This window comes from Xenopus tropicalis, chromosome 9 (genome assembly GCF_000004195.4).
Source record: "Xenopus tropicalis strain Nigerian chromosome 9, UCB_Xtro_10.0, whole genome shotgun sequence".
NCBI classification, from domain to species: domain Eukaryota; kingdom Metazoa; phylum Chordata; class Amphibia; order Anura; family Pipidae; genus Xenopus; species Xenopus tropicalis.
This window is the reverse complement of record NC_030685.2, coordinates 13,534,707-13,595,654: the sequence shown is the minus strand read 5'-3', so window position 1 is coordinate 13,595,654 and position 60,948 is coordinate 13,534,707. Positions and strand designations below refer to the sequence as shown.

Genomic DNA, 60,948 nt, shown 5'->3' with positions numbered 1-60,948 from the left:
AGTCACCCATAGGGCTCAATGGCACTCTGCAGCTCCAACCCGACCCAAGGAAAGTCTCCCATAGGGCTCAATGGCACTCTGCAGCTCCAACCCGGCCCAAGGAAAGTCTCCCATAGGGCTCAATGGCACTCTGCAGCTCCAACCCGGCCCAAGGAAAGCCTCCCATAGGGCTCAATGGCACTCTGCAGCTCCAACCCGGCCCAAGGAAAGTCTCCCATAGGGCTCAATGGCACTCTGCAGCTCCAACCCGGCCCAAGGAAAGTCTCCCATAGGGCTCAATGGCACTCTGCAGCTCCAACCCGGCCCAAGGAAAGTCTCCCATAGGGCTCAATGGCACTCTGCAGCTCCAACCCCGCCCAAGGAAAGTCTCCCATAGGGCTCAATGGCACTCTGCAGCTCCAACCCGGCCCAAGGAAAGTCTCCCATAGGGCTCAATGGCACTCTGCAGCTCCAACCTGCCCAAGGAAAGTCTCCCATAGGGCTCAATGGCACTCTGCAGCTCCAACCCGGCCCAAGGAAAGTCTCCCATAGGGCTCAATGGCACTCTGCAGCTCCAACCAGGCCCAAGGAAAGCCTCCCATAGGACTCAATGGCACTCTGCAGCTCCAACCCGGCCCAAGGAAAGTCTCCCATAGGGCTCAATGGCACTCTGCAGCTCCAACCCGACCCAAGGAAAGCCTCCCATAGGGCTCAATGGCCCTCTGCAGCTCCAACCCGACCCAAGGAAAGTCTCCCATAGGGCTCAATGGCACTCTGCAGCTCCAACCCGACCCAAGGAAAGTCTCCCATAGGGCTCAATGGCACTCTGCAGCTCCAACCCGGCCCAAGGAAAGTCTCCCATAGGGCTCAATGGCACTCTGCAGCTCCAACCCGGCCCAAGGAAAGTCTCCCATAGGGCTCAATGGCACTCTGCAGCTCCAACCCGGCCCAAGGAAAGTCTCCCATAGGGCTCAATGGCACTCTGCAGCTCCAACCCGGCCCAAGGAAAGTCTCCCATAGGGCTCAATGGCACTCTGCAGCTCCAACCTGGCCCAAGGAAAGCCTCCCATAGGACTCAATGGCACTCTGCAGCTCCAACCCGGCCCAAGGAAAGTCTCCCATAGGGCTCAATGGCACTCTGCAGCTCCAACCCGACCCAAGGAAAGTCTCCCATAGGACTCAATGGCACTCTGCAGCCAGGGTCGGACTGGGGGGTGCAGGGCCCACCGGGGCTGCCACCCCAGGGGCCCCGCACCCCCCAAGGTGCCTCCTCTGGCCACGTCCCCCTCGGGGCCCCCGCCGTGCACCTCTAAACCCCCCACCGCAGGGGCCCCTGTCCGACGTCCTCCTCTGTATGCGTATGTGAATTGCCTCAGGGGAGGACATCGGTGGCCAAAGGAAGTAGCAATAGGGTCAGGTCTGGGCTACTGGGGCCCACCGGGTATTTTCCTGGTGTCCCGGCGGCCCAGTCCGACCCTGTCTACAGCACCAACCTGGGCAAAAGACAGTCACGATACCAAAGCTTGAATGAATTCCGAAATGGTCGTAGTCTTTGCGAAAAATATGACTTTTTCGTGGAATTTAACAAAAACCACGAAAAAGTCGTACTATTATAAAGATATTATCGTTGCTAATAGAAAAGTCCTGACAACTGGAAAAAATACTACTTTTTCTCATTGGTGGTCAATGGTGCTTTGATGAATGGGCCCCCTAGAGTGTAATTTAGCCCAGTGCAATATGTCTGTTGGGGTATGCCTAGCCCATTAATGGCAGCAGAACGCACCAATGATTATTCACCAGAGCTGCCCATGTGATGTAACTGCTAAAGTTTGTAATTAATAGAAACTTAGAAAGAAATCCGCCCCGCCCATTCCAGTGGAATGCAGGAATAAGAGCCAAATGGGTCTTTGCAACCCTAGAAAACTTGGCACCTGTTCCTTCAGCTGTGGAGAAAATGAACAAATAAAGTTATTGAGTAAATAAAAAAAAACACACACAATGACGGTTCTGATTGGTCGGGACTCCACCCTTTGTTATCAGGCCGCTGTTTCCTTTTCCTTGTTCCGGGTCCCGCCCTTCTTCCCACCGCACGTATTTTCCCACTGATTGGTAGGCAGGGGTCCGCATATAGCCAATCACAGCGCACCTGCTATTTTCTTTTCCGTCAGAGGTTCTGTTCCGTCTTGTGATTCGCCTATGCTGTTGTCACAGCTCACGCCTATCTCTAATTGGATTGGCTGACGCTTACGATTGTCCGTGCTCTGATTGGCCAGCGTTGGTTCCCTGTCAGTTCGGGCCGGTGCGCGTTTCAGCCACCGGCCTGCACAGATTCGGAGAGGACGGAAACGCTGGAAACTGGGGCCCCAACATGGAACTGCCCCCCGGACGCGGCTCCTCGCCGCCGGGACCGCGGCCCATACCACCTCCCCGCAAGAGCTCTATGGACCGCAGGACGCTCAGCCCCGCAAGACGAGAGGCAAAGGGGAACGCAGCAGGTGACGTCAGTGTTGGTGAGCAGAGGGCATTCTGGGAGAGAGTGAGTGATGTCAATGGCAGCGGGGATTCGGTGGCCAAGGGGAAGCTTCCTGACACCCCTGAGAAAGCTGATCAAGATGGAAGTGAAAAAGGCCACAGGAAGGATGGGAGTGTCACCCAGAGAGTTGTCATAGTGATGCAGAGCAGGGCTACAACATCAGCAGGCAACCTGGGCCACTCAGCAGCATTGGAGAGCGGCGACACAACAGCAGGGGATGCCAAGAGTTGTGATGTCCAGCAGCACCTTCACCCAGACGAGCAGATCGGCATAACCCAACCAAGGGTACAGGGTCACAGCGCTACACCCGTGCCGGCACAACCGGACCCACAGCCCCATGGAGTTCTGCCTCAGGATAGCACGGCCCAAGGGAGTCTGCAGCCGGAGAGTGTGAGCCACGACACCGCCCCACCACAACACCAACTCACCCTGGGAACCGAAGGGCAGATTACTTGCCACCCAGATGGGGAAAAGCAGTGGGTGCCACAGACGGATGGTGCAAAAGTGCAGCAGGAGAGCGTGAGCCACGGCGCCGCCCCACCACAACATCAACTCACCCTGGGAACCCAGAGCGAAGGGCAGATTACCTGTCACCCAGATGGGGGAAAGCAGTGGGTGCCACAAAAGGACAGTGCAAAAGTGCAGCAGGAGAGTGTGAGCCACGGCGCCGCCCCACCACAACATCAACCTATTCTGGGAACCCAGAGCGAAGGGCAGATTACTTGCCACCCAGATGGGGGAAAGCAGTGGCTGCCACAAAAGGACGGTGCAATAGCGCAGCAGGAGAGTGTGAGCCACGGCGCCCCACCTCAACATCAACCCATTCTGGGAACCCAGAGCGAAGGGCAGATTACTTGCCACCCACATGGGGGAAAGCAGTCGGTGCCACAAACGGACGGTGCAATAGCGCAGCAGGAGAGTGTGAGCCACGGCGCCCCTCCACAACATCAACCCGTTCTGGGAACCCAGAGCGAAGGGCAGATTACTTGTCACCCAGATGGGGGAAAGCAGTGGGTGCCACAAACGGACGGTGCAATAGCGCAGCAGGAGAGTGTGAGCCACAAACTCATCCAGGTCATCCTGGGGACCGAAAGCGAAGGGCAGATTACCTGTCACCCAGATGGGGGAAAGCAGTGGGTGCCACAAACGGACGGTGCAATAGCGCAGCAGGAGAGTGTGAGCCACAAACTCATCCAGGTCATCCTGGGGACCGAAAGCGAAGGGCAGATTACCTGTCACCCAGATGGGGGAAAGCAGTGGGTGCCACAAAAGGACAGTGCAATAGTGCAGCAGGAAAGCGACAGCCAAATTAAAGTGCAACCAAATAGGGAGGTCCAGGTGACTGCACCACAGGATAGCAGGAACCACGTAGCTTTCCCACCGCAGCTTGATGTTAGCGGACCAGCACAGCAACAGCAGCAGAGAGACAGTTGTGTGCCAGACAGCACTAGCCAAGAGACTGTGGCACAGCCAGTCAGTGCAAAGCAGTTGGATAGTGCAAGTCCAGCGGCGCCGCAACAGGATTCTCCCACAGAACCCAAACCTGCAGTAAGTACTGAGAGCCATGTAAGTGTGCAACTAAGCATCGTCATTCAGGGCAAGGAGACCGCTCAGCAGGATGGTGGAGCATCAGAAAGCGTCGGTGCACAAGGTGGGGTGCAGCAGTGTAGCGAGCATCCCCCGGCAGTGTTACCTCGACAGGACGGTATGGCACCGAGTGAAGAGGCACTACAACTAACTAACGTCATACTTCCACAGGGCTCCGTTATGCAGGATAGTGTCCCCCAAGCGCAGGATAGTGTTATGCAAGGTAATGTTACCAAACCTCAGGAGAGCACCACGCAGAAGGATGGAACGGCAGTTCAGGACAGCGCTGTGACTTCTGTACAGAGCCCCCCTTTGCAGAATAGCATAAAGGGCAGTCCAGCAGATCAACCTTCCACATCCTCAGGACCTTCTCATTCTTCCCCCGGAACAGCCCCAGTGGCTGCCCCCGAAGGGACTGCCCTTTCCCCTATGCGTGTAAATGAACTCTCAAGCCCTCAAAGGAACATATCTGCTAAGCCCCCTCTCCCCACCCCGATTAGATCTAATCTGTACCCCGGCCCCCAGCTTCCAGCACACGATCCGGATTCGTCCCTCCGGAGTGAAACAGCCTCTTTGTCCAGCTACAGGATGAAGGCTCCAGCTCCGGACACCCTCAGCTACTTGGATTCTGTTAGCCTGATGTCGGGTACGTTGGAGTCGCTCACCCTAATGGACGACGCCAGCTCTTTGGGCTCTGATTCGGAGATCAATGGCATTCCGTACCGCAAGACCGACAAATATGGATTCCTGGGAGGAAATCAATACAGCGGCAATGGGTCAGTGTTCCAGTGGTGCTTAAACAGAGGGAAGCTGGTGTTTGGGTGAAATTATCTTTAAGGGTAACTCTAGTTATAGAGGGGTATTTTCTTATCAGAGTAGGTTGTTAAACCATATGGGGGCTGATTTTGGCTGCCAATTTTGCCCTTTGGCCTATCACCCTAGGCCTGGGGCCAAAATGATGCTCTCCCTGACCATTTATCCAACTGGTGCTTTGTCCCAGGTAGGAGAGGACAATCAGAGATCTTGTTGCCAGAGATTGTTGCCTGGGGGCAAACAGGTGACTCAATTTGGCCCTCTAACTGGGTGATAATCATATATAGCAGCTTTATAATCTATTTATTTTGCAGGGCAGATCTTTGGCCTCCCAACTATTAAAGGAATAGTAACACCAAAAATGTAAAGTGTATAAATGTAATTACAATATTCAAAGGAAAAAATGCACAGGTTACTTGACCGATGACCGATATAATCCATTATAGTCTTCAGAGCTTATCTGTTATCTGCTATGTAACCTGTGCCTGCTTGAATGGCTGCCCCCGGGGCTACACAGCAGGGTATTTATATAAACTATAGTAGGGTTTCTGTAGCAAACACCCCAGCTGTACCAGTGCAGGAATGGCTGCCCCCGGGGCTACACAGCAGGGTATTTATATAAACTATAGTAGGGTTTCTGTAGCAAACACCCCAGCTGTACCAGTGCAGGAATGGCTGCCCCCCGGGGCTACACAGCGGGGTATTTATATAAACTATAGTAGGGTTTCTGTAGCAAACACCCCAGCTGTACCAGTGCAGGAATGGCTGCCCCCGGGGCTACACAGCGGGGTATTTATATAAACTATAGTAGGGTTTCTGTAGCAAACACCCCAGCTGTACCAGTGCAGGAATGGCTGCCCCCGGGGCTACACAGCGGGGTATTTATATACACTATAGTAGGGTTTTTGTAGCAAACACCCCAGCTGTACCAGTGCAGGAATGGCTGCCCCCGGGGCTACACAGCGGGGTATTTATATAAACTATAGTAGGGTTTCTGTAGCAAACACCCCAGCTGTACCAGTGCAGGAATGGCTGCCCCCGGGGCTACACAGCGGGGTATTTATATAAACTATAGTAGGGTTTCTGTAGCAAACACCCCAGCTGTACCAGTGCAGGAATGGCTGCCCCCGGGGCTACACAGCGGGGTATTTATATAAACTATAGTAGGGTTTCTGTAGCAAACACCCCAGCTGTACCAGTGCAGGAATGGCTGCCCCCGGGGCTACACAGCGGGGTATTTATATAAACTATAGTAGGGTTTCTGTAGCTAACACCCCAGCTGTACCAGTGCAGGAATGGCTGCCCCCGGGGCTACACAGCGGGGTATTTATATAAACTATAGTAGGGTTTCTGTAGCAAACACCCCAGCTGTACCAGTGCAGGAATGGCTGCCCCCGGGGCTACACAGCGGGGTATTTATATAAACTATAGTAGGGTTTCTGTAGCAAACACCCCAGCTTTACCAGTGCAGGAATGGCTGCCCCCGGGGCTACACAGCGGGGTATTTATATACACTATAGTAGGGTTTCTGTAGCAAACACCCCAGCTGTACCAGTGCAGGAATGGCTGCCCCCGGGCTACACAGCGGGATATTTATATAAACTATAGTAGGGTTTCTGTAGCAAACACCCCAGCTGTACCAGTGCAGGAATGGCTGCCCCCGGGCTACACAGCGGGATATTTATATAAACTATAGTAGGGTTTCTGTAGCAAACACCCCAGCTGTACCAGTGCAGGAATGGCTGCAATTTCATTTTTTGGTGTTACTGTTCCTTTAAGGCTGCGATCTACTGGTCCTAGGCATCTCTTAGCAAAATGCAAAGTGCTGTGTAAATAAATGATGATGATGTTAATGCAGACTTATAGCAGTAACTTTGCTTCAGCTATGTGGTCGCAGTAGCACAACTCCTAACTGCACAGTGTAACCAGCAATCATTCCAGTTCTGTGGCGAATGAGGATGAATATAAAGCCATTTCCAAATGAGAAATTTAGTCTGATTGTTCCAGTGCTCACTGTGGCTCATTTACTAACAACGGGCTAATGTGCTGCAGGGCAGTAACCCATGGAAACCAATCTCACCCATGGTTTGCTGGTAAAACGGTGTTTGTGCAACGTGCAGGTATGGTGATACAGGGGCTCAGTGAACATCATCAGTATAAATTTAATTACAGGTATAGGACCCATTATCCAGAATGCTCGGGACCAAGGGTATTTCGGATAAGGGATATTTCCCATAAAAAAATCAATAAAACATAAAATAAACCCAATAGGGCTGTTCTGCCCCAATAAGGGGTAATTATATCTTAGTTGGGATCCAGTACAGGTACTGTTTTATTATTACAGAGAAAAGGGAATCATTTAACCATGAAATAAACCCAATAGGGCTGTTCTGCCCCAATAAGGGGTAATTATATCTTAGTTGGGATCAAGTACAGGTACTGTTTTATTATTACAGAGAAAAGGGAATCATTTAACCATTAAATAAACCCAATAGGACTGTTCTGCCCCCAATAAGGGGTAATTATATCTTAGTTGGGATCAAGTACAGGTACTGTTTTATTATATAGTTACATAGTTACATAGGGTTGAAAAAAGACCAGTGTCCATCAAGTTCAACCCATCCAAGTAAACCCAGCACACCTAACCCACACCTACCAATCTATACACTCACATACATAAACTATAAATACAACCACTAGTACTAACTGTAGATTTTAGTATCACAATAGCCCTGGATATTCTGATTGATCAAGAACTCATCCAGGCCCCTCTTAAAGGCATTAACAGAATCTGCCATTACCACATCTCTAGGAAGGGCATTCCCCAACCTCACTGCCCTCACCGTGAGGAACCCCCTACCCAACATCCCCCGGCAGGGCATTCCATAACCTCACTGCCCTCACCGTGAGGAACCCCCTACGCTGCTTCAAATGGAAGCTCCGTTCCTCTAATCTAAAGGGGTGACCTCTGGTGCATTGATTGTTTTTATGGGAAAAAAGAACATCCCCCAACTGCCTATAATCCCCTCTAATGTACTTGTACAGAGTAATCATGTCCCCTCGCAAGCGCCTCTTTTCCAGAGAAAACAACCCCAACCTCGACAGTCTCACCTCATAGTTTAACCCTTCCATCCCCTTTACCAGTTTAGTTGCAGTCTCTGCACTCTCTCCAGCTCATTAATATCCTTCTTAAGGACTGGAGCCCAAAACTGCCCCCCATACTCAAGGTGAGGCCTTACCAGGGACCTATAAAGAGGCAAAATTATGTTCTCATCCCTTGAGTCAATGCCCTTTTTTATACAAGACAGCACTTTATTTGCTTTAGTAGCCACAGAATGACACTGCCTGGCATTAGACAACTTGTTATCAACAAAAACCCCTAGATCCTTCTCCATTAAGGATACCCCCAACACACTACCATTCAGTAGATAGTTTGCGTTTATATTATTTCTACCAAAGTGCATAACTTTGCACTTATCAACATTGAACCTCATATTACAGAGAAAAGGGAATCATTTAACCATGAAATAAACCCAATAGGGCTGTTCTGCCCCCAATAAGGGGTAATTATATCTTAGTTGGGATCAAGTACAGGTACTGTTTTATTATTACAGAGAAAAGGGAATCATTTAACCATTAAATAAACCCAATAGGGCTGTTCTGCCCCCAATAAGGGGTAATTATATCTTAGTTGGGATCAAGTACAGGTACTGTTTTATTATTACAGAGAAAAGGGAATCATTTAACCATGAAATAAACCCAATAGGGCTGTTCTGCCCCCAATAAGGGGTAATTATATCTTAGTTGGGATCAAGTACAGGTACTGTTTTATTATTACAGAGAAAAAGGAAATCAGTTTTAAATATCTGAATTAGTTGACTAAAATGAAGTCTATGGGAGAAAGGCTTACTGTAGTTTTGAGCTTTCTGGATAATGGGTTTCCAGATAAAGGATCCTGTACCCATAACTTTTTTTAGTGAATTAACTTACTTGTAAATGTAATTGGTAATTGGTAGTCTGTTTAAATCCTCCTCACCATCAGGTTTTGACTCCTGAAACAATGTAGCAGGAACTAAATGGAGGAGAACTGACCTGTTTCAAGAGTCAGAACCAGAAAACTTTCTTCTGCCGTGTGCTACAAGTTAATCTCTAAGCTGAACTTCCCTTTTAATAAACGGTTATTCTCCTCCAAGTTCTGCATAGCAGCACAGCGATTTTAGTCACTTTTTCCACAGTATCGTTTTAGCTTCGCTTGAAAGCGCAGTGCACGTATGCACTGAGCAGCCCCAGTATAGTGATTGGCCAAATGTAAAGCTAGAGTACGGCTTCTTATTAAGGAACACTGTCATGGGAAAACATGTTTATTTCAAAACCCATCAGTTAATAGAGCTTCTCCAGCAGAATCCTGCATTGTAATCTGTTTTTCCCATGGGGCTAGCCATATTCTTCATATCCCAGGGTGCCACAGCCATGTGACCTGTGCTCTGATAAACTTCAGTCACACTTAATTGCTGCGCTGCAAGTTGGAGTGATATCCCCCCCGCCTCACCCCCAGCAGCCGATCAGCAGAACAATGGGAAGGGAGCAAGATAGCAGCTCCCAGTAGGTATCAGAATAGCACTCAATAGTAAGAAATCCAAGTCCGGCTTGGGACTCCTCCAGTTACATGGGAGTAGGAGAAACAATAGGTTAGCTGAAAGCAGTTTTAATGTGTAGCGCTGGCTCCTTCTGAAAGCTCAGACTCAGGCACACTTTACTGCTGCGCTGCAAGTTGGAGTGATATTGGGGTCAGTTGCCCCCTGCTTTTCTGTGCTACGTTGAAGTGAATGTGTAATTGGAAGGCACAGGGTGTGCTATTCACTTTATGGAAATGATATCATGTATAAGGGTTTGTTTGTTTGTGCAGAAAAGGTATGAAATCCCCTACTAGGGTGGCTTTAATGAGTGATTCACTGGGTGGCTCAATGTGTGAATAAATGGGTAGGAATTCCCCCGGTGAGGTTTAATAGGGAAGCCCAGCCTCTGTGTGCCTTTTCCTTTTTTATAAACCAGGGCTGAGGGCATGTGTAAAGCTTTAATGGCTTGTTTTCAGCCCCACCGTGTAACTATAGTTAGTTTATGTTAAGAAATTAAGGGGCCAAGTTTGTTCTAATATAGTAACCCAATGACATTTTCACTTTCCTAACATTGGTTGGTTGATTGGTTACTGTGGGCGGCCACCCAGGTGACAGTTTGTTCGCTGTTCCTGAAACGAGCCCCATTAACTGTTCATTTCATGGGCAGTCGTTCAGATCTAACTCTATTTAAAGTGAAGAAGACCTGAAATATTCAATTGTATTTGTTGTGCAGCTGTCAGACTTGGAAAGGTAACAGGTGTGTGGTTGCTAGGGTATAAGTACTCTAGCTACCTGACCCCAGTAAGGAAGTCAGAATGGCAGATAAACTGATTGATAAGCAACAAAAAACTAAGAATGACCATTAAATCAAAAGCCTTTCGGTCAGTCTGTTTTTTGGTTGCTGGGTTCAGTGACCCCAAAAATCAGATGTGGGATATCATTAATGGGGGTATATTCCATCTCTTTCTATCTGGTATAATGTATTGTGCAATAAATATTAAATATCATGTTATCTATGTGTTAAATGCTCTTCCTCTATGTGTCTGTATTGTGTATCTACCATTATATAAATATATTAACTGATTTATGGCCTGTGCTATTTTGCAGGGAGGGCTTCTTATCTGTGGAAATCTCCCGGCAGAGGGAGCTGAAGTGGCTGGACATGTTTAGTCACTGGGACAAGTGGCTGAGCCGTCGATTCCAGAAGGTCAGTATAAAACAGGGCGGTAATGTGGCTACAGCAGGCCAATGCAGCCCTTTAGGGTGAAGACACACAGAGCAACTAGTAGCAGCTACTTTTTCACTGCTACTAAACACCAGAAAATCCCCTGCCATAGACAATACTGAGAATTGCCTCTGCTAAAACACACGTAGAGACAATTATCAGTAAATGATCAGCATTGTCTATTTTAGTAGCTGCTACTAGTAGCTCCGTGTGTCTTCACCCTTAGCAGGGAAGATCTGTGTCTTCGAAGATTCCCCCAGTAGCTCCCTATCTGCTGATTAAGGCTGTTGGAGTGGTTTAGTCGCCCAGGATATACCTCTGGTAGTGCTGGGCGGTATACCGGTATATACCGAACACCGGTTTTTTTAAAAAAGATGATAAAAAATTTTAACTTACCGGCATACCGGTGTGGGCGCCTCCTGGCAATTTTTCTTACTATTTCCGGGTTGTGCGCGCTGACGTCACGCGCGCAACCCGGAAATAGTAAGAAAAATTGCCAGGAGGCTCTGTGAGCTGTCCGGGGTGCCTGCGGCTGCCTGGCCCGTAAGGTTTATTTATGTGAAGGGGATGGGGGGGTGTTTGGGGTTGGATGGGGGGTTGGATGGGGGGGTGTTTGGGGTTGGGGGGGGGTGTTTGGGGTTGGGGGGGGGGGTGTTTGGGGTGGTCACCTAATCATGCATGGGGAAAAAAAAATACCGTCAAATACCGTGATACCGATATAATAAAAAAAATACCGTGATATAAATTTTTGGTCATACCGCCCAGCACTAACCTCTGGTATCGCAGGGACAACTAACCGCCTCAAATGCTTTTCCTCTGGCAACAATAGGAGTCAGCAGTGGAAAGCCTGTTGCAACGCTTCGGTTTTCCGAAGTACTAAAGCAATGACCTTTCCACTGGCGATTCCTATTGTTGCTGGTGGAAAGGCATTTCGAAACGGTTAGTTGTCCCTGCGATACCAGAGATATATCCTGGGCTGTTATAGTTAGAATCTATCACGGGCGACTCTATGACAGATGTAACCTTACTGGTTCATTGATGATATAATACAACCCCTTCAGCTCAGCTTTTCAACAGCAGCCCACTGAGCATGTGCAGTGCCACTGACACATAAAAGATGGCCTAATTAAATGCAAGATGGGGAGCTACTGTGCACAGCATGGACCATTACTGCTCTAGGGCTGCTGAGCCTTTAGGCAGGTACAGTTAAGGTCCCCATACACGGGCCGATTCTAGCTGCCAATATCACTCCCTAAGACCAATTCGGCAGCTTATCAGCCTGTGTAGGGGCACTAACGACGGGCCTGCCCGACCGATATCTGGCCTGAAATCGGGATATTGATTGGGCAGGTTAAAAAATTTAGATGATGCGGTCCCCAAACTGACTGCACCTATTACCAGCGTTCTGATTCGATCGTTTGGCCCCAGGGCCAAATGACTGAGTTAGCCTGAATTCGCCCGATATTGCCCACCTGTCCGCTCGCTTGGCATGTATGGCCACCTTTAGTTTTGCAGGTTTTTTTTTTTTTTTTGTTTTTTTTTACATACTAAATAAGGGTGGGGGAGAAATGAAGACTGTAGAGGAGAGCACACTGACTCATAAGCTTTGCTATTTCTCCAGGTGAAGCTCCGTTGCAGGAAGGGCATTCCTTCCTCCTTGCGAGCAAAAGCATGGCAGCTCCTGTCTAACAGCGAGGAACTTTTGAGGAAGAATCCAGGAAAATTTGAGGTGAGCAACTGCCAAGAACTACAGTGTAAAGGGAATAAGATCAAAATAAACGTGGTATGGGAGATAATAATGCATTTCTTGCCCCTACAGGAGATGGAGAGGCAACCAGGAGACCCCAAGTGGCTGGATGTGATTGAGAAGGATCTGCACCGACAGTTTCCTTTCCATGAGATGTTTGCCGCTCGCGGTGGGCACGGGTGAGTCCGACCATGCCAGGGAACCTGCTGGGCTGCCGGAAATAATAACAGTGCTGTGTGTTAGCAGTGGCACGTGGGGGGTTGAAGGGAGGCAAGGGCAAGAATATTCCCTGGTTGGGGGGGGGGGGGGGGGAAATAAGAGTAAGTGAAATGTGTATTTCCCTTGATCCCTTCCATTTAGTGGTGGATAAAAGCAATTTGGTTTAATAGGCGGCCTCCCACCCCCAGTATAATACGGGTTTCACTTCTGTCCATAACCTTCCTTATTTTGTTCTTGCGCTCACAGACAGCAGGACCTGTACCGAATCCTAAAAGCCTACACTGTGTACCGGCCGGAGGAAGGATACTGCCAGGCGCAGGCCCCGGTGGCAGCCGTTCTTCTCATGCATATGCCAGCTGAGGTTATTGCCTACCCCCCCCCCCATACCTGGGCACTAGTCTTACACTTCTATTGAACTCTCCTTCCCTTTTTTCTCTCACTTTAATTTATGTGTTTATTTATATTTACCTTCCCAGTGAAACTACACAACCTGTTCTGTAATTCTTGGCCCTGGCAACTGCCCGCGGTGCCTCCTCCTTCCTCCCTTCCAATAAAACTGAGCTGCTCTGTCTCACTCTTCTACCATCCCCCTATACAACACTTCTCATCCTTAGGGTGAAGACACACGGAGCTACTAAACACCGGAAAATCCCCTGCCATAGACAATACTGAGAATTGCCTCTGCTAAAACACACGTAGAGATAATTATCAGTAAATGATCAACATTGTCTATTTCTGTAGCCACGACAAGTAGCTGCTACTAGTATCTCCGTGTGTCTTCAACCTTATTTGTACTATGGATAAATATCCCCATCTCTTCCAGTGAAATCCTTCTTTCCTCCTTTACCACTGGGATGAAAGTCCGTGCACAGTTCCCTCTTCCCCTGCTCCATCTTGCTCTGACTACTGTAGTGTTTGTCCCTTTCCTTGGTGACAACCAACCACTCTTTTTTTTTTTTTTTTTTTATAGTGTCACAGTTTTTCCTTCCCCGGCTCATTCTTGCTTTAAGTGTATTACCCATAAGCCCAAGCCCCTTCTCTTTGTTTACTGAGTCATAGTTTCTCGCTGCTCCTTTTCACTTTAACCTTATTGCCCATTTAACCCCTTCTCTTTGTCTAGTGAGTCATGGTTTCTCCGCTGCTCCTTCATTACCCATTTAACCCCTTCATTACCCATTTAACGCCTTCCTTTTGCCTAGTGAGTCATGGTTTCTCCGCTGCTCCTCCATACTTTAGCCTTATCCGTTTAACCCTTTCTCTTTGTAAACTGTGTCCCAGTTTTTACCTTCCCAGACTCCCTCCCTCTTGCTCTCTACTCTCTACTCTCTTTTATGTAATCTGTCATTCATTTGTCATTGCAGCAAGCCTTCTGGTGCTTGGTTCAGATCTGTGATAAATACCTACCAGGATATTACAGTGCTGGCCTGGTGAGTGCATTTCTACCGCACTATACAACATTGCTCATATCTTACGTGCCACCCTGTACTGCCCATTTCCTACTAGTGATTAGTGCAGGCCCAAAACCCACAGGACCCACAGGTTGGGGGGAATTCAGGCCGACCTTGCTCTGCCCGGTTTCCACCTTATAGGCCCTACTCCCTTCATAATGTCACTGATGGGAAGGTCGGGCACAGGTCTTTTACTACAGGTACCTTGTCTGGAGCAGTTTGGGGGTGGGCGGGTTAGGGTCAGGGGGCGACAAAATGTCAACCTACACATGGCTATTTTCTATTATGCAGTTTTCCCTTCCATACTCCCCAGAGCTGAAATTTCAGCACACCATGGGCAGTGTAATAGGCTGTTCATATTCTCAATTATCAGTCACAGCCTTTCTCGTGTTCTTTACTCGGCCTCCTCTTCCTTCCCTGTAGGAAGCGATCCAATTAGACGGGGAGATTTTCTTTGCCCTCCTGCGTAGGGTCTGCCCCATGGCCTACCGCCACCTGAAGAAGTTCAAGATTGACCCAATCCTTTACATGACTGAGTGGTTCATGTGCATCTTCTCCCGTACCCTGCCGTGGGCATCGGTGCTGCGGGTCTGGGACATGTTTTTCTGTGAAGGTTGGTGCAAAGCTGTTATTAGACTGGTTTTACCAATACATATAAATACAGATAGAATGTCAGTGAGTGACCCACTGTATGGGATTTGGTATATTGGGAATATATCTGGTATAACTCGTCCTAGATGGGGGCCAAGTTTATTAATACTGAGGGGTGGGACTAGCAGAACAAATGCATTTGAGGCATCCTGTTTAACTTACCCTTTGCTCTGCCTCAGGGATTAAAATTGTGTTCCGCGTGGGCCTGGTATTACTAAAGCACACCCTGGGCTCTGTTGACAAGCTTCGGAGTTGTCAGGGGATGTACGAGACCATGGAAAAGCTTCGGAGCCTGCCGCCACAGTACATGAACGAGGATTTTCTGCTCCCGGAGGTAAGTGTTGCCAAGGGCTGTGCTGGGGGAAGGCAGCGGGGCAGACTGCTGCCGGGGAAGGCAGCGGGGCAGACTGCTGCCGGGGAAGGCAGCGGGGCAGACTGCTGCCGGGGAAGGCAGCGGGGCAGACTGCTGCCGGGGAAGGCAGCGGGGCAGACTGCTGCCGGGGAAGGCAGCGGGGCAGACTGCTGCCGGGGAAGGCAGCGGGGCAGACTGCTGCCGGGGAAGGCAGCGGGGCAGACTGCTGCCGGGGAAGGCAGCGGGGCAGACTGCTGCCGGGGAAGGCAGCGGGGCAGACCTGGCATTGAGATATTGCCCGCTTATGTCCATTATGGCTTTTGAGAGTGCATGGGGGTTTCATAATGCAGAGCTGGGCAATTGTTTCCTTTTTAGGTGATTTTGCTTGTCATAGAGTTTGTAATAATACTTGGCAACAGACTTTTGTTACTATTTTTTTTATGCTTGAGCATGTACAGTGTAGGCCCTATAGGGGATTGATTGGCCTGGGTGTGCTGCCCTTTCCTTGTAGCCATACAGGTCTCTCCTACCTCTCTCCCCCCTTTGCCAGTTATATTTATCCGTTTGCTGGAACTGTTGTGCCAACACTCTGTAGAGAAACGGCTGGGGCATTAACCCATCTGCATGGAGGGCATTTCCAGATGGATAGTTTTTACATATAACCAACCGCTTAGCTGTGCCCATTCAACTGCAACTGTCTGTGTGATGATTAAATGTGACATTCCCTGTTGTGCCACCCTGTCAGTTGCAGGTTTGACATCTGCTTCTCCTTTTGTCTTCCGCGTCCCTCATTCCAAGATATTAAGGGTTAAAGTTCTGTTAATGTGACTCCATTTTGTTACAGCAGCGCCACCCGCTAGTCGAGGAAGTTGTAAGGAGTTTTCTAAGGTTTTTCCCAAGCAGAAGAACATCAGCCCGGCCCTTTCTTTCGTCTCACAACTTCCTCCACTAATTCATGTTCAGAAAGTGACCAACAGGTGGCGCTGTTGTAACCAAATACATTCACATTAACAGCACTTAAACCCTTAATATCATGGAAGTGGAAAAAAAATAATATAAATTGCAAAAGTGCTTATAATAGCATCAATTTTACAACAACTTATTTAAAAGGTTTACTTATCCTTTACCTCAAGCTTTTAGTATGTTATAGAATGGCCAGTAGTAGAGATGCACCGAATCCTCTATTTTGGGAATCGGCCGAATCCTTTGTGAAAGATTCAGCCCAATCCAAATCCTGCTGAAAAAGGCCCAATCCTGAACCTAAATTCTGAATTCAGTGCATCCCTAGTTCTTAGCAACTTTGCAGTTGGTCTTCATTACTTCTTTTTTATCATTTTTTAAATGATTTGCTTTCCTCCTCTGCCTCTTTCCAACTTTCAAAAGAGTGGGTCACTGACCCCGGCAGCCAAATGAAACTACAGTTTCATTGCTATTGTTACTTTTTCGGACCCATTGCTATTCACATTCCAGTTTTTCATTCACATCAACCCTGGTTGCTAGGGTACTTTGGACCCCAGCAACCATATAGCTGCTGAGATTCCAAACTGGAGAGTTGCTGAATAAAAAGCTAAATCATTTAGAAGCAGTAGTAGAAAAATGAAGACCAATTGCAAATTGTCACTGCCACATATTAAAAGTTGATTGAAAGGTCTGCATCCCCTATAAAGGGAAACTATACCCCCAGAATGAAAACTTAACCAACAGACAGTTTATATTATGTTAAGTGACCTATTAAAGAATCTCACCAAACTGGAATATATATATCAGTAAATATTGCCCTTTTACATCCTTTCCCTTGAGCCGCCATTTTGTGATGGGCTGGGTGCTCCCTCAGAGATCAGCTGACAGGAAGTGATGCAGCTCTAACTGTAACAGGAAGTAGTGTGGGAGCAACAGGCAGAACTCTGCCCATTCATTGGCTGATGGGGCCTAGCATGTATGTATGCCTTGGCTTGTTTGTGTGCACTGTGACTCCTATGATCCCAGGGGGCGGCCCTTAGTACTTAAAATGGCAGTTTCCTATTTAGGATTACCCAATGGCACATACTGCTAAATAAGTATATTTATATGAAAACGGTTTGTTTAGATGAAGCAGGGTTTTACATATGAGCTGTTTATATTATATATTGTTATAGAGACCTACATTGTTTGTGGGTATAATTTCCCTTTACTCTGCAATGATGAATACCCTCAGTGCATTATGGGAAACCTTAGGCCATTTTAGAACATAATGAGATTAGAGACGGCCTATTGCTCATTGCAACCCGTGGTGTGTCTGTACTGAGTCACATGGTACGGTGGCTCTGGGTTTGTATTGCTCGTTAGTCACGCTTGTCCCTTACACATTAGGGCTTCATAATGGAGTTAGAGGAACCGACCCAAACGGTGACATCGGCCGCAGTAAGCTCCATAATGGGGAGCGTCAAACCACTTCTTACATATGAGAAAGAGTGGGCGGAACCTGTTGTGTTTGGGCCCTGTGGCTTTGTACATGCACAGTAAAGGCTTCAGTGGTTTTTTTTTCAAATCCAAAGTGTTCATTGTTATATTGCAGTGAAACGTCACAGCCGATTGGGAGTGTATTGTCTTCTCTCTGAGATACTCAGCCATGCAGGAAGCATAAAGGGCAACTCAGCTGTACAATATTGTTGTTTTTGTTTAACTTTCCTGGTCTAGTTTTATGGTATCTCTCTGTACAGGCTATGAGCAAACTTAGGGGGCTGTTCCTGCTGAATTGTGCTTAGTACAGGGGAATCCCTATGCTGCCATAGTTTTATGGTATCTCTCTGTACAGGCTATGAGCAAACTTAGGGGGCTGTTCCTGCTGAATTGTGCTTAGTACAGGGGAATCCCTATGTGCCATAGTTTTATGGTATCTCTCTGTACAGGCTATGAGCAAACTTAGGGGGCTGTTCCTGCTGAACTGTGCTTAGTACAGGGGAATCCCTATGTGCCATAGATTTATGGTATCTCTCTGTACAGGCTATGAGCAAACTTAGGGGGCTGTTCCTGCTGATTGTGCTTAGTACAGGGGAATCCCTATGCTGCCATAGTTTTATGGTATCTCTCTGTACAGGCTATGAGCAAACTTAGGGGGCTGTTCCTGCTGAATTGTGCTTAGTACAGGGGAATCCCTATGTGCCATAGTTTTATGGTATCTCTCTGTACAGGCTATGAGCAAACTTAGGGGGCTGTTCCTGCTGAATTGTGCTTAGTACAGGGGAATCCCTATGTGCCATAGATTTATGGTATCTCTCTGTACAGGCTATGAGCAAACTTAGGGGGCTGTTCCTGCTGAATTGTGCTTAGTACAGGGGAATCCCTATGCTGCCATAGTTTTATGGTATCTCTCTGTACAGGCTATGAGCAAACTTAGGGGGCTGTTCCTGCTGAATTGTGCTTAGTACAGGGGAATCCCTATGCTGCCATAGTTTTATGGTATCTCTCTGTACAGGCTATGAGCAAACTTAGGGGGCTGTTCCTGCTGAATTGTGCTTAGTACAGGGGAATCCCTATGTGCCATAGTTTTATGGTATCTCTCTGTACAGGCTATGAGCAAACTTAGGGGGCTGTTCCTGCAGAATTGAGCTTAGTACAGGGGAATCCCTATGCTGCCATAGTTTTATGGTATCTCTCTGTACAGGCTATGAGCAAACTTAGGGGCTGTTCCTGCTGAATTGTGCTTAGTACAGGGGAATCCCTATGCTGCCATAGGTTTATGGTGTCTCTCTGTACAGGCTATGAGCAAACTTAGGGGGCTGTTCCTGCTGAATTGTGCTTAGTACAGGGGAATCCCTATGTGCCATAGTTTTATGGTATCTCTCTGTACAGGCTATGAGCAAACTTAGGGGGCTGTTCCTGCTGAATTGTGCCAGTTCCTGTAGTTGAACCTATACATCAGTATTGGATAGAGGCAGGACACACAGCAGCCAGGCAGTCACGAGAGAGACCAGTCCGTACAGTTCCAGGCTTAGATAAACATCCCGATTGCTTTCTGCTTTGTTGGTGGGTTGAATAACCAGGAAGCTGAATTTGTGGTTGGCATTAATGTTTATTAAAGGGGCGGTTCACCTTTGAGTTAACGTTTAGTTTGTTATAGAATGACCAGTTCATAGCTAATCCAGTGACCCCCATTTGAAAGCTGCAAAGAGTTGGAAGATGAAGGCAAATAATTAAAAAAACTTAACAAATAATGAAGACCAATTGAAAAGTTGCTTAGAATTCTGTAACATACTTAGTTAACCTTTCTACCCAGCAGTCTGTGCAGCTCAGGGAGCCCTGAAAATAACAGGGAAAGGCTTGTTATATACGAGAGGCTGAGCCAATACACAGCTAGGGAGCGATCGCCTTCATCTGCCGCAGTCAAGGCCCTTTCCCTGCCAAGGACTCGCTTTGTTGTGTGTGATAACAAATCATTCACTGAGTGTGTTGTTATTATGGGTCAGTCAGGCCTTGAGTCAGATCCCTCACTATTGTGGCAATAAAAGCAGGGGAGGCAGGGGCCGTTTCAGTTTGGGGCAGAAGGGGCCGTTTCAGTTTGGGGCAGAAGGGGCCGTTTCAGTTTGGGGCAGAAGGGGCCGTTTCAGTTTGGGGCAGAAGGGGCCGTTTCAGTTTGGGGCAGAAGGGGCCGTTTTCAGTTTGGGGCAGAAGGGGCCGTTTCAGTTTGGGGCAGAAGGGGCCGTTTCAGTTTGGGGCAGAAGGGGCCGTTTCAGTTTGGGGCAGAAGGGGCCGTTTCAGTTTGGGGCAGAAGGGGCCGTTTCAGTTTGGGGCAGAAGGGGCCGTTTCAGTTTGGGGCAGAAGGGGCCGTTTCAGTTTGGGGCAGAAGGGGCCGTTTCAGTTTGGGGCAGAAGGGGCTGTTTCTCAGCCTTAAAGGGGGGGCCGTTTCAGTTTGGGGCAGAAGGGGCTGTTTCTCAGCCTTAAAGGGGGGACCGTTTCAGTTTGGGGCAGAAGGGGCTGTTTCTCAGCCTTAAAGGGGGGGCTGTTTCAGTTTGGGGCAGAAGGGGCTGTTTCTCAGCCTTAAAGGGGGGGCCGTTTCAGTTTGGGGCAGAAGGGGCTGTTTCTCAGCCTTAAAGGGGGGGGCCGTTTCAGTTTGGGGCAGAAGGGGCTGTTTCTCAGCCTTAAAGGGGGGGCCGTTTCAGTTTGGGGCAGAAGGGGCTGTTTCTCAGCCTTAAAGGGGGGGCTGTTTCAGTTTGGGGCAGAAGGAGCTGTTTCTCAGCCTTAAAGGGGGGGCTGTTTCAGTTTGGGGCAGAAGGGGCTGTTTCTCAGCCTTAAACGGGAGGGCCCGTTTCCCAGCCTTTAAACGGGAGGGGGGGGGGGGCGTTTCCCAGCCTTAAACGGGGGGCCCGTTTCCCAGCCTTAATTGGGGGGGTCAGTTTCCCAGCCTTAATTGGGGGGGTCAGTTTCCCAGCCTTAAACGGGGGGCCCGTTTCCCAGCCTTTAAACGGGGGGGGGGGGGCATTTTCCAGCCTTAAACGAGGGGGGGGGTCCGTTTCCCAGCCTTAAACGGGGGGGGGGGGGGCGTTTCCCCAGCCTTAAAACGGGGGGGGGGGGCGTTTCCCAGCCTTAAACGGGAGGGGGGGGGCGTTTCCCAGCTTTAAACGGGTGGGGGGGGGGCCTTTTCCCAGCTTTAAACGGGTGGGGGGACCGTTTCCCAGCCTTACCTAGATTCCCCTTATTGCTGCCCTTCCCCAGTATAAAGGGGCGGCTTCCCATGATGTGGCAGGTAGGTGTGTATACGGCCTGTATGTAATATCACTGCTGCACTTACACTTCCATCCTCTCTCCCCATAGATCAGCTCCCTCCCTATCACGGACGTGCTGATTGAGCGAGAAAGCACCACCCAACTGCGCAAGTGGCGGGAGAATCGCGGGGAGCTACAGTACCGCCCCTCTCGGCGGTTACACGGAGCGCGTCAGATTCACGAGGAGAAAGTGAGGCTCAACCCATCCCTCAGCGGCAGCCGCCTCAGCCTCTCCAGCCTCCGGCGCCCCTCCCCGCCCCCAACTACTGCTCTTCTGCCCGAGTCGGTGGTGGTATCTGAGGGGCTTCGCCCGGCCCTGCCTTCCCCTACCTCCAACAAGACCCCGCTGGTCCCTCCGAAAGAAAGCGGGAAGAGAACCAAGGAGAAGCAGAGAGAACAAGAGAAGAAAGAGAAGGAGGAGAAGGAGCGTGAGCGGAAGAGAGAGAAGGAGGAGAAGCAGAAGGAGAAGGAGAGGGAGAAGCTGCGAGAGCGGGAGGAGAAGCAGAGGGAGAAGGAGCGCCGGGCCCAGAAGGAGAAGGAGAAAGCCGACGGCAAGCAGAAAAAAGAGCGGAAGTTTTCTTTTCGCCGCAAAGACCCATCTACCCCAGCAGCGGCTGATGCCCCCAAAAAGACTGGCAAAGGGGCAGCGGACAGTGCAGCGGGGGCAGGAGCAGTCCATGACACATACTTTTGAAGGACTCTTTCCCCTTCCCCTGTCTGACTTGGGGGGGCTTCACCCCTGTATACGGCAGCAGAGCCCGGCGCTGGGGGGCACATCCGAGTCCTTACCATAGAGTCTTACTGAGAGACAGCGCTACTCCCAGCGCCCCCCACCCTGATACCCAGAGGAGGCTGCTCTGAGGGGCTTCTGTTAGGATGGGCAGTACCAACAGAAGGGGGGGGGGGGGAAGGTGTGTGCTGAGCTAAGATCCCCCCCCCTGCAGTTATTCATGTATGGAAGAGAGTTGTCCAATACATTTGTTTTAATGCTTTTTTTTTTTTTTTATCTTTTAAAGGGGCGGGTTGAATTAAGTCGCACACAGCGGGGGGAAGAATATAGCTATGCAGTTAGGGCCCCCCCCCCAATTAGAAGGGCACATGGTTTGGACCAATCTCCTCTGCCTATCACACACACACAGGGGAAACAGAAATATGGCGCAGCCTGGAACTTCTCATAGGAAACCACCTCCCACTGGAAGCCTTCCCGGTCCCCCAAGCTCATTATATATATATATCCTTCTCATTATAAATACCCCCCCCACCCACCTTGCTTGTTACCCACCTCCCCTTATAGCCCAGCCCCCCCCCCCCCGCCTGTCCTTGTTTACAATATGATGTGTGTGGGAGCCCTGTAACCCCCCCCCCTTCCTGCGCAGCTGGTTCTACTTCCTGCCTGCAGGGCTGGGGTAGCCCCCATGTTGTTTGGGGCGGCCAATGACTGCTCCGCGCGCATTTCAGGTTTTTTTCCAGTTTGTTTTATTTGTGTATATATATACAGTATATATATATATATTTTGTTGATGTTGCTTCTTGTTTTTAAATGACTCCGTGTGTGCCGTAAGCCCCCAAGCCCTGACTGTACCGGCTACAGAGCAGCTCCCCCCTCCCACCCGGCGCGGTTCCGTAACTTAAATGCCATGTAGGACTGCAGAGCCTGGGGCTGGACACGTGGAACCCGCTCGGCCGAGGTTCCTAACTGTGTATGATACCCCTGTGTATGGATTCCCCCTTTGCCCAGTGCCAGAGAGGCTGAATCCGCACTGCGCGGGTCACTGATAGGCCAAATAGAGCGCAATGCACACAGCGTGGGCGGGGCTTGGTGCCAGTTGGTACATTTCATCTGTATGCTTTTCCCTAATGCACAGCTCTGATTGGGTTACACACTACTGCGTGCACTTTGCTGCTAAACCCTCACTGCCCTGTACTTGGCATCACTATCCACAATGCCCTAGGTGTATTGTCGGTACCCACAATGCCCTATGTGTATTGTCGCTACCCTCAATGCCCTGTGTGTATTGTCGCTACCCACAATGCCCTGTGTGTATTGTCGCTACCCACAATGCCCTGTGTGTATTGTCGCTACCCTCAATGCCCTGTGTGTATTGTCGCTACCCACAATGCCCTATGTGTATTGTCGCTACCCACAATGCCCTATGTGTATTGTCGCTACCCACAATGCCCTATGTGTATTGTCGCTACCCACAATGCCCTATGTGTATTGTCGCTACCCACAATGCCCTATGTGTATTGTCGCTACCCTCAATGCCCTATGTGTATTGTCGCTACCCACAATGCCCTATGTGTATTGTCGGTACCCACAATGCCCTGTGTGTATTGTCGCTACCCACAATGCCCTATGTGTATTGTCGCTACCCACAATGCCCTATGTGTATTGTCGCTACCCACAATGCCCTATGTGTATTGTCGCTACCCTCAATGCCCTATGTGTATTGTCGCTACCCACAATGCCCTATGTGTATTGTCGCTACCCACAATGCCCTATGTGTATTGTCGCTACCCACAATGCCCTATGTGTATTGTCGCTACCCACAATGCCCTATGTGTATTGTCGCTACCCACAATGCCCTATGTGTATTGTCGCTACCCACAATGCCCTATGTGTATTGTCGCTACCCACAATGCCCTATGTGTATTGTCGCTACCCACAATGCCCTATGTGTATTGTCGCTACCCACAATGCCCTATGTGTATTGTCGCTACCCACAATGCCCTATGTGTATTGTCGCTACCCACAATGCCCTATGTGTATTGTCGCTACCCACAATGCCGTATGCGTATTGTCGCTACCCACAATGCCCTATGTGTATTGTCGCTACCCACAATGCCCTATGCATTTCTCTCCATGCTTATAGCTGTTTCTGCATGTTCCTCTCTGTCAGTCCTGGGAAAGTGCCGGCCAGTGGCAGTTGCCAATTCCCCTCCCTGATAGCGACCGGCGTAAGGGTTCTGTATAGGCTAGAGATTCTGTTGCCCAGTCCGACCCACTTGGTGCCGTTGTATTGCCCACGGGTGCTCCCTCCCAGCGTGCCAGACCAGCTGTACATTGCCCTGCATGTCCCACGTATACGTTGTGCTGTGTTAGAATGTCGCACCCCGCTCTGCAGCCTCTCCAGCACTGATGGATGGAACTGGAATATTTTGTTGTAATATTATGTATTTGTCAGAACCAACCGGGGTGCAGTGTGTGATATGGGGTGCTCCCTGTCCTGCTGTCACTTGTACCCTTTATTTACGGCATCATTATAAAAATTTAACCCTTACAAGTGTGTGTCGCCTGTCTGTCTCATATAATACGAGTGATACTCAGAGTTCCCTGTATAACTCAGCCTGCAGCCTTGTGCCTTTATATGGGCACAGAACCCCTCAGTGACTGCTAATATCCTTATCATTTACAGTAGGGGGTACATTATCCCTTATAATACATGAGTGATACTCAGAGTTCCCTGTATAACTCAGCCTGCAGCCTTGTGCCTTTATATGGGGGGCACAGAACCCCTCAGTGACTGCTAATATCCTTATCATTTACAGTAGGGGGTACATTATCCCTTATAATACATGAGTGATACTCAGAGTTCCCTGTATAACTCAGCCTGCAGCCTTGTGCCTTTATATGGGCACAGAACCCCTCAGTGACTGCTAATATCCTTATCATTTACAGTAGGGGGTACATTATCCCTTATAATACATGAGTGATACTCAGAGTTCCCTGTATAACTCAGCCTGCAGCCTTGTGCCTTTATATGGGCACAGAACCCCTCAGTGACTGCTAATATCCTTATCATTTACAGTAGGGGGTACATTATCCCTTATAATACATGAGTGATACTCAGAGTTCCCTGTATAACTCAGCCTGCAGCCTTGTGCCTTTATATGGGCACAGAACCCCTCAGTGACTGCTAATATCCTTATCATTTACAGTAGGGGGTACATTATCCCTTATAATACATGAGTGATACTCAGAGTTCCCTGTATAACTCAGCCTGCAGCCTTGTGCCTTTATATGGGCACAGAACCCCTCAGTGACTGCTAATATCCTTATCATTTACAGTAGGGGGTACATTATCCCTTATAATACATGAGTGATACTCAGAGTTCCCTGTATAACTCAGCCTGCAGCCTTGTGCCTTTATATGGGCACAGAACCCCTCAGTGACTGCTAATATCCTTATCATTTACAGTAGGGGGTACATTATCCCGTATAATACATGAGTGATACTCAGAGTTCCCTGTATAACTCAGCCTGCAGCCTTGTGCCTTTATATGGGCACAGAACCCCTCAGTGACTGCTAATATCCTTATCATTTACAGTAGGGGGTACATTATCCCTTATAATACATGAGTGATACTCAGAGTTCCCTGTATAACTCAGCCTGCAGCCTTGTGCCTTTATATGGGCACAGAACCCCTCAGTGACTGCTAATATCCTTATCATTTACAGTAGGGGGTACATTATCCCGTATAATACATGAGTGATACTCAGAGTTCCCTGTATAACTCAGAGATATGTAAATCTGTGTTTATATTTCCGGCCCTGTTTATCAGTCATTACTCCTTTGCTTGTGACAGACAGATGTATGTGTGTACATATGGCCCTGCAGTCCCCCCGGAGCATTTGCAGTACAGACCCCCTGGGTGCAGCGTGCCTTTAAAAGGACATATACTGATCAGCGGAGGTTCCCAGGCCGGGTTACAGTCCCCGCTGCTGGTGCATAAAGCTCACTGGTGAGCGGCTCCGAGGTGGGCGAGGGGGCAAACGGAACCCACAGCTGTCACTGTCATTGCCCCCCGCTCCCCCGGCTGCTGATATTGAAACCTGACAGGGGAATGTGAGACCTCAGAGCTGCGGCCTTTACTTATCTACGGTTGGGTGCCTGGGCCCTTCCCAGCCTAGCACGGCTCTCCTGCACTCACTGCTGCCCCACTGTAAGCTGCCGGGTCATATACATAGTAACATAGTAAGTTAGGTTGAAAAAAGACATACATCCATCACGTTCAACCATAATGCCTATATATAACCAGCCTAACTGCCAGTTGAGCCAGAGGAAGGCAAAAACCCCATCTGAAGCCTCTCTAATTTGCCCAATTCCCTCCTGACTCCAAGATGGCAATCAGACCAGTCCCTGGGGCAACTTGTACTAAGAGCTATCTCCCATAACCCTTAAAGCTATCTAATGTATCAGCCAGTACGACTGATTCGGGGAGGGAATCCCACAACCTCACAGCTCTCACAGTAACAAATCCTTTCCAAATATTCAGACAGAACCTCTTAAGCGCCTCTTCTCCAGAGGGTAAAATAAAATTGCACCCCAGGGCCCTCCATGCCCCTCCCCCTGTGCATGCAATCGGGAAAGGGAGGTCAGTAAGGAAGCTACTGCAGGTATTGGGTCTGGTTCAGTGGGGCCCAAGAGGGCCGGGGCCTACCAAGTTTCATCCCGGTGTCCCGCTGGCCCAGTCCGACCCTGCTAGTAACTACTAATACTATTTTTTCGTACAATAATGCCAGCTGATACCCAGGCACTATGGTTATTGGTTGGTTTGGGCAAGCTGAAAAATATTGGCTAATGTGCTGTATCTGCTGCTGGAGGGTACACTGGCAGTTGAGGATGGTGCAATAAACTGACAGTCAGCACCAAACTAGGCTCCTTTTTTCTGGGTGCAAGTCCAACTGTGTCCACCTCACAGAGCAATAATTCCTCAGTCTATAATCTGGAGGTGAGGAAGGTGGCCTGCTGGGCCCAATTTTTGTCACTCACATTCTGGGCCAAAATGACTGATCTGATTGTTAGCCTTAAGGTCCCCATACACGGGCAGATTGTAGCTGCTGATATGGGTCCCTTGGACCGATTCGTCAGCTAATCGGCCCGTGTATGGGCAGAACAGAGCGGCCTGGCCGACCGATATCTGGCCTGAAATTGGGCAGATCTCAATAGGCCAGGTTAGAAAATTCAGTCGGATCGGGGACCGCATCGGCTCATTGATGCGGTCCCCGAACCGACTGCGCCTTGCCGCCAGGGCCAAACGATCAAATTATTTTTTTTTCTAACTACACGCTCCCCGATATCGCCCACCCATAGGTGGGGATATCGGGTGCAGATCCGCTCGCTTGGCAATCTTGCCAAGCGAGCGGATCTCAGCGTGTATGGGGACCTTTAGGGTACTTGGGGCCTACAGAGACTCATCAGATGAGGAATGAATCGATGGAATTTACATTTGGTGGGCCCTGTATGCAGGCAGACAAGCTGCCAACTCAGTCTGAAGGGCCCCTCATATCTATATATATATATATCTATATAAGCAGATATTTGCCTTACGATCCATATGACATGGGTGGGGAATGAATCGCCGGTGGGAAGGCACACGTGGCCCTTTGTTTCCATGGTTTTCTGTGCAGGGCGACTTTGGAAAACAAAGAGCCGCTGTGCTTTCCCACCAGCGATTCGCTTTATTGCCGGCGGGAAAGCATTTTGGGGAGATTTGTTGCCCGCAGTAGCCGAGATTTTACCATTGGCGACTAAACTTCCCTGAGCCAATACCCTAAGGGCTAAACTACACGGGAAACTTTGTAGGATTCTTTCTGGCAGACACAATGCATGTAGTCGGATGAGCCAAAATACAATGGCACTGATACAAAAATCTCATGTGTAAACTGCATGAAAGATGGGGGAAAGGGGGAACACTTAGGGGTGTATTTACACCCAAATATGCCCCTATGTCATGCACGTGTAGGCACACACATCTAAGTCACGGAAATGACATCGTTCCACAGGGTTCCCGACCCACTCGCCCCCCCAGCTCCGTCGCCAGATTTCCTATGGAGGCAGAGGCTGGGGGCATATTTAGAGAAAATTCAGGCACCCAAGGTGCGCGTCCCAAAACCCGCCACCCTAGGAACAAGCCGTCGGTTGCCTTGTTGTAAATATAGCCCTGGAGGCCGCTACGTACAGATTTTCAAATATTTGAATCTCATTCAAATGCATAGACTGTCGGATGTAGATGCAGGAACAAAACCCACCGTCAGACTTTATCTGATCCCGCTTTACATTACAGCCTATGGCGAGCAGATTACGTAGGATCCTACAGAATGTCATGGTGTTGCATGAACGATCAGATTTAATCTGACCCACAGAATCTGATGAAAATCTCCAGTGGAGTTTAGCCCCGGGCCAGGCAGGGCTTTATTTACAGATATAATAAGGGAGGCGTTATGGCAAACAGAGCAATGAAATCTCATTACAAAAGAGAAATGGTTAAATAAATACTTTTTATTCTTGGCAGTACTGCTCCTTATGGGCCAAGGCACACAACATAGAAATCAACCACAGTTGTGCTCGGTGATCAGCTCTCGTAACACTAGTGCAAGCAGCTTTTTACTGCAAAATGTGTGCTAATAGGAGAGAGTCCCCCCGATAAACCCTGTAACTGCCCTGGGGGACAGCAGATATAGTAGGGCAGAGTCCTAAACTGGGTAGGGTACCTGTAGAATACCTGTAAAGTGGTTGGGGTTTGGGCAGAAAGACCCCTAAACATGTGGGAGGTCCGCAGGTACCCTGTCTAGATACCTGGGCCATTTGCTCGCATTCCCCCACCTACAGAAGTCAAAAGTAATTTTTTCCCCCTGGTTGGTCCGCCTCCAGAGTGACATCACTTCTGCCCACCAGTGACGTCACTCCTGGTTTGAGCGGGTCCTCAGGTCAGGTTAAAAGGTTGGGTAGCGGGGACAGGGGTGCTGGTCCGGGTTGGGTTGTGAGTTAGCGGGTCCAGGTTAGGCACGGGTCTGCCCAACTGGACCAGTGCAGGATTCTATAGTAGGGCAATATGGTTACAGTAGGGCAAGTTGGAGACAGTAGTGCAAGATGAAGACAGTAGGGTAAGATGGAGACAGTAGCGCAAGATGGTTACAGTAGGGCAAGTTGTAAACAGTAGGGCAAGATGGAGACAGTAGGGTTAGATGATTACAGTAGGGCAAGATGGAGACAGTAGGGCAAGATGGAGACAGTAGGGCAAGATGGTGACAGTAGGGCAAGATGGAGAAAGGGCAATATGATTACAGTAGGGCAAGGTGGTCACAGTAGGGTAAGATGGTTACAGTAGGGCAAGATGGTTACAGTAGGGCAAGATGGAGACAGTAGGGCAAGATGGAGACAGTAGGGCAAGATGGTAACAGTAGGGCAAGATGGAGACAGTAGTGCAAGATGGAGACAGTAGGGCAAGATGGTTACAGTAGGGCAAGATGGAGACAGTAGGGCAAGATGGAGACAGTAGGGCAAGATGGTTACAGTAGGGTAAGATCATGACAGTAGGGCAAGATGGTTACAGTAGGGTAAGATGGTGACAGAAGGGCAAGATGGTTACAGTAGGGCAAGATGGAGACAGTAGGGCAAGATGGTTACAGTAGGGTAAGATGGTGACAGTAGGGTAAGATGGTGACAGTAGGGTAAGATTGTTACAGTAGGGCAAGATGGAGACAGTAGGGCAAGATGGTGACAGTAGGGCAAGATGGTTACAGTAGGGTAAGATGGTTACAGTAGGGCAAGATGGTGACAGTAGGGCAAGATGGTTACAGTAGGGTAAGATGGTTACAGTAGGGCAAGATGGAGACAGTAGGGCAAGATGGTGACAGTAGGGCAAGATGGTTACAGTAGGGTAAGATGGAGACAGTAGGGCAAGATGGTTACAGTAGGGCAAGATGGAGACAGTAGGGCAAGATGGTTACAGTAGGGTAAGATGGTGACAGTAGGGCAAGATGGTTACAGTAGGGCAAAATGAAGACAGTAGGGCAAGATGGTTACAGTAGGGCAAGATGGAGACAGTAGGGCAAGATGGAGACAGTAGGGCAAGATGGAGACAGTAGGGCAAGATGGTTACAGTAGGGCAAGATGGTTACAGTAGGGCAAGATGGTTACAGTAGGGCGAGATGGTTACAGTAGGGCAAGATGGAGACAGTAGGGCAAGATGGTTACAGTAGGGCAAGATGGAGACAGTAGGGTAAGATGGTGACAGTAGGGCAAGATGGTTACAGTAGGGTAAGATGTAGACAGTAGGGCAAGATGGTTACAGTAGGGTAAAATGGTGACAGTAGGGCAAGATGGTTACAGTAGGGCAAGATGGAGACAGTAGGGCAAGATGGTTACAGTAGGGTAAGATGGTGACAGTAGGGCAAGATGGTTACAGTAGGGCAAAATGAAGACAGTAGGGCAAGATGGTTACAGTAGGGCAAGATGGAGACAGTAGGGCAAGATGGAGACAGTAGGGCAAGATGGAGACAGTAGGGCAAGATGGTTAAAGTAGGGCGAGATGGTTACAGTAGGGCGAGATGGTTACAGTAGGGCGAGATGGTTACAGTAGGGCAAGATGGTTACAGTAGGGCAAGATGGCAAAAGTAGGGACAGATGGTCAACAGTAGGATGTGTTGCCCAACCTAAGGCCAATTAGTAGTTAGCTAGAGGCCCTGCTGGGGCCCCCTGCAAAAAATACAGCCTTAAATGTAACTATGGCTGTCAAGCTTGAGCTTGAGAGACCTTCATAAAAGCTCACCGGATCTTTGTATCCCAGCTTTTCTATGAGTAACATGCCATTATCATATAATATATCAATGTATTATATTCTATATGCCAACGTTGGCCTTGAGGACTCATTGCTCTCCACCCTGATAGAATACGCCCAGTAATGGTGTCCATGCAGCAAAAAGCCTTCTGCCCGTGGAGTTGGGTTTACGCACCAGGAAACAGTAAAGGGGAGTAGTGAGCCATTCCAAGAGCTAATGTTTATGGATATCACTACTGCAAATGGGTGACCTTCTTTGCACGAAGAGGAAGGATCTCCTCTCCCAGCCAATGGTGGAGCACAGCAAAATCTGCCTTCCATGTGTTCTCCTGAGGACATGTGATATTTGGTCCATCGTCTCCTGCATTGAGGATCTGGTACTGACCCTGTACCTCATCCAGGAGGGCCTTTGTATATCCGACGTTGGCACTAAATAAGGCTTTGACCCAAAGTTCTAAGTCTTTCTGGCTCTCTGCTGCCATCTTGTAGACCCGGGACAGGGAGTAGAGGGAGAAGGCAAACTCCAGGCGGGAAGGCCTGAGAGAGACGGAGCACCTTTCCAACACAATGACGCCCAGCGGCTGGGGGTCCCCTTGCTTCTCATAATAAAAAAGCAGGTTGCCCCAGAGCAAGAACCACCGGCGCTGATAAGGCGAATGGTTACGACTCCCTTTCTTCAGCAGATACCCCTGCCGCTCCGGAGCTGAACCGGCCAACATCGAACTAACCTTCAGCTTCATGGAGGCCCCTGAAAAAGAAAGGGTCAGTGTGTAAGAGGGGGGACTTTATCACCCTTCCTCATCATTTTACCCTTCTGTAGGGCAGTTAATGAACTCTAGCAATGCTCCCCAACTTCATTTATACCTTCTCTTTTAGAGAGTCAGAACAACCAATCACCAATAGCACTGCGACTCCAGACCAGAAGGATGTCGGCCATTGTAGTACAGGTATGGGATCCCTTATCCGGAAAACCGTTATCCAGAAAGCTCCGAATTACGGAAAGCCTGTCTCTCATAGACTCCATTTTAATTAAATAATTCATAATTTTAAAACTGATTTTCTTTTTCTCTGTAATAATAAAACAGTACCTGTACTTGATCCCAACTAAGATATAATTACCCCTTATTGGGGGCAGAACAGCCCTATTGGGTTTATTTAATGGTTAAATGATTCCCTTTTCTCTGTAATAATAAAACAGTACCTGTACTTGATCCCAACTAAGATATAATTACCCCTTATTGGGGCAGAACAGCCCTATTGGGTTTATTTCATGGTTAAATGATTCCCTTTTCTCTGTAATAATAAAACAGTACCTGTACTTGATCCCAACTAAGATATAATTACCCCTTATTGGGGCAGAACAGCCCTATTGGGTTTATTTAATGGTTAAATGATTCCCTTTTCTCTGTAATAATAAAACAGTACCTGTACTTGATCCCAACTAAGATATAATTACCCCTTATTGGGGGCAGAACAGCCCTATTGGGTTTATTTAATGGTTAAATGATTCCCTTTTCTCTGTAATAATAAAACAGTACCTGTACTTGATCCCAACTAAGATATAATTACCCCTTATTGGGGGCAGAACAGCCCTATTGGGTTTATTTAATGGTTAAATGATTCCCTTTTCTCTGTAATAATAAAACAGTACCTGTACTTGATCCCAACTAAGATATAATTACCCCTTATTGGGGGCAGAACAGCCCTATTGGGTTTATTTCATGGTTAAATGATTCCCTTTTCTCTGTAATAATAAAACAGTACCTGTACTTGATCCCAACTAAGATATAATTACCCCTTATTGGGGCAGAACAGCCCTATTGGGTTTATTTCATGGTTAAATGATTCCCTTTTCTCTGTAATAATAAAACAGTACCTGTACTTGATCCCAACTAAGATATAATTACCCCTTATTGGGGCAGAACAGCCCTATTGGGTTTATTTCATGGTTAAATGATTCCCTTTTCTCTGTAATAATAAAACAGTACCTGTACTTGATCCCAACTAAGATATAATTACCCCTTATTGGGGGCAGAACAGCCCTATTGGGTTTATTTAATGGTTAAATGATTCCCTTTTCTCTGTAATAATAAAACAGTACCTGTACTTGATCCCAACTAAGATATAATTACCCCTTATTGGGGGCAGAACAGCCCTATTGGGTTTATTTAATGGTTAAATGATTCCCTTTTCTCTGTAATAATAAAACAGTACCTGTACTTGATCCCAACTAAGATATAATTACCCCTTATTGGGGGCAGAACAGCCCTATTGGGTTTATTTCATGGTTAAATGATTCCCTTTTCTCTGTAATAATAAAACAGTACCTGTACTTGATCCCAACTAAGATATAATTACCCCTTATTGGGGCAGAACAGCCCTATTGGGTTTATTTCATGGTTAAATGATTCCCTTTTCTCTGTAATAATAAAACAGTACCTGTACTTGATCCCAACTAAGATATAATTACCCCTTATTGGGGCAGAACAGCCCTATTGGGTTTATTTCATGGTTAAATGATTCCCTTTTCTCTGTAATAATAAAACAGTACCTGTACTTGATCCCAACTAAGATATAAATAACCCTTATTGGATGCAAAATAATCCTATGGGGTTTAATTAATGTTTTATTGACAGACTTAAGGTATGGAGATCCAAATTACGGAAAGACCCCTTATCCAGAATACCCTTGGTCCCGAGCATTCTGGATAATGGGTCCTATACCTGTACTAGAGCACACAGGTCACATTTTGAACCCACCTTTCAGGCAATGGGGTGCATTTTACCAACATCATGCACGTTGCCTTTTAATTGGCTCTATGACAGGGAACAGGTCAGGCTTAACCTGTTTGTGGTGTTGCCATGATAAAATTAGCACTACTTCAAACAGATTCCGCCTGATTGTGGCACACACACAAAATATTTACTGTCTTCTAAATCCACAATAAGTCTCTTTACTGATCCTTTAAACCCCGTAAAGGGAAACTCCACCCAACCCCTGACCTAACTTTCCAAAATACATTTGTTTGCAATGGGTTTAGAGTTACATGGAAATGCACTGTCTGGCTGTCCCTTTCTGCTATCCAACCTTCCCCTCCTCTGCATTCTGCCCCCTAAGGGACATGTAACCCCCCATTTACACAAAAATGTAATCAGTGAACAGCCTCTTTGAAATCTTTTAATACCTACCACTCTGGTTATTCAAAGGTTAATAGTAGGGATGCACCGAACCCACTTTTTTGGGTTTGGCTGAACCCCCGAACCCACCCAGCAGGATTGGGCCAAATCCCGAATCCTAAGTAACATATGCTGATTATGATCGGAGGGGGTTAAAAATCGGGAAAAGATTTTTTAATGCCTATTTAACATTTTCAAAATTCTAATTTTCTAATATCGGCCCGATTTTAGCCCAGATGTTGGTCAGGCAGGTCCGTTGTTACTGCCCCTACACGGGACCAATATTGGCAGCTACAATCGGCCCGCGTATGGCCACCTTAAGGCTGCAGCATCCACTTAATCACTTAGATTTCCTTCTCCTCCTGTAACTCACTCAACCCCCTCCCTCAGGGATTTACTTTGGCTGTTGGCTACTGGGCATGCTCAGTTCTTCTCAGCTCAGATTACTAAACACGCCCTCCAGTCTAGCAGCCAATAAATAGATTAGATTACTGGTTTCCATTGAAACTCTGCTCTAGCAGTCTACTCCTATTTTTTTCTTCTAACCTCCTCTCCTGAGCTTAGCTTAACCATTACAGGGCTCAATCCAAGCATGACATTTAATCAAAGAAAGTTCTGCCTGTGTAAGCCTGCATTCTGCACTGCATGAACTTTACAGTGCACATGTGGTGTTTGCAGATGGAAATGTCACTGAGGGAAAATGGGCGCTGGGCAAAAGCTGCTATTTGATTTAGGAAAATGTGATGGTGCCGGCAAAGGGAGGGGATATATGCAGTACAAATGATGCCATTTGGGTGGGGGAGACGTGGGCTTTACATGCCCGTTAAGGTGGCTGTGCCCATTGTTTGGGGATTCTATTATTTGGCATCTGGGAGACTGTGTGCCATGGGAATGGAAGACGTGGGCGTTAAAAGGCAAGAGACAGTTATAAAATGGGCCCCAGTGGGTGTGTGTGTGTGTGGGATGAAGGGGAAGTGAGACATACATCCTGCCATACAGTCTGTCTCACTTCTGCCATATCAGAGCAGAGCTGTCACCTTGCTATTCAGCCAGTCCCTGTGCTACAGATGGGAGGGCAGTGACAGTCTCTTACTGAAGCAAATGGAAACCTCACAGGCTCACACTCTGTTACTGTCTCTTTCCCTTTAATTGCCTCTGCTTCACTGATTGTCTCTTGTCTCAATGATCACTATGATTGTCTCTCTATTCCTGTAAGTGCCGCTCTGCCCCTGTAACTGCCTCTCAGGCACTCAATGGCACTGTCTCGCAGTCACTGTAATCTCTCTCCATATGGCTGGCACAACTGACTTTCTGTTTGTGCAACTGCCTTTATGTGCCTGTCACTTGTCTGCCTGGCTGCTGTCTCGCTGACATTAAATCAGTCTCTGTGTCCCACACTTACTTTCTGTGGCTGGTCTCTTGGGTGCTTTTTCTCCTTCTTCTCCTACTTCCCCTGTTTAGTTTCACTGTTACTGACCTCTCCAAGGGGTGTGTCTCACTGAGTGTGACTGTCCCTCTCGCTCGGCAGCTCACCTGTGCTGCACACACCTGCTGGCCGGCCGGGAGAAGCAAGGCATTCTGGCCTTTGTAGTCCCAGTGGGGCAGGATTGCATTAATGTACTCACATTTCATTCTCTCAGTTTGGAACATTAATGATCACAAAGGCTAAAGTGGCTCAGTTTCTGGGACTCATAACCAATAGTCATTTTTGGCAATAACAAATTCATTTGATTACTCTACAATGTATGAGATAACAGGACAACACAGAGACTGCACTATCGTTGCTGTTTTACACCTTTTACTGTGTTTTACACTTCCTGCTTTACACTTCTCACACCCATTACTGTAATAGCCACTCCCAGTTCACACACACACCGCACACACCGTGCCCATACACACACACCGTGCCCATACACACACACCGATCCCATACACACACACCGTGCCCATACACACACACCGATCCCATACACACACACCGTGCCCATACACACACACCGTGCCCATACACACACACCGTGCCCATACACACACACCGATCCCATACACACACACCGATCCCATACACACACACCGTGCCCATACACACACACCGTGCCCATACACACACACCGTGCCCATGCACACACCATGCCCATACACACACACCGATCCCATACACACACACCATGCCCATACACACACACCGTGCCCATACACACACACCGTGCCCATACACACACACCGTGCCCATACACACACACCGTGCCCATGCACACACCGTGCCCATACACACACACCGATCCCATACACACACACCGTGCCCATACACACACACCGTGCCCATACACACACACCGTGCCCATACACACACCGTGCCCATACACACTCACACCAATCCCATACACACACACCGTGCCCATACACACACCGTGCCCATACACACACACCGTGCCCATACACACACACCGTGCCCATACACACACCGTGCCCATACACACACACCGTGCCCATACACACACACCGTGCCCATACACACACACCGTGCCCATACACACACACCGTGCCCATACACACACACCGATCCCATACACACACCGTGCCCATACACACACCGTGCCCATACACCACACACCGTGCCCATACACACACACCGTGCCCATACACACACCGTGCCCATACACACACACACCGATCCCATACACACACACCGTGCCCATACACACACCGTGCCCATACACACACACCGTGCCCATACACACACACCGTGCCCATACACACACCGTGCCCATACACACACACCGTGCCCATACACACACACCGTGCCCATACACACACACCGTGCCCATACACACACACCGTGCCCATACACACACACCGTGCCCATACACACACACCGTGCCCATACACACACCGTGCCCATACACACACACCGTGCCCATACACACCGCTCTAACTTCTCCAGCTCTCCTCCCTGCATGTCTCTCACATAACTACACACTGCATTTGCCTGCATACAAGCAGGGTCTCGTACAAAGGAATATGCCCCTAAGGGCCCTTACATGAGCGTGACATTCACATTTCATGCATTCCCTTGCAAGGGAAGGCATGATTTAAAGGAAAACTATACCCCCAAGCAATGTAGGTCTCTATAAAAATATATTGCATAAACAGCTCATATGTAAACCTAACTAAATAAACCATTTTCATAGAAAATAGACTTATTTAATAGTATGTGCCATTGGGTAATCCTAAATAGAAAACTGCCATTTTAAGTACTTAGGGCCGCCCCCTGGGATCATAGGAGTCACAGTGCACACAAGAAGGCACACATACATGCTAGGCCCCATCAGCCAATGAATGGACAGAGTTCTGCCTTTTACTCCCACACTACTTCCTGTTACAGTTAGAGCTGCATCACTTCCTGTCAGCTGATCTCTGAGGGAGCACACAGCCCATCACAAAATGGCGGCTCAAGGGAAAGGATGAAAAAGGGCAATATTTACTGATATATATATAACATACCTCCCAACTGTCCTGATTTTTGCGGGACAGTCCCTCTTTTGACAGCTCAACCCGCAGTCCCGGATTCTTACTGAAAAGTCCCTCATTTCCCTTTGATCTCCTGCACTGAAGCTAAAAATATACAAATTTAATTAAAACTGAGACTCGAAACTTTCAGACTCGAAAATTTCACCTTTTTCAGCAAAACTGTAATAACACATAAAACAGGCCCCCCAAAACCCCCCAGAAATGTGTTCAAACTTTAACTATCTTGTAGATTGTAAGCTCTTTTGGGCAGGGCTCTCTTCCCCTCTTGTATCGGTTATTGATTGCTTTATATGTTACTCCTTGTAGATTGTAAGCTCTTTTGGGCAGGGCTCTCTTCCCCTCTTGTATCGGTTATTGATTGCTTTATATGTTACTCCTTGTAGATTGTAAGCTCTTTTGGGCAGGGCTCTCTTCACCTCTTGTATCGGTTACTGATTGCTTTATATGTTACTCCTTGTAGATTGTAAGCTCTTTTGGGCAGGGCTCTCTTCACCTCTTGTATCGGTTATTGATTGCTTTATATGTTACTCCTTGTAGATTGTAAGCTCTTTTGGGCAGGGCTCTCTTCCCCTCCTGTATCGGTTATTGATTGCTTTATATGTTACTCCTTGTAGATTGTAAGCTCTTTTGGGCAGGGCTCTCTTCCCCTCCTGTATCGGTTATTGATTGCTTTATATGTTACTCCTTGTAGAGTGTAAGCTCTTTTGGGCAGGGCCCTCTTCACCTCTTGTATCGGTTATTGATTGCTTTATATGTTACTCCTTGTAGATTGTAAGCTCTTTTGGGCAGGGCTCTCTTCACCTCTTGTATCGGTTATTGATTGCTTTATATGTTACTCCTTGTAGATTGTAAGCTCTTTTGGGCAGGGCCCTCTTCCCCTCCTGTATTGGTTATTGATTGCTTTATATGTTACTCCTTGTAGATTGTAAGCTCTTTTGGGCAGGGCCCTCTTCCCCTCCTGTATCGGTTATTGATTGCTTTATATGTTACTCCTTGTAGAGTGTAAGCTCTTTTGGGCAGGGCCCTCTTCCCCTCCTGTATCGGTTATTGATTGCTTTACAGTGGTGTGAAAAACTATTTGCCCCCTTCCTGATTTCTTATTCTTTTGCATGTTTGTCACACTTAAATGTTTCTGCTCATCAAAAACCGTTAACTATTAGTCAAAGATAACATAATTGAACACAAAATGCAGTTTTTAAATGAAGGTTTACGTTATTAAGGGAGAAAAAAAACTCCAAATCTACATGGCCCTGTGTGAAAAAGTGATTGCCCCCCTTGTTAAAAAATAACTTAACTGTGGTTTATCAATTTCAATTTTCAATTTCAATATCAATTTCTGTAGTCACCCCCAGGCCTGATTACTGCCACACCTGTTTCAATCAAGAAATCACTTAAATAGGAGGTACCTGACACAGAGAAGTAGACCAAAAGCACCTCAAAAGCTAGACATCATGCCAAGATCCAAAGAAATTCAGGAACAAATGAGAACAAAAGTAATTGAGATCTATCAGTCTGGTAAAGGTTATAAAGCCATTTCTAAAGCTTTGGGACTCCAGCGAACCACAGTGAGAGCCATTATCCACAAATGGCAAAAACATGGAACAGTGGTGAACCTTCCCAGGAGTGGCCGGCCGACCAAAATTACCCCAAGAGCGCAGAGACAACTAATCCGAGAGGCCACAAAAGACCCCAGGACAACATCTAAAGAACTGCAGGCCTCACTTGCCTCAATTAAGGTCAGTGTTCACGACTCCACCATAAGAAAGAGACTGGGTAAAAACGGCCTGCATGGCAGATTTCCAAGGCGCAAACCACTTTTAAGCAAAAAGAACATTATGGCTCGTCTCAATTTTGCTAAAAAACATCTCAATGATTGCCAAGATCAATATCTTGTGGACAGACGAGACAAAAGTTGAACTTTTTGGAAGGTGCGTGTCCCGTTACATCTGGCGTAAAAGTAACACAGCATTTCAGAAAAAGAACATCATACCAACAGTAAAATATGGTGGTGGTAGTGTGATGGTCTGGGGTTGTTTTGCTTCTTCAGGACCTGGAAGGCTTGCTGTGATAGATGGAACCATGAATTCTACTGTCTACCAAAAAATCCTGAAGGAGAATGTCCGGCCATCTGTTCGTCAACTCAAGCTGAAGCGATCTTGGGTGCTGCAGCAGGACAATGACCCAAAACACACCAGCAAATCCACCTCTGAATGGCTGAAGAAAAACAAAATGAAGACTTTGGAGTGGCCTAGTCAAAGTCCTGACCTGAATCCTATTGAGATGTTGTGGCATGACCTTAAAAAGGCGGTTCATGCTAGAAAACCCTCAAATAAAGCTGAATTACAACAATTCTGCAAAGATGAGTGGGCCAAAATTCCTCCAGAGCGCTGTAAAAGACTCGTTGCAAGTTATCGCAAACGCTTGATTGCAGTTATTGCTGCTAAGGGTGGCCCAACCAGTTATTAGGTTCAGGGGGCAATTACTTTTTCACACAGGGCCATGGAGGTTTGGATTTTTTTTCTCCCTAAATAATAAAAACCCTCATTTAAAAACTGCATTTTGTGTTTACTTGTGTTATCTTTGACTAATAGTTAAATGTGTTTGATGATCAGAAACATATTGTGTGACAAACATGCAAAAGAATAAGAAATCAGGAAGGGGGCAAATAGTTTTTCACACCACTGTATATGTTACTCCTTGTAGATTGTAAGCTCTTTTGGGCAGGGCTCCCTTCCCCTCCTGTATTGGTTATTGATTGCTTTATATGTTACTCCTTGTAGAGTGTAAGCTCTTTTGGGCAGGGCTCCCTTCACCTCTTGTATCGGTTATTGATTGCTTTATATGTTACTCCTTGTAGAGTGTAAGCTCTTTTGGGCAGGGCCCTCTTCCCCTCCTGTATTGGTTATTGATTGCTTTATATGTTACTCCTTGTAGAGTGTAAGCTCTTTTGGGCAGGGCTCCCTTCCCCTCTTGTATCGGTTATTGATTGCTTTATATGTTACTCCTTGTAGATTGTAAGCTCTTTTGGGCAGGGCTCTCTTCCCCTCTTGTATCGGTTGATTGCTTTATATGTTACTCCTTGTAGATTGTAAGCTCTTTTGGGCAGGGCCCTCTTCCCCTCCTGTATCGGTTACTGATTGCTTTATATGTTACTCCTTGTAGATTGTAAGCTCTTTTGGGCAGGGCCCTCTTCCCCTCCTGTATCGGTTACTGATTGCTTTATATGTTACTCCTTGTAGATTGTAAGCTCTTTTGGGCAGGGCTCCCTTCCCCTCCTGTATCGGTTACTGATTGCTTTATATGTTACTCTGTATGCCCAATGTATGAAACCCACTTATTGTACAGCGCTGCGGGATATGTTGGCGCTTTATAAATAAATGTTAATAATAATAATAAATAACAAATGTAATAAGTAAATTTAGTCAAATGGGAGTGGTATTTAGGGGGTGTGGTTGCACGCAGCGTTTATTTTTGTCCCTGTTTTCAGTTTCAAAATGTTGGGAGGTATGTAACCATGTCTGATTCATTGATAAAAGCGACCAACAATGTATTTACTTTCTCTCCTGGGGCCCTTCCATTCCTGGCTAAATGACCTCTCTCTGGTTATAAAACCTATAACTATCAGGAAAAAGCCCTGTAACCCAATCCCATTTTAATAACCAGTGGCAATAAATGACAATTATTTTTTAATGTTATTACTGGTGCTTTAACTTAAATTGTGCATTAATAAGTCAGTGGGATGCACCAGTGACAACTACAAGTCCCAGCATCCCCTGCAAGACGACTACTTTGTGACCTGCAGCAGCTATACAGTCATATTTCAAAGCGATACAACTTCATTTGCCCTACTTCCGGTTTGACTTCATCACTTCCTGCGCGTCATCCGGCTGCGACACCCGCGTCTCGACGAGTGCTTCCGAAAAACGAAAGGTTTGTTGGATACTTACCGAGCTGCGCTAGAACTAAGGGGATCTGGGAACTTGTGAGGCCTTTAAAGTTGCAAAACACCGGCCCTTATTTACGGCAGGTCGGCCCTGGGGGCGGGGCCTGTTTGATACGAATCCCCTCTCCGTTATTTATGTTATAAACAGGGTTATACTGAGGAACCTGCAGGGATCTCTCTTCCCCTCATGTTTCCTCACACCGAGCGGTTTTCTTGCATTTTCCTGGTTTTAGACTTTCCCCCCCTTTATTTTGTATACAAGTTCCCTTCTACTCACAGGGTCTCTTAACCCAATAAGGGGTAATTATATCTTAGTTGGGATCAAGTACAGGTACTGTTTTATTATTACAGAGAAAAGGGAATCATTTAACCATGACATAAACCCAATAGGGCTGTTCTGCCCCAATAAGGGGTAATTATATCTTAGTTGGGATCAAGTACAGGTACTGTTTTATTATTACAGAGAAAAGGGAATCATTTAACCATTAAATAAACCCAATAGGGCTGTTCTGCCCCAATAAGGGGTAATTATATCTTAGTTGGGATCAAGTACAGGTACTGTTTTATTATTACAGAGAAAAAGGAATCATTTAACCATGAAATAAACCCAATAGGGCTGTTCTGCCCCCAATAAGGGGTAATTATATCTTAGTTGGGATCAAGTACAGGTACTGTTTTATTATTACAGAGAAAAGGGAATCATTTAACCATTAAATAAACCCAATAGGGCTGTTCTGCCCCCAATAAGGGGTAATTATATCTTAGTTGGGATCAAGTACAGGTACTGTTTTATTATTACAGAGAAAAGGGAATCATTTAACCATTAAATAAACCCAATAGGATTGTTCTGTTCTAATGGGTTTCCAGATAAGAGGTCCAATACCTGTAGTCTTTCATAGGGATGCACCGACTCCACTGTTTTGGGATTCAGTTGAACCCTGAATTCTTTTGTGAAAGATTCGCTGAATCCTGGTACAAAGGGGCTAAAGAGAACTCCTCCTTTCCGCTATCATGCGATGAAAAGTCATGTGACTTTAGGGATTCGGTTTGGCCAGGCACTGGCCAAATCCTGTATTTAATGCATCCCTATTAATAGTGCCTGTTGCCTTTTCTATAGGATGTCTAAAAGGAAGGTCACATTTGTGGATGGGGCTGAAGACGACGATGATGAGCAGAAAAAAAAAAGGGTAAGTTAAGAAGCAGAGCCGAATTGCACCATGTCGCTTTTCTTTTTCCAAACTGATCCCAGTAACCTTTATAAAGACGCCATTATATAGACGGTCTGCATTAGCCAATGTGCATGTCTGACACGGTCTCACCCCTTTATTGAAGCTCCCGGATGTAGTGGGAGGCCCAGGAAGTCGATTTAAAGGGAAACATTCTCTGGACAGCGATGAGGAAGATGATGAGGAAGAAACCAGTGATGGACGTTCTGCAAAGTATGACATATTAGCCCCCGAGGATGTTGAAGGTGAGATTCCATAGCAGGGTGCCCGCTTTGTGCCTCTTGTAGTATTATAAACCCCTTTACAAGAAACAAGCGGACGCATAATATAAGGATGTTTGGGAGAGGGTAGCTAAAGATACCTGGTACTGAAACATCCTATGCATAAGTTGCCCCCAGGCCACCCTAGTGTATTGGTACCCACAGTAATGATGAGGGAGTGAGCTGCAGGAGCAGTGCTGCTTGCTTTGCTTATGCTGAGCTGGAGGCAGGCCAGTAATTCCATAGGCTGAACTGCAATTTTAAACTCTACTGCAACCTATCAAAAGATGGCACTTCCTCCAGCTCAGCATAACTTGGGCACAATGGGCTCTCCACTCCCAGTCACCTAAAGTCATATCAGGGTGTCTGCTGCAGTAAGTACCCATCAGCTGGGGGTGGCTTGGGGCAGTCATCTACAAAAGAAGATCATGGCCATTTTGCGGACTACTTCATACTGGATATTATAGTAAAGTCTTTGTACAGGCTATGAGCAAAGCAAATGTTATGCTGACAGATACCATAAAACTATGGCAGCATAGGGATTCCCCTGTACTAAGCACAATTCAGCAGGAACAGCCCCCTAAGTTTGCTCATAGCCTGTACAGAGAGATACCATAAAACTATGGCAGCATAGGGATTCCCCTGTACTAAGCACAATTCAGCAGGAACAGCCCCCTAAGTTTGCTCATAGCCTGTACAGAGAGATGCCATAAAACTATGGCAGCATAGGGATTCCCCTGTACTAAGCACAATTCAGCAGGAACAGCCCCCTAAGTTTGCTCATAGCCTGTACAGAGAGATGCCATAAAACTATGGCAGCATAGGGATTCCCCTGTACTAAGCACAATTCAGCAGGAACAGCCCCCTAAGTTTGCTCATAGCCAGTACAGAGAGATACCATAAAACTATAGCAGCATAGGGATTCCCCTGTACTAAGCACAATTCAGCAGGAACAGCCCCTTAAATTTGACTTAAATTTGTCTTAAATTTGTCTTTGCTCTTCTTCCTCTGCAGGACAAGAAAACGCTACTCTGGAGTCGGAGGGTGGTGTTCCGATTACTCCTTTTAACCTGAAGGAGGAAATGGAGGAAGGGCATTTTGACTCTGAGGGCAACTATTTTTTGCGTAAAGAAGCTCAGATTCGGGACCACTGGCTTGATAATATAGACTGGGTGAGTGAATATGAATTGGGAGAACATGAAACGTAATAGCAGAATTTGAGTCCCTTCAGGTGGAACAGGGTGATTACAATCCAAGAATCAAGTTGGGCACTGTATGAACACAGTCACATTAGATGCCTCTTGGAATGCACTGAACCCAGTATTCAGTTTGGGATTCAGGCAAGATTCTGCAGAATCTGTAAAATCACATGAACACAGAAGTAAAAAATTAAGCGCGCGCTTCATTTAACTGTTCCGTAGCTTAATTTGCACATGCAAATAAGGATTCAGTTCAGTATTTGGCCAAATCATTTACAGAGACTTTTGGGGTTCGACTGAACCCAAAATAGTGGATTCGGTGCATCCCTAGATGCTTCCCAACTTTTTAGATTTAAGGCTGTCGCTTCTCTTCATGACGCCCTAAGCATCCCGTCATGTTCAGATCTGTTCTTGCACCCCACCAGTGGCATTGGCCAAGGGAAACTGGCACCTCTTCATGTGATTGGCCAGACAGGATAGGAGGAGGATGCTGGGGCAGTCAGGATGAGAAGAGATCATTGTATATTGTAGGGGAAGAAGCACTTTAAGATGAAAGCAGCACACATGGACCCTTCTGCTTATACCTAAACATGTGCGCCCGTGACCAATGGCACCCAGTAACCAGCAGTAACCCCTATCCTCTTGCCCTAGGTCCGAGTTAAGGAACGCACTGCACCCACAGAAACCGCTGATGATGATGACTCTGATTCTGAGGAAGGCAGAGCACCACTGAGCAAGAAAGTGCTACTGGAGGGAATCTTGCAGCTGCTTCAGCCTGGCGAGACTGTGGCTAAAGGAATCCAGCGTCTTGGAGGGACAGGAGGCAAAAAGGCAACTGGGGGCCAGAGAGCAAGGCAGCAGAAGACCCCCCAAGGCAGGAGAAAGAAGAGAGGGACTAAGTCTGACGGAGACAGAGAGCAGGAAGATAATACAGATTCTAAAATGGATGAGGGTAAAGGTGAAACGGATTCAAGGCAAGAGAGAAAGGATGAGCAAGGTCAGGAGTCCCTAAGAGACAGGGTGCGGGATAATGGCCAAGAGGAAACTGCACAGAGCAGAGTGGCTGCGGGGTCGGAGGAAGCAAGTAACGAGGCAGAAAGTAGGCCAGAGCCCCTCGAGCTCCTCATATCCCTAGCAGATCAGATGGTAGCCCTTGGTGTGTATGAGATCTACCAGGACACATATGAGAAGGTGGCGTACAGGCTCAAGACCTTGGCTCCACCTGCCGAGCTGGACATGTTTGCTGATGAGGTGGAGGAGAAAACACTGGAGAAGAAGGCGGGTAAGGGCCGGTACCACTGATTATTGTGCTGGGAAATAACATAGGCCAGCCCGTGGCATCACCCCCTTTCTTTTCTTTTTAGAGTCCCAGTCGTCGGATGCAGTGATGTGGGAGTACAAATGGGAGAACAAGGACGGAGCAGAGCTGTATGGGCCCTTCTCCAGCACACAGATGCAGGTAAGTGGCTTCTCTGTAGGTAGGTGGGACAATAAAGGTGCATCACCGACTGTTTGTGTGTTATTTTCTCCCACCTCTCTGCTCGCTTCAGTTTCCTATCTTGTAGTGGGTGAATGGGATGGGCTAGGGAATGATGGCATTTATTCGAAGTGCAGCAACTTTTTGGGGGCCTAACCCTTCATGAGGCATACCAACCAGTGCAATAGAGACAGTTAAATACATAATAGCATAAATAATTACATAATTAATTATATAAAAATACAAAGACCTGAAATTCCACAGTGACCGGTAGTAGCAGTAGCAGTAGCAGTAGCCCAAAAAAAAGTTTATAAACAAACATTTTTGAAAAGTCCATAAGTAAAAACATTTTTGAAGTCCATAAGTAAAGTAAATCACCTACCAAAGTAACTCTAGAAAATGAACTACTAACAAAAATTCTTTATCGTTTATATGTGCAGAAAAACATAATTAGAAATTATTATAAATAGCGAGACATGTTACAATCCTTGTTTAACCCTTGAGGATACTTCGTTTTTCAAGCCCATATCCAGTAGCATTCCTTTGGTAGTAAAATTCTCTTTATATCCTGCCCCTCCCTCACTTTTACCTGCTCCAATATTTGCCGTCTAAGTTGCGAGATCTGATGGCCAGATTCCAAAAAATGTTCAGCTAAAGCTGTTTCCTTTCTGTCTTTCCCTAGCTTTGTAACCAATTCTCTGAGGGGTTTATAATCCTGAATTTATCCCCATTCAATCGCACGCGCACTGCGTGACTTCTCTGCCCAACGTAAACCAATCCACAGGGGCCAGCATCAGACTGGGAACCCAGGGGCCCACCAGAAAACCTTAGACCCTAGGCCCACCCTACAAACTATTTTTCCTCCTTTCCTCACCCAACCTCTTTATTCTCCTAGTCTCTTTTATTTACATGCTAGCATCTATTCTTCCATCTATTTCTACTCTTCCTTCCCATTCAGAAATAGGGAATGACCATGAAACAGGCCAAATGGTCAGGAGCAGGAGGACCCACTGACACCTGGGCCCACCGGGAGTTTTCCTGGTATCCTGGTGGGCCAGTCCGACACTAATGGGGGTATTTCATGTAATAGACCACATTTTTACTATTACAGTTAATAGTTCCTTTTATTGGTAATTTTGAACTATTATGTGGATGTATTACGTTATCCCCACAGATCATACCATTGCAATGGCTACAGTCAGGGCTGGACTGGGCTGGCGGGGACACTGGGAAAAATCCCAGTGGGCCCCAGCGGCCCATGCCGGCGCTCCCCCTGCCCGACCGTTACTCCCCTGACGATTTAACCTTACGCATGATTGGGGAGGACGTCTGGTGGGGGACCCTGCAGGGGGTTAGGGGACGTGGATTGCAGGGGCACCTCTAGGAGCACTAGGAGCCCCGTTGGCCCCTGCACCCCCTAGTCTGACCCTGGCTACAGTTGGTGCATGGATATGTACCTCCCTTTTCACATACTTCACTGTATTTTTTATATATTATTTAGGCTCAACTTTACCGATTCCCCCATTGTCTTTCCTTTTTTCATACGAGAACATCTGTGGATTACTGAACAATTTACCCAACTTTGGGTCCGATTTCAGAACAGCCCAGTATTTTAACACCAGCTTTTTAATTAGTCCAGCATTATTGTCATAAGTACAGGTATGGGATCCCTTATCCGGAAACCCGTTATCCAGAAAGTTCCGAATTACAGAAAGGCCATCTCCCATAGACTCTATTATAAGCAAATAATTCTAATTTTTAAAATTGATTTCCTTTTTTCGCTGTAATTAGAAGCCAGTACCCAATAGGGCTGTTCTGCCCCCAATAAGGGGTAATTATATCTTAGTTGGGATCAAGTACAGGTACTGTTTTATTATTACAGAGAAAAGGGAATCATTTAACCATGAAATAAACCCAATAGGGCTGTTCTGCCCCCAATAAGGGGTAATTATATCTTAGTTGGGATTAAGTACAGGTACTGTTTTATTATTACAGAGAAAAGGGAATCATTTAACCATTAAATAAACCCAATAGGACTGTTCTGCCCCCAATAAGGGGTAATTATATCTTAGTTGGGATCAAGTACAGGTACTGTTTTATTATTACAGAGAAAAGGGAATCATTTAACCATTAAATAAACCCAATAGGGCTGTTCTGCCCCAATAAGGGGTAATTATATCTTAGTTGGGATCAAGTACAGGTACTGTTTTATTAATACAGAGAAAAAGAAAATTGGTTTTAAAATTCTGAATTATTTGATTAAAATGGAGTCTATGGGAAACGGGCTTTCCGTAATTTGAAGCTTTCTGGATAACGGCTTTCTGGATAAGGGATCCCATACCTGTAATACCATTTATTGTTTTGTGATACCACACAATTTCTAAATAAAATCACCCCCTGTAAAGCCATAGACACATAGCATGCCAGTGGTTGAAAAAAGGACCCTCTGGGTTGCCCAAGAATAATCTCTGGGTGGGTAGCCATGTCGGTGCTGTTTCAATGAAAAGCCATAATATCCGCTGCTTCTCTGTTGCAGGAATGGGTGGATCAGGGCTACTTCGCCGAGGGAGTTTATTGCCGGCGAGTGAGCGGCTCCGGGAGTCAGTTCTACAACTCACAGAGAATAGACTTTGAGCTTTACATGTGATTGGTCCCGGCACTCTCGCTGCCCCGCCTCTTCCACTGTGATGGACTCTATGGACTTCCCCTGTGGGACACTGACACATGGAAGAGACCATTGTGTGTGCTGGTATATCCCCCTGAGTGCCGTTTGTGAGCGAGAGAAGCCTCCCGGAGTGCACACTCATGCTAATCTGGTCTGTACGTGTGTGTGTGATCCTTACACAGATTTATTGCAGGGCTTCAGCTGTTTGTAATAAAAATATTTTATTTCTCTTATTGGTCTCTATGCCGTGTCAGGCTAAGCGGTATATTTACCAACCGGGGCTGGGTATGTGAGATTAACCTTCTATAGAGTCCGAATAATGGGTAAATACACCCACGTTTGCTGTTATCCCATTGGACGAAATGTATCTTTATTTCCCCTTTTGCTTTTATTTCATAATAGGTTCTATATTTTCATTTCTTTGCTTGTTATTTCATGCACTAAGCAGGGCAAAATCATAAATGGGGAGTAAAATTCAAATTCCACTTCCTGTTTAGTAAGCGCACAATAAAAACATAACGTAGGGAACAGGAGGTAGAATGTGACTGTACTTTCAATTTTAGATTTTGCCTAGATTTTTGCCTCTAGTTTGCTCATAGCCTGTACAGAGACATACCATAAAACTATGGCAGCATAGGGATTCCCCTGTACTAAGCACAATTCAGCAGGAACAGCCCCCTAAGTTTGCTCATAGCCTGTACAGAGAGATGACATAAAACTATGGCATATAGGGATTCCCCTGTACTAAGCACAATTCAGCAGGAACAGCCCCCTAAGTTTGCTCATAGCCTGTACAGAGAGATACCATAAAACTATGGCACATAGGGATTCCCCTGTACTAAGCACAATTCAGCAGGAACAGCCCCCTAAGTTTGCTCATAGCCTGTACAGAGAGACACCATAAAACTATGGCAGCATAGGGATTCCCCTGTACTAAGCACAATTCAGCAGGAACAGCCCCCTGAGTTTGCTCATAGCCTGTACAGAGAGATCCCATAAAACTATGGCACATAGGGATTCCCCTGTACTAAGCACAATTCAGCAGGAACAGCCCCCTAAGTTTGTTCATAGCCTGTACAGAGAGATACCATAAAACTATGGCAGCATAGGGATTCCCCTGTACTAAGCACAATTCAGCAGGAACAGCCCCCTAAGTTTGTTCATAGCCTGTACAGAGAGATACCATAAAACTATGGCAGAATAGGGATTCCCCTGTACTAAGCACAATTCAGCAGGAACAGCCGGCTAAGTTTGCTTGCATCCTGTAAAGAGAGAAATAAAATAAATATATAACAGCATTGATATATACTTTGTGCTAAGTACTCTGTCCCTTAATATAATACAGCTATATTTTTCTGGCCTACAGAAGATGAGGGCTTGTTCTTAGTGACCCACACAATCCATTTTATTTTTTTTATTCCGTCCCAGTGGCTCAATTCATTGGCTGTTATATTTTCTAAACATTTCTTTCCCCACTGGATCTCCCTTGCTTTCCCTTTTCTTTATGTAGGAATATTTACAATTACTAGACAGATGAATGGAGGAGAGCTGAGCCAATTTGCGTATGCTGCGCCCCCACTCTTCCGTGAGTACTTACAGGGGTGCAGACCCTGTGTCTTGGCTTCTCTCCCTCGCCATGATCAGGCAGGGGGCGGGGCTTGGTTCTGACCCAGAAACTGACTATGGGTTCTATCTGGTTACACTGATCTCTATGGCCCATTAAAGCAGCTTGGTGATGCTTCGGCCACTAGAGGGAGCATTTGTGCTACTGATCTGTTTTTATACAACTTCACTTGGCGCATAGAGATGAATGAGATTCAGTTTCTGTTGGATTCAAGCCCCAACATCCTCCATTGGAACTGAATGCAGAAAGAACCCAAGTTATGTCCCTGGCTCAGTACTGAGGGGGCAAGAAGGTCCCCTTCCCCAGGGTAGGATACTAATGCAGATGGGATTCATTCCAGACAGATTTACCCCTTCCCTTGGCAGATGCCATGTTATACCCAGCAGAGGGGTATTTATCCCCCTATTTAGTGTGGGCTGCTGTGTATGAATACCTGGTGTGCGCGCTGAGTGACACATGTAATAAACAATATTTTTATGAATCGGTTTTGTCATATTTGCATTAAATACCCCTTTACCCTTCCTTTCCCTGTAAGGAGCAGTATATGGCACATATGTGTTACAGGGGCCGGTTACTGTGTGTGCATGTTTATGGGGTGTGGGAGAAACCAGAACACACACACCTGTTTATAGCCCACTGGTACCTGAGCCTTTTAGCCAATAGAATGGGGTTCCCATGCGCTGTGCATGTCTGACCCAACCAGACACACCTATCACACCCCTAACCCCATCGATGATCCAACCAAACACCATTTAATTGTCTGCAAGCCCTGTCTACTTTGTGACCCCTAAATTATACCTTCCTTTGTTATGGGACCCCCCGCACTGCCACAGGGCCCCTGAGTACCACCCTCATGGTGGTGCTGCCAATATGAGCTGAAACTGGCTTATTATCTGCAGGCAGCATTGCCCCTAGGTGTCTGTCACTGTAACTGAACATAAGCCTGGCAGGTAATAGGTGATAGTGTTATGCTGTGCTCTGCAGCCAATCATAGTGATCCTTCCTAGGGCATCAGAAGTGACATCACATGAGCATATTGGGGCCCCCACCTACCTGAACCCTGCGCTCCCTCTGCATTCAATAAATAGGCCCCTAGCTGAGCTACATCAGATGACAGAAATAATATCAGGTAATCCTTCCTATTCTGCCCAGCAACTGGGTTGCTGACCCTGGCAACCAATCAACACATCTACTGTAATGTTACAATTCTATTTTTTTATTTTTTTTATTTCTATCATCCAGTTCTTTCCCATAGGCAGAGTCTTACTCTACTTTCTGCTTCTTGGATTACCAGGCTGGCAGGTAATCTCCCAATGGGCCCAGGCTCTAGATGCCACCAGAGATGGGCCTAGTATGTGTAACAGGCAAAGGTTGGGCCAGACGGACAAACCCACAGCAACCAATCAGATCTTTGTTTCATTATAGAAACTTCAGACATCCCCTAACTTCAAAACTGGTGCTATGGGTTACTAGCTTTGGGGCAAAGTTTGCCCAATGTTACACAGCTCCTTCCTGCGCTATTGTGTAAATGCACCCCCTCGATACCACAGTAAGAAAAATAGTCCCTGGGTTCCTAGGGTACAGGCACAATCACACAAGTTTGATTTCAATTGGTGCTTTTATTGCAGCATGTGACTGAGGACAAATCATTCTATCAGGGCCCTCTCCCATTTTGCCCCGCCTCTTGCGTCCTCAGGCCAACTAGATATAGACAGGTAAGGTTGCTCCTCCTTAAACGTTGCACAGGTAACTGTAGCAGCAGGACACAGAAGCTAATTTGTACGTCTGCTTGAAACTCATACATTCCTCAATAGTCATACAGAACCGCTCCAACACTGGAAATAGAAGGCAGAGCATTAGTTCATACCATGTAGGCAATAGGGGAGAAGGGGTATATTTGAGAGAGGGAGAGTGGATACTAATGTCAATGAGAGGCTGAGTGAGGAACCCTCTCAGCAGGATGATTGGCCCTCAGCACTAAGGGTAAGTGTTCATATGGGGTCTAAATCAGAGGTGCCTGGAATCCACCCCCACTAGCCAAAGGCTGTTTCATAGGGAGGGAGATTTCTCTTGTTATCTTTTAATTGAATGCTCCCCCCTAGTGGCGGAATATATGGGCACGTATGGGGCCGCAGACAAGGATAGAAGATAGAAGGATAAACAAAGAGAGAAGTTGGCACATAGGAATTTAGGACGGGGACACTTACCCTGAACATTCATGGTTGGGTTGTACTCATTCGCACGGTCAGGAATGCCGGTGTAGCCAGGAATTGGTTTGTAAGTCTTCACACAAGCATGTTGGTCCTCTCTGCAGGCAAAAGTGCGCCTTTTCTTACAGCTGTTGAGGGCATTACAGGAAAAGCACTGTAGGCCTGTGGGGGGGATACAAGGTATGGCATGGGAGGTGTGTAATACTGAATTGATTCAGCTCGGGGGGAACAAAAAGAGCTGTCTTTAGGTGGGGTCCCACCATGCAAAAGTGCTTTGGGCAAACAGGCAACAACATGGGCACAGTAGAAATAATTACCACTGAATGTCAAGATGGACACAATACGGCAAGAAGGAGACAATAAGACAGAATGAAGACAATAGGGAAAGATGCAGACAGTAGGATAGAATGTAGGCAGTACAGAAAGGTACAGATAGGATAGAAAGTAGGAAGTTAACCCTTCAGGAAGTAGGATAGAATAGAGGCAGTTGGGAAAGATGCAGACAGCAGGATGGAATGGGGACAGTAGGAAAGTATGGGGACAGCAGGCTTGAATGAAGACAGTAGGGAAAGATGCAGACAGTAGGATAGAATGTAGGCAGTAGGATAGAATGAAGGCAGTAGGGAAAAATGCAGACAGCAGGATAGAATGTAGGCAATAGGATAGAATGAGAGCAGTAGGGAAAGATGCAGACAGTAGGATGGAATGGACAACGTAAGGACAAGTTGCGGACAATAATACAGAATGGAGATGGTAGTGCAAGATGGAGTCAGTAGGAGAACATAGTGACAATGGGCCGTCAATAACACTTTATATCATTGTTTTCCACCCTGCAGCCCTTCTACTGATGTTGAAATACAACTCCCAGCAGCCAAAAGGTATAACATGCCTCTGTATTTAATGACATGTTATAGGGTAGTAACTGTCTATACTCATATACAATAGCATTTCATTGTTACTCTTCTTGTTTTCAGGAACTATTTACATTTTTTTCTGAATTTTAAGAATTCTCATGTGTTATTCTCGCCCCATTGCATTATACTCGGCACTTACCTTGAGTCGGCTTGGTCCCTGCGGAGGAAATAAAAAAAGACACCAATTAAAAAGAGACTCCAGGAACAAACATCTCCCCCATTATTTCTCCTTCCCTTCCCTACAGTTTCACAGAAATAACACGACTGGAGGAGTAACTTTGGATCCACAGACTACAACTCCCAGCATGCTTTGGCCCTTTATTAAATATGTTAAAGAATACTGGGAGTTGTAGTCTAGCAACATCTAGGGGTTTAAACACAGGGCCTCAGTAGGTAACTATCTCATTTCAAATAGATATGCCCCCCCCCCCCCCATTAAGTTGCATCCATTCTCATTTCCCTTCTGTACAGTGTTAGAGCTCTGGGCACCCATGACTTACCCTGAAGCAGGACTGCCAGGGACACAACAAGGAGAGCGACCAACAGCTTCATCTTCAGTATCTCTGATTCTGCCCAAACTCTGGCGCTTTAATGCCTTAGCAGCACCTCCCCATTTATATACCCTGCTCCCTGTCTCACCCCCCAATGCAAAAACTAGAAATTCAGCCATGGGGGTATTTGCTCTGCCCTGCGGTGACAGGTAGTGACTGCCATTATAATCAGGGAGTCACCAAACTGCATTCTTATGGTTCTACCCATTCCCTGTATTTATTGTTTAAATTATTTGTATTTTTTGATCACAATGATATCTATTTAAAGGGGTCCTGTCACCCTAAAAAATAATTCTAAATACTTTTCTATCATATTATCACGCTCCGTCTCCCTGCCCGGAGTTCCCAACCCTATCCCTCGCTGGTAGGCGACTGTCACATGTAAACGCCAACTGGCGAAATTTCAGAGCCACATTCACCCGACAGGGGGACAGGGTCAGAGCGATTCCCATGGGAGGCAAATTCAATGACTAAACATACAATTGTGCAATGTACTTGAATGGGCCCCGTGCCCCATAACCCTTAGATCTCCCTGATCTGTTTGTACACAGGGTGTCCCTCTACTCAGGGCTTGTTTGGGGCCCTCATTACAGCCAGCAGAGCAGTATTAGGGTGAAGACACACGGAGCTACTAGTAGCAGCTACTTTTTCATGGCTACTAAACTCCAGAAAATCCCCTGCCATAGACAATACAGAGAATTGCCTCTGCTAAAACACATGTAGAGACAATTATCAGTAAATGATCAACATTGTTTATGTTTGTAGCCATGACAAGTAGCTGCTACTAGTAGCTCCGTGTGTCATCACCCTTATTTGCTAGTCAGCTAGCGGGACGTTATATTAAAAGATTAATCTGGATCGACGGGTTTCAACCAGTTTCTAGTTTTCCTCAGAATCGCTCCTCCCCCCCCCCCCCCCCCACTTAACTGAGGGCTCAAAACTATTTTCATTGCTGCTTTGCAGGGTGGGGGGGGGGGGAGTTGGGCGAGTAGGTCTGGGCTGAGATTCAAAATAGGCCCTGGTATTTCTGCTACCCAGAGGCACAAACAGCCCCCCCCAGCCCAATAAATAGTGACTGTCTGTGGCACCTTACAGCCCCCCTGGCATTCCCAGTACCCAGAGGCACAAACAGCCCCCCCCAGCCCAATAAATAGTGACTGTCTGTGGCACCTTACAGCCCCCCTGGCATTCCCAGTACCCAGAGGCACAAACAGCCCCCCCAGCCCAATAAATAGTGACTGTCTGTGGCACCTTACAGCCCCCCTGGCATTCCCAGTACCCAGAGGCACAAACAGCCCCCCCAGCCCAATAAATAGTGACTGTCTGTGGCACCTTACAGCCCCCCTGGCATTCCCAGTACCCAGAGGCACAAACAGCCCCCCCAGCCCAATAAATAGTGACTGTCTGTGGCACCTTACAGCCCCCCTGGCATTCCCAGTACCCAGAGGCACAAACAGCCCCCCCAGCCCAATAAATAGTGACTGTCTGTGGCACCTTACAGCCCCCCTGGCATTCCCAGTACCCAGAGGCACAAACAGCCCCCCCCCCCCCAGCCCAATAAATAGTGACTGTCTGTGGCACCTTACAGCCCCCCTGGCATTCCCAGTACCCAGAGGCACAAACAGCCCCCCCAGCCCAATAATAGTGACTGTCTGTGGCACCTTACAGCAGCCCCTCTGGCATTCCCAGTACCCAGAGGCACAAACAGCCCCCCCAGCCCAATAAATAGTGACTGTCTGTGGCACCTTACAGCCCCCCTGGCATTCCCAGTACCCAGATGCCCAAACAGCCCCCCCAGCCCAATAAATAGTGACTGTCTGTGGCACCTTACAGCCCCCCTGGCATTCCCAGTACCCAGAGGCACAAACAGCCCCCCCAGCCCAATAAATAGTGACTGTCTGTGGCACCTTACAGCCCCCCTGGCATTCCCAGTACCCAGAGGCACAAACAGCCCCCCCCAGCCCAATAAATAGTGACTGTCTGTGGCACCTTACAGCCCCCCTGGCATTCCCAGTACCCAGAGGCACAAACAGCCCCCCCCAGCCCAATAAATAGTGACTGTCTGTGGCACCTTACAGCCCCCCTGGCATTCCCAGTACCCAGAGGCACAAACAGCCCCCCCAGCCCAATAAATAGTGACTGTCTGTGGCACCTTACAGCCCCCCTGGCATTCCCAGTACCCAGAGGCACAAACAGCCCCCCCAGCCCAATAAATAGTGACTGTCTGTGGCACCTTACAGCCCCCCTGGCATTCCCAGTACCCAGAGGCACAAACAGCCCCCCCAGCCCAATAAATAGTGACTGTCTGTGGCACCTTACAGCCCCCCTGGCATTCCCAGTACCCAGAGGCACAAACAGCCCCCCCCCCCCAGCCCAATAAATAGTGACTGTCTGTGGCACCTTACAGCCCCCCTGGCATTCCCAGTACCCAGAGGCACAAACACCCCCCCAGCCCAATAAATAGTGACTGTCTGTGGCACCTTACAGCCCCCCTGGCATTCCCAGTACCCAGAGGCACAAACAGCCCCCCCAGCCCAATAAATAGTGACTGTCTGTGGCACCTTACAGCAGCCCCTCTGGCATTCCCAGTACCCAGAGGCACAAACAGCCCCCCCCAGCCCAATAAATAGTGACTGTCTGTGGCACCTTACAGCCCCCCTGGCATTCCCAGTACCCAGAGGCACAAACAGCCCCCCCCAGCCCAATAAATAGTGACTGTCTGTGGCACCTTACAGCCCCCCTGGCATTCCCAGTACCCAGATGCCCAAACAGCCCCCCCAGCCCAATAAATAGTGACTGTCTGTGGCACCTTACAGCCCCCCTGGCATTCCCAGTACCCAGAGGCACAAACAGCCCCCCCAGCCCAATAAATAGTGACTGTCTGTGGCACCTTACAGCCCCCCTGTCATTCCCAGTACCCAGAGGCACAAACAGCCCCCCCAGCCCAATAAATAGTGACTGTCTGTGGCACCTTACAGCCCCCCTGGCATTCCCAGTACCCAAAGGCACAAACAGCCCCCCCCCCAGCCCAATAAATAGTGACTGTCTGTGGCACCTTACAGCCCCCCTGGCATTCCCAGTACCCAGAGGCACAAACACCCCCCCAGCCCAATAAATAGTGACTGTCTGTGGCACCTTACAGCAGCCCCTCAGGCATAGGCCACAGGTTGCCAGTCTGGGCCGGGGGCTGAGCACCCAGGGGAAACAGTAAATATTGCAGCTTCCAGGCCTCTGCTGCGCCATTTCATCTCCTGTCTAACTGGGACCTGTGTGATTCTCTGCCTTCCCACAGCAAGAGCGGGAGGCCAAAATGTCTTACTGCCATGCTAAACAGGTGACACATCACATGACATCTCTATAGATTTTGCCTCCATCTTGTCTCTCCCTACACAGGGCGCCTCAGAGATGTTTCTGTACACAGGGACTCCAGCTGATCTATGTGCTCATATCCTTTCTGATTTCCATGGGCAGCGTCCTGGTTATGGCATTTATACACTGACTGGCTGTCATTTTGAGAGATAATCCACTATCGAGACTATTACCTTTCAGACTGGAGAGTTGGGGACCTGGACCTGACCGTCCATTAAGCCTGACACCCTGTCCGCCAGCCCCGTCTGCCCACTGGCCCCTGTTTGCCCAACTTGCACCTCTGCACCCCTCCCCACCCTTGTTTAGTGCCTCTTAGGTCACAGATGATCCCCTGAATCTCACAGCACGGAGCTGAAAGTACAAGAGAAAGGGTGAACCAGCCCATTAGCAGACTTATTGTGGAGCAGCCGCCATTCGGTATGGGAGCATAAAGGCTCTGGTTTGAGTGACTGGAAGCAGCTGAGCCCCTCATTCACCATGAAAGTAGCGCAGAACATCAGCAGCAAGTAAAAGCCTGTATCCAATGGTGCCGGGCACAAGGCCACAGTGACATTTCTCTCCCAGTATGGCTTAGCCTCCCGTGGAACAGTGGAGAGATATGACTCCCCAAATAACTGTGTGTTCCATGGGTGCCCTGAGTACTTAGCTCCGTCGGATCCATTACTACAAGCACACATAGAAGAGCATTGTAGCAAAGGCCAAGTTAAACCTGGAAAGTAAGGAGGAAGGGAAGCTTGACCACTGGTTGAAACAATGCAATAAATTGGAAAATGTCACTATGCTTTTTGTTTGGAATCTGTATTCGGGAGCAGTTAAACCTAAATAAAGGGTTGAGGTGGCCACACACGGACCCATAAGAGGTGCTGATTTGGTCCTTCTGGATCAAGCTGGCAGCTTATTAGCTGTGTATGGTGCCGGCCAACAGGCCTGAATGACCAATATCTGGGCAATCAGCCATATGCCGATTGGGCAGGTTTTATTTTCTGTTGGATCAAGGGCCCAGGACCCACGTACATGTCAAATAAACCTTCGCTTTTTACCTCAAGTGACTTTTCGGTATCTGCATTTCCATAGCCCTGGGGTGTGGGAGAAACCTGTTTACCAATCAGGTTAGCGCCCAACATATTTTCCCCCCACAGTGTTTACCTGTTATGTTTATGTTTAGTTGTTGTTGAGAGGAAGGGCCCGTCTAATGGTGAACACAGTGACTGGGTCTCTCTTTCCCTGCTACAGGCGGCTCTAAAGCAGGGGTGCCCAGAAGGGTTGCCCAGGGTTGTTCCCATTATTCAGACTTCAACTGAAATAGCTTGGGGCAAGGGTGCTGTTTGTTTAAATACAACAAGGGTTCCATTACAGTGTAACACCTGAGGGGGCAGAACTAGATGCATACCTCCCAACATTTTGAAAATGGAAAGAGGGACAAAAAGAAACGGGGCGCATTTTTTGACACCCCCTAAATACCACTCCCATTTGGCTAAATTTGGCAGGTAAAGTTTGAACACATTTCTGGGGGTCTTGTTTTATGTGTTATTACAGTTTTGTTAAAAAAAGCTGAAATTGCCCTTTAATCTGCAAGTCTCAGTTCCCCCAAGAGACCTGGTTAGCTTATTAGAATTAACTTTCTGGGCTCTCTGCCAAAAGCTGACTTATTTAATTAAATGTGAGAAACAATGTATCTAAGTGCAGGTGAAGCTTATTAAGATTTCTAAGCTACTTTTTAATTAGGTTTGTATCTTTTTTAGGGTTGAGCTATCAACAGAGGGACTGTCCCGTGAAAATCAGGACAGTTGGGAGGTATGTAGATGCGATAACTTGTCATCACATGGGCACAATCTGGGCACCTCTGGTCTATAGAGTAGTGATACCCTGATGCCTGGAGCCTTTGCAGCAGTGCCATTTGTCAAGGATCATAGCAGGGAGATTTCTGTTACTTTTCTACTGAATGCTCCCCCTAGTGGCAGAATGCAAAATATATATATATAAATGGGCGATTAAGTATGATGGGATCGACAACACAGAAAAGGTAGGGACACGTATGTGGCAGGGATACATGTAGTGCACATTTGAGATTAAGCACCAGACCCAGTAGGTAAAGCTCTGGCTGTCACTATGAGTTCTGTTTTACTTCCCATAGTGCCCTCTAATCGTGTATATTAGACTTGAGATCAGCAGTTAAAGTGCCCCGTTTTAGGGTGTAAAATAGGTTTATAAAAGAGAAGGAAAGGTAAAAACTCAGTAAGCTTTATCAGAAAGGTCTGTGTAAATACAGCCATAAGCACTCACAGAAACGCTGCACTTAGTCCTCTATCAAAAGAAACAGGATTTCTTGTCTCCTTTTTTGCAAACAAGCTCAGACTTCCTCTCCTTTAGGTCCTTTAGGTTTGGGGCAGGAGTCTGCTCAGTTCTCTCCTCTTTCCCTCTCCCCCTCCCTTCTCCTGCTCCTCCCTCCCATAAAAATGCATAAAAACTCACTCCTGTGTGATCAGCATTTTTAACTACTATAACTTTCTGCTAAATAAATATAATGTGGGCAAAATGACTTTCCTTCATCTACAAGGCACAATTGCTGTAAAGGCTTCATTATCAAGTTTTAATTCATCTTCCTTAATCACTGGAATGGAGGAAGTGATACCGGCCTTGTGGGGGGGCACATTTGGCACTGTTTCTAACACTGATCACCAGGAGTAAATGGACCCATCACGTGTGCAGAAAGACACTTACCTGCTGTCATATGTAACAGGCAAAGGTTGGTCCAGATTTCATTATAGAAACTGCAGACGACCTGTAACTTCGACACTGCTAATTGGTTTTAAAGGGTTTCTAGATTTGGGGCAAGCATTGCCTGTTGTTACATAACCCCCTCCAGCGCTACAGTGTAAATGCACCCCCTTAGGGCCACAGTAAGAGAAAATAATCCCTGGGTTCCTAGGGTACAGACACAATAACACAAGTCTGGTTTCAGTTAGTGCTTTTATTGCAACATGTGACTGAGGACAAATCATTCTGTCAGTGCCCTCTCCCATTTTGCGCCTCTTCTTGCGTCCAATCAGATTTAACCAGACAAGGTTGCTCCTCCTTAAGCGTTGCACAGGTCACTGGAGCAGCAGGACACAGTGGCTAATTTTTTCTTCAGCTTGTATCTCATACATTCATCCATAGCCATACAGCTCCGCTCCAACACTGGAAGTAGAAGGCAGAGCATTAGTTCATACCATGTAGGCAATAGGGGAGAAGGGGCATATTTGAGAGAGGAGAGTGAATTCTAATGTCAATGAGAGTTTGAGTGAGGATGATTGGCCCTCAGCACCAAGGGTAAGTGTTCATATGGGGTCTAAATCAGAGGTGCCTGGAATCCACCCCCACTAGCCAAAGGCTGTTTGATGGGGAGGGAGATTTCTCTTGTTAGTGTTACCTGAATGCCCCCCCTAGTGGCAGAATCTACTTATAATGAGATATTGGTGTTATAGGATTGAGAGCGCAGAATAACATATATGGGCACGTATGGGGCCGCAGACAGGGATAGAAGTATATAGAAGATAGAAGGATAAAAGAAGAGAGAAGTTGGCGCATAGGAATTTAGGATGGGGACACTTACCGTGAGCATTCATGGTTGGGTTGTACTCATTCTCAAAGTCAGGAATGCCGGTGTAGCCAGCGATTGGTCTGTAAGTCTTCACACAAGCATTTTGTTCATGTTTGCAGGCAATAGTGTGCTTTCTCTTACAGGTGCTGAGGGGATTACAGGAATAGCAATGTAGGCCTGTGGGGGGGATACAAGGTATGGCATGGGAGGTGTGTAATACTGAATTGATTCAGCAAAAAGAGCTGTCTTTAGGTGAGGTCCCACCATGCAAAAGTGCTTTGGGCAAACAGGCAACAACATGGGCACAGTAGAAACAATTACGACTAAATGACAACATGGACACAATACGGCAAGAAGGAGACAGAATGGAGACAGTAGACAGAATGTAGGCAGTAGGCTAGAATGTAGGCAGTAGGATAGAATGAAGACATTATTATTAACATTTATTATTAATCTTTATTTATAAAGTAGGATATAATGGATGCAGTAGGGAAAGATGCAGACAGTAGGACAGAATAGAGACAGCAGGACAGAATAGAGACAGTAGGACAGAATAGAGACAGCAGGTTTGAATGAAGACAGTAGGGAAAGATGCAGACAGCAGAATAGAATGGATGCATTCGGATAGAAAGATGCAGACAGCATGATGGAATGGAGACAGTAGGAAAGAATGAAGACCACAAGAAAGAATTGAGACAGCAGGACAGAATAGAGAGAGCAGGACAGAATAGAGACAGCAGGACAG

General features: G+C 47.3%; 5 protein-coding genes across 6 annotated transcripts in view; 2 read left to right on the top strand and 3 right to left on the bottom strand.

The window, feature by feature from the left end:
• The first annotated feature begins 2,137 nt into the window (after window positions 1–2,137).
• On the top strand, window positions 2,138–24,195 carry tbc1d10b (TBC1 domain family member 10B). The gene is made up of 9 exons (XM_002940581.5): window positions 2,138–4,875; window positions 10,636–10,735; window positions 12,375–12,482; window positions 12,573–12,679; window positions 12,966–13,080; window positions 14,081–14,146; window positions 14,591–14,780; window positions 14,998–15,152; window positions 20,961–24,195. The coding sequence occupies exons 1-9, from the start codon at window positions 2,348–2,350 to the stop codon at window positions 21,603–21,605; spliced, it is 4,014 nt and encodes a 1,337-aa protein (XP_002940627.3). The 5' UTR covers window positions 2,138–2,347; the 3' UTR covers window positions 21,606–24,195.
• Window positions 24,196–30,234: 6,039 nt separating this feature from the next.
• On the bottom strand, window positions 30,235–35,483 carry LOC101732662 (sesquipedalian-1). The gene is made up of 2 exons (XM_004918108.4): window positions 35,054–35,483; window positions 30,235–31,223 (listed from the first exon to the last, which is right to left on the bottom strand). The coding sequence occupies exon 2, from the start codon at window positions 31,213–31,215 to the stop codon at window positions 30,709–30,711; it is 507 nt and encodes a 168-aa protein (XP_004918165.1). The 5' UTR covers window positions 31,216–31,223; window positions 35,054–35,483; the 3' UTR covers window positions 30,235–30,708.
• A 5,580-nt stretch (window positions 35,484–41,063) lies between these two features.
• On the top strand, window positions 41,064–49,250 carry cd2bp2 (CD2 (cytoplasmic tail) binding protein 2). 2 transcript variants are annotated; one of them, NM_204020.4, is made up of 7 exons: window positions 41,064–41,112; window positions 42,243–42,312; window positions 42,458–42,596; window positions 43,626–43,783; window positions 44,462–45,092; window positions 45,175–45,269; window positions 47,824–49,250. In NM_204020.4, the coding sequence occupies exons 2-7, from the start codon at window positions 42,244–42,246 to the stop codon at window positions 47,932–47,934; spliced, it is 1,203 nt and encodes a 400-aa protein (NP_989351.3). In that variant the 5' UTR covers window positions 41,064–41,112; window position 42,243; the 3' UTR covers window positions 47,935–49,250. The 2 variants fall into 2 exon arrangements, with proteins under 2 accessions (NP_989351.3, XP_012825722.2); XM_012970268.2 differs by lacking the exon at window positions 41,064–41,112 and adding an exon at window positions 41,129–41,209 and having other exon boundaries at window positions 47,824–48,185.
• Window positions 49,251–51,175: 1,925 nt separating this feature from the next.
• Window positions 51,176–53,307, bottom strand: LOC733880. Its single transcript, XM_002940589.5, has 4 exons — window positions 53,201–53,307; window positions 52,840–52,857; window positions 51,784–51,948; window positions 51,176–51,411 (listed from the first exon to the last, which is right to left on the bottom strand). The coding sequence occupies exons 1-4, from the start codon at window positions 53,250–53,252 to the stop codon at window positions 51,308–51,310; spliced, it is 339 nt and encodes a 112-aa protein (XP_002940635.2). The 5' UTR covers window positions 53,253–53,307; the 3' UTR covers window positions 51,176–51,307.
• Window positions 53,308–59,571: 6,264 nt separating this feature from the next.
• LOC100493464 overlaps window positions 59,572–60,948 on the bottom strand; it is a 2,158-nt gene continuing 781 nt past the window's right edge. The window contains exons 3-4 of the mRNA XM_002940580.5: window positions 60,216–60,380; window positions 59,572–59,800 (exon numbers count right to left, since the gene is read on the bottom strand). Of these exons, the coding sequence (XP_002940626.3) occupies window positions 59,697–59,800; window positions 60,216–60,380 (269 nt within the window). The 3' untranslated portion in view covers window positions 59,572–59,696. The remainder of the gene's footprint in view (window positions 59,801–60,215; window positions 60,381–60,948) is intronic.

Bases quoted from the DNA above. Each gene is read 5' to 3' on its own strand.
- tbc1d10b (XM_002940581.5), top strand. From the start codon at position 2,348: ATGGAACTGCCCCCCGGACGCGGCTCCTCGCCGCCGGGACCGCGGCCC. The intron at 14,147-14,590 runs GTGAGTGCATTT...CCTTCCCTGTAG, and splicing joins GATATTACAGTGCTGGCCTG to GAAGCGATCCAATTAGACGG. The intron at 14,781-14,997 runs GTTGGTGCAAAG...GCTCTGCCTCAG, and splicing joins GGACATGTTTTTCTGTGAAG to GGATTAAAATTGTGTTCCGC.
- LOC101732662 (XM_004918108.4), bottom strand. From the start codon at position 31,215: ATGAAGCTGAAGGTTAGTTCGATGTTGGCCGGTTCAGCTCCGGAGCGG.
- cd2bp2 (NM_204020.4), top strand. From the start codon at position 42,244: ATGTCTAAAAGGAAGGTCACATTTGTGGATGGGGCTGAAGACGACGAT. The intron at 42,313-42,457 runs GTAAGTTAAGAA...CCTTTATTGAAG, and splicing joins ATGAGCAGAAAAAAAAAAGG to CTCCCGGATGTAGTGGGAGG. The intron at 45,270-47,823 runs GTAAGTGGCTTC...TCTCTGTTGCAG, and splicing joins TCTCCAGCACACAGATGCAG to GAATGGGTGGATCAGGGCTA.
- LOC733880 (XM_002940589.5), bottom strand. From the start codon at position 53,252: ATGAAGCTGTTGGTCGCTCTCCTTGTTGTGTCCCTGGCAGTCCTGCTT. The intron at 51,412-51,783 runs GTAAGTGTCCCC...TTCTATTTCCAG, and splicing joins CCCAACCATGAATGTTCAGG to TGTTGGAGCGGTTCTGTATG.